Source organism: Nothoprocta perdicaria, unplaced genomic scaffold (assembly GCF_003342845.1).
Source record: "Nothoprocta perdicaria isolate Ctin4 unplaced genomic scaffold, notPer1 scaffold_26, whole genome shotgun sequence".
NCBI lineage: Eukaryota > Metazoa > Chordata > Aves > Tinamiformes > Tinamidae > Nothoprocta > Nothoprocta perdicaria.
Genome location: NW_020455488.1, coordinates 3289466 through 3361554, shown reverse-complemented (window position 1 = coordinate 3361554; position 72089 = coordinate 3289466). Strand labels below are relative to the sequence as shown.

At 41.9% G+C, this 72089-nt stretch overlaps 1 protein-coding gene across 2 annotated transcripts; it reads right to left on the bottom strand.

Moving 5' to 3' along the window:
* Positions 1-45772: 45772 nt before the first annotated feature.
* On the bottom strand, positions 45773-71138 carry ASB7 (ankyrin repeat and SOCS box containing 7). Of its 2 annotated transcripts, XM_026040562.1 has the most exons (6): positions 71118-71137; positions 67879-67976; positions 66633-66786; positions 65618-65878; positions 58677-59282; positions 45773-48819 (listed from the first exon to the last, which is right to left on the bottom strand). In XM_026040562.1, the coding sequence occupies exons 4-6, from the start codon at positions 65826-65828 to the stop codon at positions 48680-48682; spliced, it is 957 nt and encodes a 318-aa protein (XP_025896347.1). In that variant the 5' UTR covers positions 65829-65878; positions 66633-66786; positions 67879-67976; positions 71118-71137; the 3' UTR covers positions 45773-48679. The 2 variants fall into 2 exon arrangements, with proteins under 2 accessions (XP_025896347.1, XP_025896348.1); XM_026040563.1 differs by lacking the exon at positions 66633-66786 and having other exon boundaries at positions 71118-71138.
* Positions 71139-72089: the final 951 nt, after the last annotated feature.

The following is a 72089-nucleotide window of genomic DNA, read 5'->3' as shown; positions in this document are numbered from 1 at the left end:
CTAGGAACTATGGATTAAACTAATAGCAAGGAAATGACTATGGTTTCCTGACCTCACGGCCAAAGGTAAGGGAAGGGAAGGCAATGGCTCTAGGGAGATGCCTCGCTGCTGCTTCCAGGGCGGGCAGACAGAGTCTCCCAGGGTTTGGGAAGGACTTGGGATGCAACAGAGCTGGAGATGACCATGGCACTACCCTATCCTGGCAATCCCAGCCCTTTCCCCTGCAAACCTATTCCCCAGCATGGCCAGGAGGCACAGCAYGCAAAATCCAGATCCGCACGCTTTACATTACCCAAGAAATAGGGATCTCCGACAGGCAGGAAGAGACTATAAAAATAATATAAGGCAGAAATGCCGTTTAATTCAAGCAGCACCAAAGTGCAGAGCTCTGCTCTAAATCCAGTGCTGCCCACTGACCGCGAGGAGCAAGACTCTGCCGCCCGGGTTGCAGCATGTTTATGACTGCTTTTAATTCATATATAAGCCTCGTTCTTTAAATTAGTGATGGGAATGCTCTTAGAGCATTGCGGAGTCAGGCTCTGTTTGCTCACCAGACCAGGTCTCTGCTGGCCTGGGTATAAATATGAATCATTTTGATCCAAGACAGAACGGCAYGCACCAAAACTGATGAAGTCAATGCAGCGCACGCACCTGAGCGCGTGCTTAAATTGAGCTATGTTTAAGGAAATAAAAGGCTCCTGAGCCTGGATCCTGAGGAGGGCAGCGAGGAGCTCCGGGCTCCCGGCAGGGCAGGCGCAGGGAGCGCAGCCTCCTCGCACAGGGGCCGATTGTCACCCCGAGCGCCAGCGGCTGGATTAGGTGTCACCGTGGAGGGATATCGGCGTCTAATCTCGGCGCGGGGGGACGCGTGGGGACCCGCAGCCGCGTCCAGCTCAATGCGCCCATGTAGGGGGTTGGATAACGGGACAATGTTTACATTTGCCCTTGTGCCCTAAGCCGCTCGGCAGCTGGACACCTGAAAAGCTCTGTTTCGAGCAGCGCCGGTGCCTGCGCCGCGTGGGACTGCTGGGGGAAAGCCAGAGAAAAAGGATAATTGCAAAAATGCAGAGCTTGAGCTGCTTGTGAACCGGGATGTCTTGGAAAGAACGTGTAAATGATGGAAAACTCAGCAGTTAGGAGCACAACGTGTGTGCAAGAGGCACTGAGAAGCTCCACGAGATGTGATGGAGTCCAACCAGGAAAGGGTTTCTCTCCACCTCCATCCATGCAGGGCACTGAAACAGACTATCAAAAATTCCCTGACTATGCAAACAAAACAACATCCCTAGTTAATGGCAAAAAAGTATAGAGTTAAGTATGTACATAACAAACATTCTCAGTTCCCCGGAGATCCGTAAACACTACTGCAGGAAGCTGCAGAGCAAACGCACTATAAAGCCCGAGGTGGGGGAGCATTAAAAACTTTAGAGYCTTAACCAAGAGGATGAGAGGTCAGGGCTGGGTTTGTCCCTTGGCCCAATGAAAGAGGGGATGATCTGCCCATATATTTTGGGCTCCTCCTTACGGCTGCCCTCTACACAAAGGCTAAAGACGGTGAAGGGACCTGCGGGACTAGAGCACCCATCTCATTGCCACTGCTATGGCAATATATAAAGGTGGTGACAAATGCTTTAATGTGGAGTTTTGGGCTGTTCAAAAGCTGTCGGTGACAATTTTCCACTGCTGCCAAAGCGGATGGCCACTCTCCAGGGCATTTCGCTATTTTGCTGTTGCCAATCTGGATTGCGAGGCACTTTAAAAGCCCAAATTGGTATTTCTGAAATTCAGCTTCACCAATCCCCTTCTGAACTCGTGTGCTCTCCAGAACAGTGAGCCCTAATCCAGTTTGAATTGGACTATTTCATCTCGCCCTGGCCTCAAATGACTGTCAGTCTATCAAACACATCTTTGAAAGCTGATTTCTTGCAGATGAGCATGGTTGCTATAAAACAGTATTTAAAAACATTTTAATATTTGAAAAAGAACTTTCCTTCCCTCTTCTATCAACCACATGCTGGAGCAAAGGCTTGGGGTTTACCACTGCTTGGTAAGTAAAACAGCAAAAAAGAGAAAGGATAATGGTGTGATAATGACTGGAAATGTATGGCTTGAATTTGGGACCTATTTAAACACACAAAGACAATTTGTGACTCGGTGGTATTTGCAAACACASAGAAGTGTTTGCGGCTCAGCAGTATATTTGAATATAAAAAAAAATGTTTTGTGGCAATTGCTCTTTTCTTTGAGAGCAGACAAGCTCTGATTATGCTGCCAGCTGTTAATACTGATACCCACACCAGCCCAAGCCCATGGCCTGTGTCCAACCGGGAGCTTCTCAGCCCGTTTCCTATTGCAGTGTGTCTGCTGCAGGGGGACAGATGCCACCAGACGGCAGAGCGAACACCACGAGCAAAAGAGGAGCGAGGTCTTCTACAAGCAAGAAAACATCAAAGCTGATGGCCAAGCCTGTGGGCTCCCTCAAGGAGCTGAGCATCAGCTGGGCACAGGGCTGCTGCTCTTGGACCAGAGCCATGGGGCACATGCAACGGATCTCCAAGGTCCAAACCAAGAGCAAATCCTTTTCCTCCAGCTCGCACCTCCAAACTCTACCTTTTGCTTAACCTATTCCTAGGTGACTTCTTAACCTAAAGCAATTAGTTAAAGAGCCACTAAATGCTTGAACTACTTCAAGTACTCAACAGACAGCATATACTTCAACCAGGAGCTTGGCTACAATGGAATAATTTTAATGAAYGAAACCAAGGAGAAAATGGGTCTGGTTGATCATTTGATTCCCGTTAGCAGCGTTTCACAGCCCTTGGACAGCTCGGGCCTTGCTGCTGTTTTTACAGCTCTGCATTTTGAGGAGCTCGGTGGCTGGTGGCAACACTTGGCATCCCAAGAGCACTCAGGCTTCAAGTCGTGTTCCTGGTAATCTTCTGCGAARTGGATTATTTTGACAAAACGCAGTGTGTCACCCACTGTGATGGAGGCGGGGGAGACGAGACAAATTTTGCCAGATTACAAAATTTTTWAAAAAATAAAATAGTCTCAAGGTAAGCAGTGATTTTAGGAACACTGCTTTGCAATGTCTTACCAGCAGTTTGATTTTAAAGGGGACTGCCTATGAGAAAGGTCTCGTAGGGGGTTCTAGTGTCATTGTCTCTCACAAAAAAACAAGGTATCTCTAATAAAAATAAAAGACATTAGTGTCTTAAGGAGGAAGATGAGACGCACATGCACACACACACAGACACAGCCACTGCACGAAAGCTTAATGACTTACAAGACTTTTCCTAGATTCACTTATTATTTTCTTTCTCGGTGCTTCCCATGTCTCAGGTCTCAAAAAAAAAAGAAAAAGAAAAAAAAAAAGTCAAAGCAGGAAATGAGCCAAGCATGAGAGTACAGAGAGGCTTATAAAAACATTCTTTGCTATTAAGCAACTGAGCGGATTTTCACAGTATAAAAGATGAAGCAGATTGACCAAAATGCTTACCTATACATCCCCATTTCTGATGCAAATCCTAAATTGTCTTTGTCACTTTGGTACATGAACACGAGGCCAAATGAAACACATGTTTACAACTATAATGAGGATTAGCTTTGCACTAAAAAAGTTGAACTATAGTCAAAATTAGATGGTGACATGGGTATTCGCCAACAGCATTAAATGAGAAATAACGGAGTATGAGGTTTCTGGAATGAATAGAAAACGTATTGTTTAGAGACCTTTTTGGCCAAGTATCAACATATGCCAATACTTAAGACTTCTTGTTCTTATTTACTTACCCTGACAATAAAACAATTGTTGTTTTGTGCCAACAGCCTGACAAACTGGTCCTGTACCTTAAGAAATGCAGATTGGATATTATTTGCCTTGTATCAGCTTCAACCTACATTTCCAAAAAAAGAAATGCAAAGTAATTGAGTCCAGAGTACGAGCAGTTGGAAAGGAAGTAAATGAAGGAGGTAATCGATTTTAATAACACATAACATCAACACACATTAACAGAATCCATAGGGCAGGAAGGAGGTGTGCTTTCCCATCTCGGAACAGGCAGTGTTTGCAGTTTAACCCCAGCCCTGGGCAGGGGTTATCAGCAAAGCCTCAACAGTCCCAACAACGGATCCTTCTCTGGCCCAAGCCAAGAGCAATGAGGTAACCACTGTTATTCCCATTATAAAAACAAGCAAACAGATGAATTAAAACCCCAGGATATTTTCCCCCCCAAATAGAGAAGTTAAATAGAAGAAGCATTCATCTTCTTTCCCAATCTAATCACTTCTTCTGGTGCTACCATCCTCTCGCAGGCCACCCTGGAGTTCAAAACAAACCCATTCCTTGCAATATTTGACACCTATGAGTGTGCTGGGCTCCTCGTGCCATAATGCCACAGCTGGAATAGATAGAGCAACCCAAGCCAGAGCTTGGTTTAAAAACAAACAGATATTGCTGGTAAAGACTAGCCTCAGGAAAGCCTACAATTTGGGGATAATTTTTCCAAACCTCTTTACTATACTTGGTCCAAGASACTTGTCAGGTGGTCTCTGCATGAGTATGACCTGATGTGGGGTAGGACGGGGGTCATCTTCACATGTGGGACCGGGAGACCTTGCTACTTACAYTGAAGGCTGAGTTCTGTTAAAATTTAGGGGGAAACGGATAAAAGACTTCAAATTTTGTTGTGCTGTGCCCAGTGAGACTAGTGCTTTTAAAAAACTGCTCTCTTATGCCATGGAAAAAATAAAAATAATGTATTTCCTTAACTTGCAGATATGGAGTAATGCTTAATTTATTTGTCTTTTCAATCAAACAACCAGCAATGGGTTCTGTGGGAATTCATGTAGAAGAGGAACTATTAATTATTATTTAAGCTACTCTGAAGATCTGTTTGGAAATTCTCTGGTGGAACATTTCTGTTGGAAAACAATCTGTCAGCAACCAGAGCTTTTTGCATTAAAATGTCCATATGGACAATGATCCAAGGGATAGCAGGGGGATCCCAGCAGAGCCCAGCCTGGCACACAGATCTGGAACCCGGCCTGCTCTCCCACCAGACCTTCAGAACATCTCCTAGCCCATTCGCTGGGGATGACCAGAAGCAAATTGTCTACAAGGTCCCATTCCAAAGCTCCTAACTTATACCTGGCCCTGGTCTGAACTGGAAACCAAACCATGGGCCTGATACTACCAACACTTAGAACCTTTCATCTCCATGGAAAATAATGCTAATTATTTTCAATATCCATATTTCCATATGTCAACATGTCCTGCAAATCAAAGCATGAGGACATCTGTAAGCTTTGGATCTTTGTGATCAACCTTATCATTGGACTTAGGAAGGAGGAAATCACATTTGATTTCAGGAGGGTCAGCTCCAACCTATTGCACTTGGATAGGGATGGCAGGAGGACACACAAGGCCCTGAAGCAGGAACTCAGACCTTGCCAGTTACCTGCACTTGGGTCAGTCTCAGAGCCCTGTTTGTGGTCCCCTGGAAGAGGATGATCTCACAGCAGCCGCCTTCCTGGGACACTGTACAGCAAGAAATAGGGCTTTGTCTTTATCTAACCACTTACAACAACAGAAAGGATGAAAAATTTGCATTCTGTCCCCAAAACACTAGAGCTCATTTACAGTGAAACATAGCGGATACTCTGGTAATTGCCCAGCAAATATTTGGGACTGAAGAGAGAAAGAGGGAGATGTAAAAATGCATATTTCTAAGGAGAAATGTACAGTCTGTATAGATCTGTAAAGATAAGATATCTTAAGTAATATCAAGTCCTATATTTTTAGTTTTGTTTGTTTATTTTTATATGTAACTCATTATTCCTCAAACGGAGCTACCGATGGAAAGGTTTAACTATAGCCTGCGTAATACTCTCCATCTCTCTGGAAAAGCCCACTTCTCTTTTGGATATCTGTCTACTCTTTTTCATATCTAATAATCTTACTTCTACAGTAGGAGAATTAGTTGCCTACAAGAACTTTGAGTTTCTAAAAGCTCACGACCAAGAACCAGCTAGAATGCCTACAGCAATGAGAAGAAAGAAAGAACCCTCAGCATTTTATAGATCAGGGTCTATGACACTGGAAACRACATATGATTTGTGCAGGACGACACCAGAGATCTACAACACGCGCAGGATCCACCCACGAACTTCATGTGCCCATAGGGGTGCTATGCATTAACGGTAACTCTCCCTTAGGTGAGCAGCTCTGCCCTTCCTTACAAATAGATGCGCTCATCGCTTCCCACCTGCATGCTGGACTACTACCCTGCAAAGGGGTTTGCTCTGGGAACAYAGAGCACCATATGTTAGCATTAACTTTCCTGCCTTTTTATACAGCTATAAACAGATCCGTTGACTCCCCCCACTTTTTAATTTTGCAAAAATAAATGCTTTCCTGGACAGTCAGAGTTCATTACAGAGATAGAGTACAGCTTCCCTGCTCCTGCCCACAAAAGCCAGAGCGAGGAGGCCCACATGGCACGCAGACCACCCATCCTTGTAGGGGGTGAGGGGAAAATTCCCCCTTTCCATATTCCATATTTTTTTGAGACTCTTTAGATCATTTTTCTTGGTAGGATTTTTTAAAATGTATCTTCCGTATAATAAAACCTGTTTATTGTTATTTCTCTGAGCCGTTTTTATTAGAGGGGTCTTTTTACTGAGTTTTATATTGAAGATTCTAACAAAGGCAAATAAAATTACATCTATAACTAAATGCATACTGTTACGAGCCTGCGTCTGTCCCCATGCCAAGAAGAGGCTTTGCATAGAGCTTGGGAATACATGATGGAGTCAGGATTTTCAGAAAAGCTCAATACTCACAGCCAGGGCCAGGTTCTCGTCAGAGCTCAGCTTCCAAATAGGCACCATTGGGAAACGACCTTGACCAAGGCAAACGTGGTGCCATCCTTGCAGTCAGGGCATCGCTTCGGTGCCTCCTGGGCCAGAGAATGATGAATGGATGTGCATGAATTTTAAAGGAATAATAGTAATTCCGTATTGTGAAGCACAAGGATGCTTTGGCTTTAAGGATAACATAGGGGTAAGTGAAAGGTGAGACTGGATAAAGAACCAAAGCTGGCAAGTGCCCACCATGGCTCTTCTGCCAGGCTGTCACAAGTTGACTTGTGAGGGTTCTCCAGGGAATTTCCTACAGGATTTACGTATGGAGGGCCTGTATCACTTCTCCCATCAGTTCCTCACAAGCAGGATTGCCCATGTCCCCAGATCCAGGTGGGGATGACTGATGCGCCACCATGAGAGCAGCAGTGGAGGAACTGGTCCTGGGAGACTGCTACGCTCCTGCTCAAGAGAAAAGCAGCGATTTTCTCCTCCAAGAGCTGCTCTCCTCCCACACGCTTGCATCCTTCACATGGCTTTTGTCTTGGCAGCCTCCAGAAGACCCCAGCTCATTTTGTTTTATGCACGCTGGGTCAGAGCACAAGTTTCCCAAAAACGTAATTGCTTGGAAACCCCACTATTCCTGCAGCTGGGTCTCCAGGAGGGGTTTTCACACACCCTCTGGCTCTGCAGCAGAGGAAGAGGACGTGGGGCTGGAGCAGGCGGTTAGGCAGCATCTCTTCCTCCTCGCCTAAATCCGTGAGCCTGGAGGAAACCCCACCATCTGCACAGCCCATGAGTCACCTCAGGACTCAGGCACTTTACTGTACGTATTAGTCAACAGCAACAAACAACACAAAATCCCTAGACATTAAAAGTCATTCTTAAAAAAAAAATATTGGCTACACATCTCCGATTATAATTTTCTGGAGATTTTAAATATTTAATTGCAGCTTTATAAACATGAAGATAAATTACTACATCTAAATATTCAGCCTCAACTACCGCCCCTCTGGGGGCTGTTTTTATTATACTAAGATGGAGAAAATAAGTTGTAAAAGATTTTCTTTGTCTCTTGCACTTTACCATAGCAGGGAGTGGGTTTTGAAAAGATTTCTTGTAATTGCCACTGAATACTTTCTAGCTGATGACTCTAGACAGCTTTATTAAGTAAACTAAAGGGAAGATTGATTTCCAAGATGATACATTATAAAGTCATGAGAAATAAAAGCTCAGGCTTTTATTCCAGCAAATGAAGACGTCGGTAATTGTAACTAAGACAGGAAGAGGAATGCCATGGCACCCACTTGCTTCCCCTTTCAAAGCTGCCAAGCTGAGTGGCAGACCGTGGGGTAACGGGAAACCTGTAAGTTTGGGGCTTGAGTAAACCAATTTTGTGAGCACCCTTGAAGCCACCCAAGTTTCCTGGATCTACACACACTGGTTGGAAGGTTTACAAGGACCTGTTGAGGATTCAAATATTCATAGTACTTCGTTGGGTTAAGAAAGGCCACGGTAGCATCTTCTATCCCTGTATCACCATAACACAGTTGTGGGTCAGCAGTCTTAGATTGGAGCTGAAGGTGAGAAACACAGAGGAGCTTCTTCAAATGGGAGGTTGTACCCTGGAGTCAGAGCCAAGGCAACAGGAAAGTCTTGGTTTCATCAAAACCATTCTCCTCATTTCTGCAGCAGAATGGAGGTTTCGGCAAGGGATGAACGAGGAAGTTCCTGGATGCCAGGGCGCATGAGGCACTGGCATTGCTTGGCGATGAATAATCCGAGGCCGTGGTTGACACCTAGCTTTGAGTGGCACCTGAAGTCCAAGTCTGTGAGAATCTGCAAGTCTCACCGATGATTCAGGAGAATGTCAAGAAACCCCAGATTAGGRATGAGACCCCAAGAGACATCCAAAGCTGAAAGGACAGGAACAACTGCAGAAAGAAGAGATGAGCCTTCAGAAGTCAGACATAATGACAGAAAGAAAAAGAGGGACCCAGGAGAAAAGCCAGAAAATAGCCAAACAAAAATGTCAGAACCAGAGCCCAGTGTGAGGAGATGATGGAAAAAGGACCAAATAGCAAAGAGATATTGAAAAGCAAGGCCAGTGTAAAGGCCACGACTGTTGGAAGGCAAGTCCTCAATCTATTGGCAAATTCATAAGCCAGGAGTTTGCCCAGCTGCAGTCACATTTTACAGAGTTTAATCTCACTTCATGAGGATAACAAGTGTTGCTAAAAAGGGAGAATAAGGAACTGAAGATGATATCAGGAACTGAAATTGTTGTGATTGTAGGTGTCACCATAGCTGAAATACTGCTGACAGTCCTGTGACCCTTCCAATCGACAATTYGAGGGATCTATTTCTGTACAGCACACTGATTCCAGTAGGTCTCCTGAGGCTGCGTCATGGTTGGAAGTGTGGCTGTTTTAAGGTATTCCCCTACTTGAGTATTTTCTTCCTTCCTGGTGTACAATTTCCTCCTCTCATGCCAGCACAGCTCTGTGTGTAACTGCACTGTGACCCAGCCTAGGGGACTGTTCTGGTTTAGAGTAACCCAGTAGAGAAAAACRCAACCAATCAACCAAAATTATGAGCAACTTAAAAGAAATAAGCAAATAAAAAGACAGATTATTTCCCTGATCGAGGCCACCATGGATCCGAGTGTCTGACAGAAGAGTGGACACTATAGCTAGGGAGGAGAAACAGAGAAGATAAAGGGGATCAGTGTGATGAGCTGCCCATGCAACCAAAGACCTTGTGTTGAGACCCACGGGCCCAGCTGATGTGCGGGCAGCTGCTGCTTGCAGACTGGCATCACCTCCGGAACAGGAGAACAGAGAATCACCAACGCACAGAGCCCCTTTGCAGGAAGGAATGCTGCAGATGATGGTCATAACACCTCAAAACTGGTGTCCAGTTTTCCCTCGTTCCTCTGGAAGAGCCTAGAGATGTTTCTTCAAGAAATGGAAAAAAGGAAAAGATTCCATTATCGCTGGCCTGGTATCATCAAGGCTGAGAAAGAGAGGAGCTTTCTGAGCAAATGGACTTTTATCAGTGTGCAGATTGGACAAGCAAGAAGCCAGCTAAGGCAGGGAGAGCTCTGTGACAGAAGGTCTGCATAGGAGGGGGTACCTGGGGTCTTTAGAAGAGGACTTTGATCAAACTCAAAGGCTCATGAGCTGTGAAAAAAACAGACCCTCTGGATGAGCAAGGGCCACGTCCGCTCATAGCCTCTCTTGCAGCTTTACTGTCTTATAAGCATCTGCCTGGCCCAAAGCAATCACAGCTCTTGCTGGGACAGAAGAATATACAAGGGCATCAGACGCACTAAGAAGCTCCACGATGGAGCCAAAAACAAAGCTCCCTTTGCCTGGCTGAGAGCAGGGCYGTGGCCACCAGCTAAACTGCTCTTTGACCAAGCCCATGGGGTGCTGAGTGCTTTCCAAACAGACACAAGGAGATGTGGTTCCCACCCAAAACAGCCTCCAGGCTTGGGCAGAATAAAAGGAAAGCACAAACCACATACACAGCTCGATTAACCATGTGTCCTTAGACACGTCCTAATAATAGAACCCCCAAACTGCTCCCAGGTTACTCATCTTGCGTGTCAAAGTCAGGCCTCATGGTTTCCATAGGCATAGGGAGAGGTGGGTGACTTTCCCGGTTTCATAACAGTGCTGCACTCTGATGTGCAATAAATAAGGATGAAATGGAAAAAATCCAACCCGCTCCTCTTTGAGCAGAGTTCAAGGAAAATACTGCTGCTAGAGACTATAAGCAGACCCAATAAATTTGTTCCCTTGCCCCACTCCCCTTTTGTTATTAGGGTGTGACTAAGGCTTAGCAGCATCAACTTTAGGTCTTAATTGGGGATTCTTGCCGCAAGCTCGGGGATGTTTTAAGATTGTGTTAAAAAAGACCACAGGAAGTTGCGGCACGCATGCAAGCTCTGCGCAAAGCCGTGAATCAGGCCGCCCGAAACGCGCTCCCATCGCCCCAGGATTTATCCTTTATCTCAAACCTCAGATGTCTTCAGTGATATGTTGTCTCCTGCGGCTATTGCACCAAGGGAAGGCACGGGGGGATTAATAGGCTGCATCTAGCTCTCCTCATATATCCATATCCAAAGGACTGCTTGGCTTCTTGACTCGACCGTGGGGAAAGTAGACTGTATTATTTATATGGAAAAGCCTCTCGCCCAAGCTGCTGCTTAAGACATTATTGTTCAGCCCTCTTTTCTACTTGCCACTCGCTTCAGCCGACTGAACTTGACCTATCCACCCATCATAAATTAAATTCTTTGATCTCATCTGTAACAACACAGAGCCCTAATAACAATAGATCAAACTGCCACAAGGACAATATGCTTATTCTTTACCAACTAACTTTTAATTAGTAAACAGCGCAGGGAATGAATTCACCTTCCCAGAACAAAAAAGCAAAAGAAAAAGCATTGAGCACTTGAAAGCAGCAGCTGATAAAAAGCAGAGGACTCTTTCAGAGCTCCACATCCTCGTTTTGTCCACCTAGAAAACTGCATCATCCCCGCACCGTTGAAACCAGGAGGAAGCTCCCGTTGTGAGAAGCCGCCATGAAGGCGAACATCAAAAGGAACTTTTGAAGGAAGCAGAGCAGGTGGCACGGGAACAGCCCGTGCACTTTGCCCGCCGTCGGAGCGGGAACGGGGCTCGCTTGAGCTGCTCGTGCCCGTGCCGGTGCCCGCGGCCCCGCTGACTGAGCCGCCCATTCCTCACCGGGGCGCTCAGTGTTTGCACAGCAGCCGGGGAAAAACGCGCTGCTCTCCTTGCAGTGTTGGCTTTCYGCTTGTGTGGGGTGGATTTATCATCGCACGGATCTTCACGAGTTGCCGTTCACACTAAGTGGGTTGAGGAAACCTGCCGGTGCTCAAGCGAGCCTGTGTGATGCTCAGCAGCTCCCAGGCAGCTGCACACACTTAAATAGAGTTTTTTCCAGCAGCAGCAGTGGCACTTATGAAGCCAGAGTTCTTATAATTTTATGCTAAAGTAGGTGTGAATTCTGAGTAAAACTGTTCTTCTACGTGCAACATCTCTCTTCCCTGGCTCTCTTCTGGTGCATGACAAGCAAACGCAACGAGGCTTGCTGGTTCCCCCGGTGAGATGGAGCCTCCCATCTCTCCTGGCCAAAAGTTGCATGAGACCCGTGTGTCATTACCTCCTGGCCAAACTTTTCAGAAATCGGCCAGTAGGTACTTAAGTTATCACTGGAGAAAAGAAATAGTGTTGGACACAGTGGAATGGTGCAGCCATGTCAAGCTCACTTCCATGGGAAAACCAAGCGAAAGCCCCAAAACACTGAACTCTTACCTGACACAGGCATGAGGCAAACCAGGACCATCCAAATCTTCTTGGGGAGATTGTTGCTTCCCAAGAAAACAGGCCACAGACCACGAACAGGCAGCAAAGCCATGGATGGAGATACCTTGTGGGACACTTCTAGCATTGAGTTCCTTGAGTTTAGTGAGACAAGATACCTGATGCAATACCCTGTCATGCTGGCAATGCCGCACCGGGACTTTGCACAGATAAGGACCCTCCGGTTGATCTGACTCAAAGTTTTCTATCAAACCAAACACGTTGGGCCAAATGACTGGGATTTCAATAGCAACCTCTAAGAGAGCAAGTGCAAGCCCAGCTGTACAAAACACTCTACCTCCTTCCCACCTTCCACCCGCTGCCACGTTGCATAGAGCTGGTTGGGTTGGGACCCCTCAAGTGCCCACAGATCTCACCTTGCTCACCTGGTCCTCAGCACCATCCTGAAGCCGCCGGTGTGTCCGTCCATCCATCTGTACAGTACCTGCTGTCCTGAGCAGCTCCAGTCCCACACTGTGATCAATGGAGTGCAGGGTAGATGTGCAGCCTGGTTGTAAACAGCTCACTACTATGTTTAGAAAATATAACAACAAAAAAAACACCCAAAGTTTTTTTAAATAATTCAATTAAAAAAGGAAACTTGTGTTCAGTGAGTAAATAAGTCAACCGCAAAGCCTTTCTTCCAGCTGGATCCCAGAACACTTTAGCTATTTTACCAACTGATCCTACAAGAAAAAAAAATAATAAAGCATTTTGTTTACCACTGAAATGCAGCTGCTCTGGAATGTAAAGCTGTAGGAAAAAAGAAAAAAGAAGAAATCAAAGAAAAGTCTGGGTTTCAGCTGAAATCATGGAATGAATTTCATGTAGGAAAAATGTTAATAAGCAAACTGGAATTCAGTCTGGAGACCACGGGAAATGTGGGTGCCTTTACCATTGGTAGGTGACCCTTAGTGGCTGCAGGGAGGCAAGATGGTCTCACTGGGCGTGTGTCACTTGCTGGTTTCCACACCAGAAGACATGAAGTGTCACCTCATGTGATTCCTCCCACTCTCAGTTGTGATACGAGATAGGAATCACCAAGCAAGGCAACAGTGGGAAGATGCCAGGCCCAGGTCTTGAAACAGAAATGTTTCCATCTCCTTTCCTGAAGTGTCCATGCTTGTAGAGCCCTTTCATTTTTACAGGACAGAGAATAGACAGAACAGTGACAGATCTCAGTAAGAGGACAAAGAATGCAACTGTGGCTATTTTATTTAGATGAGTTTTCAATTGTTCCTTCAGAAGTTCTACTTATTTAAAAACACACATGGTGAAGTGATTCCCCTGACGTCTCTGAGTACTGACACAAGATGAACTCATGTCCCAACACCATCAAATAGCTGGAAAACAAGTTGTGATCCTTGCACGGCAAACATACCCCCCCGCACGTCTTCGRACGCACAGAAGGCACAAAACCTGTTGCAAGGCATGAAACTGGAATAACACAAAACCAAAACCACCCCAGAAAACACCCAGCAGCACAACAGCAGGACCCAGCGTGCAGTTTGCTTGCAGTCAGGAGAATAAAGAGRGGAAACACAGAACTTTGCAAGTTTTTAAAGCATGGTCACAGCTTGCATTGCTGACACCATTGCACATCCTTTCATTGCCAACACCATTAACCATCCAGGAGCTTGGAGAAGGTAAAAGTGCAGAGAAGCAAGACTTGCCCCCAGGGCTGCTCTGGCTGATGTCAAGGCCATGCAGCACCARTTGATCTTGTTATTTAGCGCAATAGGGGACAGATTTGCCACCTACCACTGCTTGCTGCTCTGTCGGAGCCTCGCACATTGTGTCGTGTGTGGTCCCACATTGGGTCATGCAACCAGCCAAAGCCCTCGAACTCCATTTCCAGTTCACATCACTCTAATAGGACCTCAGCTGGCCTAAAAAATTCTCCAACATCCCTTTCTACAAACAAGGAATTGGGTTTCTTTTGTCTTGCAATCAGGGAAGACAAATTCTCCCCTTAACCGCAGTTTAATTTATTCCTTTTGGTTGTTATTGCCTCCACCTAGTGCAGCTGTCTAGACTGGGAATTTTTTCCCTCCCCCTTTTTTTTCTTTTTACTTCGGGATTTTTGGAAGCTGCCTTCGCTTCTTTTCCGAAATGGTTTATTTTTAGTGTCACTTTTTCCATTGGCAGGAGAGTAGGGCTGAGCACGCTGCTCTCACAGAAACTGTTCTGCTTTCAATATGCGAGTGAAAAATCAGCCTGGGTGAGAGGAATGCACAACAGAAAGGCAGCTAAGGTAACGGCGAGATAGGCCGAGTGGAAACAGGGCCGCGCTCGTGGGCTTGGCCGGCCCGCCGGGCCGCTAACGTCAATGGGAATTTGGCCGCGGGTTTTGCTGGCGCGGGGCTGCGGCCACCGTCAGCAGCAGCACCACAAAGTCCTCCCCGGGGCGAACGCGCTCAAGTGAGGAGGGTTATGGCATCTTCTCCAGCAAAATCAGCCCTTTGGACGGTGCTCGGGTTTGCAAGAAGCCAACGAGACCTGCACCTGCTTAGGCCCAGCCACCCCAAATCTTCTCTCGGCTTCCCAAGACACCTGAACAACGACAAGGACCTTGCCGAGAGTTTTAAAACAGAGGTAACTTGGCTGTGTGAATGGGCATCTGGCACTAAAGAGCCCTAGGATCCCTCAATTTTATTTTTTTGCTGTTTGCTATTCCATGATTTCCCAGCATATTTCCTCCCAAGCTGTTAGCACCAGCCTCACAATTCCAAGACTCCTTTCTGCCCTGTATTTACTCCTTTTCTGCTCAAAAAGAATCTCTTTTTTTTTTTTCTTTTTTTTTTTTCTCGTCTCTCCACTAACACATGTGGTCAGAAAGCTTTAAAGGGAAGGCAGAATACCCCAAGTCTCCCCCTTGCCTGTAGGTCAACCTGCTAGAACGGTCCTCTACTTATTTGGCCCTGGTTTATCACCTTGCAAAGAGTACAAGTACAAAAATCTAAGCACACTGCTTTTGTAAGGGAAAAACAGACTTAAAAGAATGGCTAAGGCCAGTCTCTTATCTTTTTAGCCACACATACATGGCCCAAAGAACAACAGTTTGTGCTCCTGATATCAGCACTGCTTCACTATTAAGGGCAGTTCTACAGAGCAGCAACACAGTCCAAACACAGCAATGCTAAGAGCAAAGTGGGAAAGAACATATTATATTTTAAAGTAAATCCACCAGGTTTTAAATTGGCAGTGAAGAGGTGGGGGAGGGCATTAAAAACACACAAGCACACTCACAAAACCCCAGAATTAAGCAAGCGAGACCATTCCAGTTGAGCTGTTTCAGCCATTGTCTTACAACAACTTTAAACCCAATTGCTTCTTTTTAATGAGGTATTTTCTTCCTCTTAACCACCCAAATTTAATCCATGATGTTAGTCCAACTCAGAGAACTTAAAATCAGAACATTAGGGCCTTTCTTAATCCTCTTAACTTGCCAAAGGTTTTCTGATCACACACCTCTTCCTTCCTACTTAAGACTGTTTTCTTCCACCCTTCTTTGTCTTCTTTTTACAGCTGTGAAAAATTAGGAAGCAAGAAGCAAAATCTCAACATAACAAATGAGCATTTAGAGATGGCTTACATGTCTCATTGATGGAAATTAGGCATATTTTCTTAATTATTCCATCAAATTATACACATCTAACAGTTCTCTGGCTTCAGATAATTCGTATTTCTTGCAGGGCATACTTTAATCCACTGCCTTTGCTTCTGTTGAATAATTGCCTTCAAAAGAGAAGCCCTGTTTCATGCTGTGGTTGCTTTGTGCCTTTCACATGATACAACAGGTCAACCCAGCTATCCTGATGGGACACGGTTCCACCTGGAATGCTCGTGGTGGGCTACACCTCTTCCACACCATCCTGCCCACCCAAGTCTAGCATYTCTGGACATAGGACTAGACCCATGTACTGCTGCAGTAACCTGCGGATGCTGTTGGGGCTAACTGGGATTCCCGCATGGAGAAACTGAAATGGTTCTGGTGCTGAGCACTCACAGTCCTGGCAGGAGGAGATACCTCAGAGAATGCTCTTTGCCCAAAACTGGGATCTTCCTCTGATCACAGCTAGGCTAGAACCAAAGGCTRTCTCTGCCAGCTGTCTATGGGATATCCTGCTGTAAGGACAAGGGAGTCACAGCAGAGTAGAAATCGTATATAATTGTCTACCTGCCCTTCATGAGATCTAATGGCCAGAGGAGATAGCAGGTGGCCTCAGTGATTTTCCAAGCATAGCAAATTCCAGATTTCCTTTAATATTTGCAGAGCACTAGCATTCTTGGCTGGACACTGGCTCYTGGAGCCCCTTTCACTCACTAGACTGCAAGAAAGAAAGCAAGTCTACACTAAAAACCTTTCCTATCTTATCAGCAGCACATGTGAGCTGCAGTAGTTGCTTTAAAGACAAACGTGCATGATAGAGCATAGGAAGGGTGCTGAGCAATGCACGAGCAGTGAGCAAGCCCCTGTGCAGGACACAACCCCTGCTCCGTCCTGATTTTAAACATGATTTGGACCTATGACCATGGAGGGACAAACATAATTTGTCCCTTGCCRCACCGACTGTCTGGCCGGGATGGTGTTTATGCATCGGGGCACTGAAGTGAGCTGGACTAGGAACCAAGCAGCGGGTTTGAACCAGCACACGAGCTGGCACCTCTCCCACGTTCCAGGCGAGTTTGGTTAGCATTCCCCACCCATGGCTCCTCGTGTGCATGTGCCCCATCACTTCCTGGTTCTGCCTTGCCTGCTATTTGCCCCACGGGTAGGGTGTTACCCAGCAAGGCTCAACAACCAGCCCGTGACCCCTCCTCCCCCTCCTCATAAACCCCACACCCATCTCTGAGGGATCCAAGCATCCCGAGTGGGAAGGAGGCCAAGAATTCTTTATGCACATAAGAATGTCCCCTTGCCACATCATAATCCTGTTTGCTACCAGTGCCACACACTGATGGTCTAGGTCAAACACCAGATGTTAATAAATCTCAGTAACAATCGTGTGGAGAAAATGCAGATAATTGGTCTCATATCTAGCATTGGGGGGCAGGGGGAAATATCACAACAAAAGAAAACGTGCAATAAAAAAAGCATCTTGGTTTCTTTTAACATTCTTTTCTGGAAGCTAATTTTAGCTCTATGGTTGGARCTTAAAGGCAGATGCACATCTGGTGTAAGGATCTGGCCCATGGCATCTCTTTCCTCCTTTACTGAAATCAGTGGTCTCGGGTGCTTTGGGATGTGCAAACGTACAAGGTGAATTAACGGAGGATTCAGGATGCTTCCCTATGCTCTTTCAGCTTAAGAAAAACTTGGATGACGATGGCCTCGCTGTGATCAAGTGCTGATTGTAAAACAACTTCCTTCTGTTTCCCCCTGCATTCACAAAGTGCTTTGGTTGTGCTGTCATAAAAGCCGTAATGCTTGGCTTTTAGTCACAATTTGCTTCACCACCTTTTCTACTACTGTGAGTTATATAAACCTGCTCTGGACGGATGAATCTATAAGTAAAGGGACGACAGAGACCGGTCTGGGATGCCAGTAGGTGCATTTCTTCTGTCTATGAATCGTTATTACCATATATGCCCTTTAAAAATAGTTTCCAGGCAGATGTTTATATTTTGCCATTAGTTTGGCCGGGGTTCAGAGAGGATCAGATACAGCCAAATTCTGCTGCTACTGCAGATAATGCAAATCCCCCAAAGATAAGTGAGGTCAATTATCTGCAATAAGTCACTGGAATGACATGCCAAGCCAAGAGTGCTGCATTCATCAGGAATCAATGCTGTGCGGGCTAAATTTCCCAATAATCTTGGCTGTTGGCAATACTATTGATAAGCTCCATTTCCCAGGGTAGTTCAGCGCACGCTTTGCTCACTTCCAAGTCATGAGCGGTTCTCATTACTGGTTTGCAAGAACGTGTTGCTTATGAAGCCTTCTGCCTCGTTGCTCAGACTCCGGTCGTACATGACATAAGGGCCTGCTTAGCAGCTTCAGCAGCGATAAGGACTCGAGAACACAAATTAGCAACTCTGGATGCATGTTCCCCCATGGGAATCACTGYGTCCAAGTGCCTGGAACACACTGTCTGCTTCACTACAGCTCTTTACTTGTGCACTGTGCAAAATAATGCTGCTCCACRAGCCCTCCTGTGCTGGGGAAGCTTTATCAGGCTTTATATCAGGAAGGTGAAGCAAATGGGCTCGGGAAGCGCCCTCTCCTGAGGTCTCCTTCACAGTACATCCCCATAGGGTGTTTCAGTTGCCATTGGCCATCCAGAAGATTTTCAAGCTCTTCAGGACTGATGAGCAGAGGCTCTGGAGAAGCAATTCTGCAAGGCTCTCACCAGCTGGTCTGGCTGCCCAACACATCAGCATCGCTCTCCATGCAGCACATTGGCTTCTCCAGCCACCGCTGCCTACGTTCCCGTCTCCTCTCACACCCAAAGCGTCACAGCAGAGAGGAGGTGACATGACCACACACCTAAAAGTGACCATACACTAAAACGGTCTCCAAGCTCAACAGTGAGATGTGGCCTCCAGCAGCTACACCCAGAGGAACAGAGACCAACCGCAGCGAAGCTCTGCAGACTGGCACCTCTGACACCGGAGGGCCTTGCTGCCCCTAAAAGACTAGAAACAGAAAGAGGAAGAAAAAAAAAGCAAGTTTCCAACCCCAGACTTCCTTTTCACGCGTGTTAAGCACCCAGCCCTACCCTGCCCTGACACTTTTGCTTTCATCCAGTTCTYCTCTACAACAGCAGATATCCATAGATGTCCACATTCGTTGCACCCTTCTTTCCATGCTACCAGCCTTTCCCATTAYGTGCTGAGTTTTAGTAGACAAAGCTGCAAGCAGCACTTATTTACTGAGCTATTTACAGGGAGGGAATTTATAAAACATGTTAAAAACTTTACAAGGAGAGCAAATCTTTCCAAAAAAGCTCAGAAGAACAGACTGAGCTTTGCTTCRTGCAAGAGATGCGGCCTCTGCAGGGTTTTCTAGCAGTGAGAAAGGAAAAAATGGAAGATGAGGAGAGGTACCTTGCCCCAGTGCACATATTTGGGGAATTAGGGCTTCTTCCAAGTTTTATTCTGTAATTTAATGGTTGTGCAGAGCCTGGTTAGGTGAAACGGGCTTAACTCAAACAAGGGTAGAGTCGGATGCTGGAGGCCTCCTCTGCGAGGAGAGAGGAGGCAGCTGGAGAGGAGCGGGAGAGGATGTGCAAAACCCTGAATCAGGCAATTGTTACCCCGGCATTCCGCAAGCAATTGCCGCCGTCTGCACAACGTGGGCAGTTTGGAGTAGTTGTGCAGTAAATATTTTTTCCCCAAGCAGTTTTCATGCTAGAATTTAGATTTTCTGAGGGATTTCTCTTTTTTTTTWAWTWAAAAAAAAAAAGCTTTTTTTGAAGGAAGATCAACGACTTAATGAAAAAAGCCTGAGATGCAAGAGCAAGGCTATCGCTTCAAGAGTGCTTCCAGATTTACATAAATAACATTCCTGCTGCATAAACATCTTGGCAAAGGCAGAGCATCTAACCCCCCTCCTACTCTATTGGCCTCTACTAAATTCTGCAGAATATTAAAACCCCTTGATGGTAACGTGTTCTCGGCCAGAAACAAATCATTAGTTTGGATGAAGGCATCAAACTGCATCTGCTCTGTTCCCTGAAGTTCCAAGTGCAGGAGATTTAGTAGGGAGGGGAAAGGATTTCTTTGATAGAAGGATTTAGAAAAATGGCAATTGATATAATTTTTAAGCAAAGTCAGATATGAGGAGATGCGTCTTTTACAAAGACACATGGGAATGGTCYGGTATAATTAAAAGTAGAGATGGGCTCAAGCTGTGGACTTCAGAGATAAATGCTCAGACTTTCCTACTTGAGCTGTTAGTCCATCCGCTGCACAGAGCTAAGGCTGTTGCAAGGCTGCGGTCCATATATCAATTTTATCAAAAGTAAGGAAGGGAAGACAGAAAGAGGTGAATCCAGGCTCATCTCTAAGCATAAAGAGTGGGGAGAAAAATCAGAAAACAGAAGGCACTCAACAACCCGTACAGGACTCTATCTGGTTGATAGAGAAGAAAGCTGAAATAAGGATATGTCCTTTCCATTCCGGTGCATRTGCAGCCCTGGGCCCGGAGATAAGACTTCTCACAACTTACAGCAATCAAGATGTTCACRTGGTCCTGGCTATATGTTCCACCATTGCCCAAACTCGCTGCAGGATGGCCCAGAAGACCCTCAACGCAGATGAAGCCATCACCAGTTTAAGTCATTCCTGAGTTTCCTTCCACAAAATGAACCCTCCTGGGACCTAGTCCTGCAAGAAAGCTCTGCATCTCCACCACCACCCAACGGTGTGCCCACCACTAGGGAAATAATGGATGGCTTCTACAAGGGAAGGAAATCTCTTTCAATAGGAATATTAGTGAAAATAGGGATAATTGAGGATTCCCCCATTCCCGTCCCTATCTAATCCAGTCTGTTTCTGTTTCTTTTTTCAGAAACCGCTGGTTTTCTGCTTCCTCAGATGTTCTTCTTCAAGCCCACAAGAACATCCTGCATGGATCTGCAGGGACAAATGATTTCTTGAAACATACTGGTCTTAATCAAACCTAATCTTTCATGACAAGACAGAACGGCCTGGACAGCTATTAGATTCAGCACAGCTACTCCGAGCAGCACTGTTATGTCAAAATTATGCAACCTAGGCTTTGATAGGCTTTGGGGATTTTCTCAATGGTTCCTCATGAGCCTGTTGGTGCCCCTCACATTTCAATGACCATAATATGAATATTCAATGTATTTCCTTTCCCACAGCTGGATACTGTCCCATCTGTTCCGAGACGGCCAAAGTGTCAAGCAAGCCAGGCAAGTCAGACAATTTTTCATGCAAATCTGTTGACTTTAGGATTTTTAAATATATGTCTTTTTAATAACCCACAGATTATCTCACCAAAAAACAAAAAAGTCATTTGCACATTTGCAAGAGTTTCTCCAGCAGTACTTGGCATCATTAGCTAGCTTTCCAATGCACATATATTACTCTTAGAAGAAAACCTGGCAGAAGGATAGAAAGAAATGCCATGTACGGTCAGACTAATAGTCAAGCCTGGGATGTTGTATCTGAGATGCTCACTTTAGCTGCTTCAGAGGGGTGCACATAATTCCCCAAATGACTGTGCCCCGGGTCCACGCTCCAGCTGCATGGCACAGGTGGAAGGGAGAGAAGCAGATTCCAAGCCCGGCACAAAGGCAGTAGGTTCAACACCTGGTCACAGATGTGTGTCTGACGCCTTGGCACCCCTTTGCCCTCCAGTGCGAGGTTTTCCAATCTTTTCAGCACGGGATTACACATAAGACAACACTTCAGATAACGCATCACAACCTGGGAAGCGGTAGCACCCACAGAGTCAGGTCTCAAAATGACTTATACAAAAATCAAGGAAAAAAATCTATTAAAATCACTCAGAAAGCCCACACAGTATATGAATGAGCACCATGCTTGTAATTAATTTAATTCCATGAAGCAGCCAATATCAATCCCTAAAATCATCCTCTGTTCATATCTGCCTTTGAAACATTTACTTATCATTCCTCTTGGAAGAACATAGGAATTGTAAGAAAACATGTACCTTGAGCCCATGAAACACTGCACCAAATTGATGCAGAAGAGTCTTTCTTACCTGCCCATTTTCAAACTGCTATTCAAATCCTCTTGTTTTTCAATGAAATATGCAATACAASAGGCTGGAAGAAGCAGCTGGCAAGGCCTAAAACAGAAATTAAAGGCGTTATTTGTGTCCTGTCACACTTCTCATGGCTAGACAGGGACACAGGACCCCTCACCCAACAGGAGGGGATGCAGCTGGGAAGAGGTCACCTGCAGGAGCCATCTGCCTTTGGATTTCATGCTCCTTTGGCTGGTGCTGCCAGCTCTGGTTGGCACTTAGAGCACATCTTAGGCTTAGCTGAGTCTGGTGAGAGACAAGACTGAGGAACAACCAATACTTAGCTGCAATACATTTCACTCCATGAAAGTGTAGACACTTGAATAACCCAGGTACGGTTCCTCCCTCCACATTCCAGTACCAACTTGATGGGACCTGTGGTAACACTGGGAAGTCTCCCATGGCCACAGCAGCAGGACACTTCCAGCTGCCAGAGCAATAGGCTGCGAAAGGCACTGCCTGCACTGACCAGCACCAGTTTCTCTCAGGAGCTTCTTGTGGGGCAGCTCGGTAACCGTGAAGCTGCCTGTCCCTCCAGCTCCAAAATTACCAAGACAGAGGCAGGTGTGGATCATGGGCACGTGGGGAAAGCAAGCATCATGTAGAACGAGGTACGGATTTATTGGCCTAGAAGACAGGCTGATCCCCTTTCCCTGGCAAATGGCTTTGCAAGGAATGGAGGGACCATCGGTCTTTGGATACCTTGGAAATTTGTCATGTCCACCAACACCTCCTTTAAAAAGCAGACCAAAACAAAAAAAAAAGCAAACCAAAACAAAAAACCTTGATTCCCTTATTTTACAAAACTCTGCTTTGAAGAGCTGAGTTTCTCAACCCAAAAGGCATGATGCAGAACAGCTGACTTTATGCAAGACTTGTTATTAGAAACAGTTTGCTGCTAGAGGGCTCTTTCACGAGATGCACCTCACTCAATTTGCAGGCGTGTGCCCTACATACATACGAGCACATACAAGAGTCTGGYGAGGACGTGCTCAGTTTGCTGCCATCTAAGTGCCTGGGGCAGATCCTGACTCAGAGATTCCTCCACGTTATTTTTCCATGGGAGGAAGTGAGAGTTATTTTGTAGAGGGTCTGAACAGACTAGATGCCAGTTTCTTGCTGGTAAATACCACTTCCAACTTCACTTGCAATCTCCCACAGATGTTTCTGCTTTTCAGTGTAATGGAAATTTTATGGTCCATTTTCTCCTCCTCTTGTTCCTTAGGAGCAAGCATCAGACCAAAAAAGCCCTCAGAAACACAGTGGTCTCCTAACAAAAGGCACTTGAGAGAAGMATCTCTAGCAGATCAGAGAGACCTGGTCAAATCAATCAGTGGTGGATTAGGTTCATCTACCAAACCAGACACACTGGGAATAGTTGCATGAAGGTTTCATTTGTCCAAGAGCTTTCKCTGTAGAATCACCAGCTTACCATTTAAAAGGTATCTTCAGGTTCTCAAGTTAGGTGGAGAGCCCAGAGATGCAAACAGATGCAAGTAAAGAGATATTGTGCAATTTTTGTCCTTCCCATATTTGGCTGGCAGTAATTAAAGTTAGAGAAACTGAGGCGCATGAAGTCATTTGTCAGGAGAGGCACTGAATCGGAGCAAAGCTGGGACTGGATCCATGTGCACGAGGTCTTGGTGCACAAATCATGAGGCAGCACTTCCTCAGAGCAGGGAGCCAAAACGCAGACCGGAGGGGACGAAGGCAGGGAAAATCTTTGCCAATGTAGACAAAGTATCAAATAAAAGGGTCTGATGTGCATCCTGAGAATCCACATTTTCCTCTCGCCAGGCTCGCGCGTCTCCGGGCTCACCAAGCTGCGTGTAACCACCAGTATCTCTCCAGACTGCTCAAATAAACCAGGCATGCTGTAATCTTACTTGAGCAAAAAAAACCCAACAAAGTAAGTTGGGGAATCCCATTGACTCACACCTGTTTTAATTTCTTATTCTTTCTTTTTTTTTTTTTTTCTTTCTTTTTTAAGGGTCTGAGACTTAGTGAATGAGAATATTATCCCATGGGGATTGAGAATACAATGGAAACAGGAAACTTTTAAAAAGCATTTCTGGGGAGATATTATCTCACTGCTGTAGGACACAAGATTTACTTAATTGCAGCCAAGGAAGTTTTAGATTACGTTTTGCAAAGTCTGCACGAAAGCCTCAGCTATCGTGGGGAAGGCCCCTTGCATGGCCCTTCCTTTCGAGCTAGGTGCCTTTCCCTGAGCACATTAACGGGAGGGGATTTGATAGTAATGCAAGTGGCTTCACAATACTTGAAAGCCTTAAATTAGATTCGGGGCATCACAATCCATGATAAAACTGTTTTTTTTTTTTAGCAGATGACATCCTGCTTTCTCTCAGTGAAACACAAGCCTCTATTCAACGTCTTAAAGAAGTTTTAGAGACCAGCAATCCCATTTCTGATTCTTTTTGTATATGTCGATATGACCAAGGCAGAGACAATGCCTCCAGGCATCTCCTCAGGAAAATCCCTCTTAATTTTCCATGCCAATAGCCCCTACAAGAATTCAAATGAGTAAGAAGCTAAATCTCACTTCACTTAAACTCATAACAGTAATTCTCCAGTGCCTTTATGCGACACACATGATGATTTTCCTTGCTCTCCATTACCTCTGCTTGATTAAGTCCACTTACCGAAAATGACTGTCCATCTGAGCACTTCACTTTCTACAAGGTTCTCGTAGTACTTGAGTCTTTAATGGTACTTGAACCTTAGTCCCACAAGCAAAACAAAGTAAAAAGGGAAGAGAAAGAAAGAAAAAAAGCAAAAAAAAAAAAAAAAAAAAAAAAAAATTCTGCGGTTTTATACAGTCGCCAATTGGATCAATATCATTCCTAAGCATTAGTAAAGGAAATCCAAAGTTCTCTGCACAGCAGAACTAAAGGAACTGGTTTCACTGCAAGGTCGTGTGCTACCTCCCCAGATTGCTTCTCCTAACACTTTGTGTTTCTGCTCCCGTTTCCTTCAGTGGTCTCAGAGCACGTGGCCAAGTCCCCACAGCTGGTTCAGAGCCYGGTGTGAACTGACCATTTGGTTAATGCATGTGGGCAGATCAACATTCAGTGATTGAAGAGAGCATCCATGGCCACTTGAGTTCCTCAGTGGAAACAACACAACTCTGACTCCGTCATTCCCACTTAACTCCCTCCTCCTTGCCAAATCTGTTGCAATCTCGCAGGGATATAGTAACTCTGGGACTTCCACCCTTCTCATGTTTGTTGTTGACTTAGGCTAAAACTTCCAGGACTTACTGTCCTGTCCTGAGGGACAGGACCAAGGACATCTGAAACTGGTTTCATGTTGGGAGAGAGTCTCAGATCATCTCCCCAGCTCTGCTCTGCAACAGCATTATGTTGCTTTCTGCTTCAGCCCAGCTTCTTGTTGCCACAGGGAAGCCTCAAGGAAACCAGATTAATGACAGGGTCATTCTGCAGATACGGGAGACTGGCATTAGSGCAGCACTGTGAGCAGCTTCCCAGGCATCTGCACACCAGGAGGTTCTCCAGTGGGCCAGGGAGATGATGGCCACGTCTTCTGGGAAGCTGGGCTGAAAGGCATTTGTCAATGACCACTGGGTCAAAGCCATATGTTTCAGAGGAAAAGCATTAACTTACAGCAGTGGATGAGCCGATTCTGTAACACTGCAAGATGGGGTATCAACTTCCAGCCTTCGGAGACAAGACACATCATTAACTGAACAACACAGAATTAAACAATCCAACCTCCTTGAATTTCTGCACATTTAGGAAGCAGGATACACAAGGCTGTAGCAAAACAGCAAAAACACATGGGTTCAACAGCACAGAACCTATAGATGGATCTGGCGTATTATTAAGTGCTCTGCATTTCAAATGGGATGGCCAACTGACCGCTCACATAAGCTATAGAACATCCAGGTTAATCCCAAGCCAATCATTCCATACAAAAAATGCTACAATTTAGAATCTGGAGTTAAAAAAAAAAAAGTCACTAAATTATAAGAAAGAGATTGAAGAGATTTATTTTTTGAAGAAAGTAAAGCTCAGCATTTGTACCTAGTGAGAGCTTTTGGATCTATTGCTTCATCTGTGCTACCAGATTTCCCTGCAACAGCTCTTCTCCTATTTCCCCTGAACAACAATAAAAAATAAAATGCGAACTGCATGCCAAGAGGCAAGTGTCCCGTGACCTTCTCTAGCTACTAAGTTAGAGGCTGCAGCGAGGTTTTGGTAGCTACTATGAAATGATGTAACCGATCATTTCCATGTGTTAACTTTTATGTTATCAAAGGAATAACTCTCTTTCAAGTACTGTAAGAATGTTAAATAAGGGTCTAATCATTCAGCTCCATAGCTTCTTTCCTGAAGTAGTAGTGAACAGGTTACAACTTTTCCAGTGTCCTGGAAACTTCTGTGCCTTTGAATAGTCCCTTCACCCCAGCGATGCTTTGATGCTCCCATAGATCTAATGGGCCTGAGGCCATAGGGACCTTATAGTACTGCAGTGGTCACCTGCCACGGGTCACTTAGGGCACTGCAGTGGTTATCCAGGCACTTAACTATGTCCTAAATGTTGCTCTTCCCATAGGCTGGAGTTCTAAGTTCCTCCTGAAAGGGGACAACCCCAGACCTGGCACTGGTGSCTTTTGCTGAACACCGATTTCACTAAATCTTTGAAAAGCTGAAGAGCTTCAATCTTCTCTTTTCTAGGATACCACTCCAGCAGATTCATTCCTTGCATAACACTTTTGTAAATGCCAATGTTCTGTTGATCAAATTAATTAAAAAATATTTCACAACTGCCTAGTGACAACACGAGCAGCTCTACCCACTCCCTGCCTCGCTATCCTCAGGTAACATTCACTCTCCTGCAGTTAATGCAACCAAAAATTAAGCCAAATGCCAATTAGCCTTCTGATGAGCATTTGAGTACACAAGTTTTAGCACAGGCACAAGAAATAGAGGAATTCTGTGACTGGGATGAAGGGGRAAACCATCCCTTTCATCAGTTTTAGCAACTTGAATCTCTCACAAAACATCACCTTGGGGGAACCGAAGTCACTGACTGATTTCTGCAGGTTTAATCTTCCATGAAGTTAGACAGACAGGAATGGAGTTTGAACTGAGGGGAAAATATTAAATATTTTTTCCAAGGCTCAAAGTAAATAGAAATTAGTTGTTGTTCAGACTCCAAATCAAGATTTGAAAAGGCTGGACTGATCCCATCCTCACTGCTGGTATCAGAGGATGCATCACATGGGAAAAGCTGCCTTCAATCAGCAAGTGTACCTTTTTAAATAATATTTTGTTTTCGTTTTTCCCTCTTTTAGTCTTCTTCAGAAATACCTGGGCATCCCTATGGAGGCCTGAGCATCTTTCCCACCTTGGCTGGCAGTTTCCTGAGCTGTCTGCCAAGACTCCCAGTGCCTTTAGAGCAGAAGCGAGAAGCCCAGCTATTGCCCTCCCTGCCACCCGCCACTGGTCAAAGATACCCCACTTTTTCAGCAGAAAAGCAAACCTCACCTTTTCAGAGGATAAAAATCCTCTTTGGTTTCTGCATGTGCCACACATGAAGTCACCCAGAAAACATAAGGCTTCCTATAATACTGACCGCTGAAGTATCTGCACGCTGGCGAAGACAGGAGACCCATTTGATCAGATCTGCTGGTATTACAATCTTCATTTAGATCTATAATCGTGAGTGGCAATGGAAATACATCCGAGCAGTGGCTTGTCTGCAAGTCGTATTACTTTTCCAAAATAAAGGACGCATACGGCGCCGTCTTTCCCTTCAGCTTCCTCCTGCCACAACCCCCACAACCAACCCCAAGGAGCAGGGACCAACAAGMCATAATGCAGCACAAAACCAAAATAAAATTGAAACCCGATAAGGCTGCATTCTCAGGGAGAAGCCATGTGTGAGATATTTTTGCTTAATTATTTCAAGAAACGTATGGCCCCTTGGCTGTCACCAAGGCTGGCCCTGTCAGGCTAATATCATGACAAACTATTGTGAAGACAAAGGCTAGATCTTCAAGCACTTGAGACCCAGCTAATCAGCTCACGTTTCATATTCCTTTTCCAAGTTTTAAGCTGAAATAAAGCCCTTACTGTTCTGCATCAGGCCCTTTTTCTGCTCCTCTTGTTGGTGCTTTGAGATCTCCAGCTGAAGACATCTGAGACTGCCTAGGTTTGCACACCCGCACCCTYGCATCGCTGCTGTCACTTGCTTCAAGCCCTGGTTTTCCTAATTTTTTTCAGTCTCACCAGGCTGACACTGTATGAAGTCTCCTTGCAGACAAATAGCGACTGTAGATTATCTCCAAAGAAATACCTCAGCGGGAGGGAATTCCAGGGCCGGAGTTTCAGTCAGTCATGCACCAATGCCTGTACATCTGGTTGAGAAGACAGGTGCTTTCAGTCCTAAATTATACAGGATATTGGGAGAAAAAAGAAAAAAAACATGCACAGAAAGAAAAAAAAGACTCTGATGATATTAGAAAAGGAGTAGTTCACCTTCTACACAGACCATCATCTCTTGAGCTGAACTAGGTTTTAATATCTTGAGAGAATAGTGATTTTTTAAAAMATTATTTCTTCCTGCATTAAGTAACCTATGTATTCCTGGTGTGCTGRAACCCTCTGCAGGACTTTACGCTGCTTCCATGAGAGCTCCCATGTTGGCTCCCACATTTAAGCCCCGCTCCGCGCGGGCTCATTCCGGACAGTCCCTTCGGAGGAGGGAGCCGGCGCTGGCGAACGGGACAAGCCCACGGTGTTTACAAACAGGAGCCCAAGAGGCAGCTTTGAGCTCGAGTTGCCTGGAATGTCCCGTGGAAGAGGGGGGAAGGAAAAATGAAGAAGTTCTGTAAATCGAGTTACTGGAATTATGGATTTTTGTCTCTCTTTAGTAAGGCATAAATTAGAGATTTTAAAGCATGGTAACGTTGTCTCTGATAGTAGCAGGAATATGAATACCAAACTAATTCTTAGGAGCAGCCTTCCTATGGAGTGCACTTGAGAACCAAGCCAAACACAGCTGCCCTAGGTAAAAATTACGTCCTGTGTTATAATTTTCAAACCAAACATTTCAAGAGGTTGCAGTTTGATGAACTTATTCCATTTCCTTTGCACCACGGCACCAACACTGGTGCTCTCAATCCATTTGTTATACAAATAAGAAATTGGTCTGGAATCTGTGTTGTGCTGTAGAACTTGGTGCCTGGTTTAATGCTGGGGTGGGCCATATTGCTTAAATATATCATCACAAATGGATTTTGTAGTTAATCACAGAGCAGAAGCATCTGTCAAGTCTCCCTCTTCTGTAATCAAAGTTTAACAGCTCAGATCAACTCGGAAAGTTGCAGTAGCTTTTGCAGCTCTGCCTGTGTAGCAGAGCGTTCCTTCAACACGCGCAAGGCAGGACCACATGTGCCTATGGGCAAAAGGAATAGGCTCCATTATACAGCAGAAAACCCAAAGAATCTAAAATTCTTTCTTCCTTTCCAAAATAATATCTAAAATTCTATGCTGCAGCCACCACTGCTGTTGCTTCTGCTACCAGGAGCTGGAACKGGGATACGATTTGCTCTTCCCTCCTTTTTTTGCAGCTTCCTCCTCTCTTAGGAAAACTGGGACTTTCCTTTACAACTGGAGAGAGAAAAAAAGTGTGTTTCAAAATTCTAAAGCCACGTAATTATTTTCATTAAAGCATTTATCCAAGATCGACAGCTGTTTCTTCATTTTGTTTTTAGGGCTCCTTGAAGCTACAAACACTGTTTGCTACCAATACGTTTCTGTCAAGTGAAGTGGACTTCCAGGAACGGGACATCCAGGAACGCTATGTTCCAAGTTTCTCTCCTTGCTATGCGTACGTGCATCTTTCTTGCTTAGGTCACAAAACAGGAATTTCCACCCCAACAATCACTTACATTTATCAAACTGCTGCACTAGTCATGAATTTCGTTAAGTCAGAAGATACTTAGAAGAGGTCCTGCCCTCCAGCATAGCCTTCTGAGCAATGAGGGTTTAGAGATTGAACTACCCAGACTTTAATTTAACTACAATAAAACAAAACAGCCCACTGGAAGAGAGACARTAGTGCTTGGAAGAACGGATGAAGGAAGGGAGCATCCAGATTCCGGGAAATACCTCCAACTAGCAACTTCACTGTCTGATTACATCTGATGAAGAAAAAACAAAGATCCAGGCATATTAATTACCAAAATAGCCTCTCTCCAATAGCTCTTTATGGGTGTCCATATTTCTTTAGTACTTGCCATCTGACCAGGATGCTGCACATTGCTCGCTTGAATTGCTGCAAAGCATCCCAGGGCTACAATGGAGGTGGTTCAACAAAACCGGCTCTTAAAAGTCACAGCCAGGTCCCCAAAGAGCTGTTAAAGTCACCTCCAGCCAGCTCTGCTTCCACCCTTTCCCAAGTGCTGTGCCACTTGTTTTCCACTCAGCTGCGGTGTCACTACTATCCCGCTAGTTGTGTGGAGCTGGAGGTCCCTGCTCCTCTGCCCACCTTCGTGGTGTCTGGTCMCACCTCCAAACCTTCTGCTATTGACTGGGCAGCCCTTCTCTTTAGCATCGATGGCCTTTACCATATGGAGATTTGTAGGAAAACGGGAGCAAGTGATGAGAACGGTTAATACTGGCTTCTGTGCAAAAGAAAAGACAATGTAAGCCAGGTCTGAGACCAAAGATGGAGCATGAAGGCAATCAAACACACCAATCGAGGGAAAAAGATGAATAGGAAATAACTCACACTCCTGTAACACAAAAATTAGGGGAAAACCAATGAAACAATGAGGCAGAAAAGGAAAGCATGTTTTCCTACACAACATTCATTACGTTATGAAACTTGCTGCCCTGGGATGGTTTGGATGCCAAATTATAYGTAGGTTCAAAAAGGGGTGCCGAAAGTAATGGGAGAATGATCTATTGAGGCTGCTGAAGGACTGGGAAGAAGATGCAACCTCTGGTTCAGAAAGTCCCTAAACCACAAACGAGACAAATCAGAGATGATGCATGCCCTGCTCTTGTTTTTCCTCTAAAAAACAACAAGCTACTGTTAGTGTCCAAGTGAGATGGGACTATTATGAGCAAAAGAGACAAATTAATCAGAAAGGAGTTTCTGAGAAAGGGAACAGGATATGTGTAACCCATTTTCAAAGCTCCTGGGAATTTCAGACCCCACAGCATCCCAATCAGCCCACTCCTGTCACTGCTCTGCTCTTCCAGAGCCAGGACAGCTCCTGGSATTTGAGGCTCAGAGCATATTCCATGTTCCCTCTTCTCCGAGGGAATGCCAACCACATTATAAGACCAAGGATCATTTTTACACAAGAGAGGACTTTTCTGCTGGTATTATAGCATTGCATGTACTTGCACAGCCTGAAATCTGCACAGACTAACTCAGCTGACACTAACCCATTTGCTATTTCATTTTTTTCCCCATTGTGTAAGAATTTGAAACACCTCTGTTTTTAAAAAAAGCACCACAGCCACCTAATCAGGTGGTCTGGTTCTTGGTTTTGTGCTAGAAGTTTTAGCATGCAGCATGGATTGTGTCAAAGACACTGTCCTGAAACTTAAAGTGTCACGTACAGACCCAAACTGCTTTTCTAAAACAGAGTTTAGGAAAAAAAACAACTTTTTTTCCCCTTTACAAAGTCATTTAATTGTATTAAGTCATTACTTGACATGAAAAACAGAGTTTTGGAGTTTAATGCTCCACTATTACCTTTGTCCAAACAGTAAAGAGCAAAATAACTGCTCTGTTTATGGCATTCCATGTTCAGTAGCTCCATATTCTCTAATGCTGCCATTTCATTGCAGGTTCCATTGACCTACAGTTCTCAGCAACATATTTAGACACTCAGCATATGGTTCTAGACCTTTCCATACCTTTTATCAGTTTTAAGGCAATATGACTACTATGTATTTCCATGACCACTATGTATTTCTATCCTCTCCAAAGCTTTTGCCACCATTTCCTTACCTCTTCTCTTCCTCAGTCCATTCTTCTGTTGCCACGTTCATTCTTGTAGAGCAAGTGTCATCATGTCATCCAATATTCTAGAGTTCTGGTAAAGGAAAATCAGAAAGGTAAGGGAAAAACAGCCTAAGATTTTAAATGACAATACAACTATTTGGTGACAATGAAGACAATGAGCTTGGATCCCACTACTAAATACTGCTATAAATTCTCTTACATGCTTTGGAATTTGTTTCCTTTGACATTTAGAAGATTTTAATGCTCAATACGGATCATGTGGCTTTGCTTTCACAAACAACTAGATTATATTCCCTAGCAAACAAGATGACTTGTACTTAGTCCCAACCTACTCTCCATCTTCCCTTTCTCCTGCCCACAAAATAACACAGTAATTACATAAGTCATGTTGACCAACAGATCTTACAAGGGTGAAAAAGATGAGCTCACGTTTGCCAAATGCTAAACACAGAATACTATTGGGATGAGGCATTTCTTTCTTCTAAAGATCCTCCTAAACACATCAGCTTCTTAGCAGTCTGGACAGGAGGGTCCTATCTTCAGTAATGTAATAATGTTTTGAGTGGCTGGATCAAGCATGCATGACCCTGACTGTGTAATGATGGAAAGAAGRGGGACACATCACTAGGTTTACCTGTAGCTGTTTTCATTTATGCTGACATAAGGTATTCTTTCCATCTTTATATGTTTTTTCCTGCTCCTTCAATAGGAAGAAGTTGCCTTTGTGGGAGTATCTGCTTCAGCCAGGGATCCAGGTGTGCCTTTTCATGAGACTCTTGCCTGATGCTAGTGCACTTCCCTCTCCCCACACCAGTCAATAACGATGCCTTAGTGTGCATTTCCCTTGCACTTTCTTCCAAGAAAGCAGATATACAAATTCCCTGTCCACTTTCTGTTTCAAGTCTGATGTCAAGCACTGATGAGTGAAGTCCCTGCTGGTCCTCCAAGTTGCCTGTAATATCCAGAAAGTGCCTTACTACTTTCCGGGATTGCTCCTGGGCCTCTCATTGAAGGACCCTGCACATGGATTACGTGGGATTGGAGTTATCCTAAACTCAGCGAAGGAAACTGAAGAGAGTTACCAGAACCTTGCTCTGTGTTACACAAAAGGAAGAAGTCACCCTTGCCAAAAGCTCACCACAGAGCCTTCTCTCAGACCATCTGTCAGATGTGCTGGTTCCACCTAGTCTGCTGCTTGATGCTTCCCACCTCTTTGGAGTTTCTGGGTGTTTTAATGCTTACTATAAGTCCTCTTACAAGGGGAAAAATATTTACACCCAAATATTTATGTATTTGATGCTAATATAGCCTAGATAATGCTCTCCACTCAGAGCCACAAACATTAAAAGACATTACTGACCCTACAATTAAAATTTTCCCAAAATATTGACCATATTTCTTACTCCCCTCCACCTTCCTTGCCTGTGATTCTTAATGTTGCCTACAGAAAAGTCACCAGAAACCTCAATCTTGAGTCACATCTTGCCACGAGCTTATTCATTCTTCATCACGTTACACCTGCACTACTGATATTTCTATYTAAAATGCTCCAAGAACTGGAGCTCACTTAAGTGCTCGGGGTCTGGAATGCTTTGGCCAGAATCAGCTCATTTTCCAGGAAATGGATGATATCATCTTATTATCTGTCAGCTGCACGGCACTGCCCATCGGCCCAAGCTTCGCAACCCGTACTGATTTCCTCTCTTCTCCGCCCATTYGATTCCAACACTAGCAGACCCACGAGGTTACAGTAATTTGGATTCACTTCTGACATTTTCAAGCATTTTGCTGAAGCCATCAAGATTTCGCCCTTGCAGATATCTCCCCTTTGCTCGCAGCAGAGCAAGGGGGAGCTCTGCCCGCTCTGGGGTCACGGCAGGACACAACCCATTTGCACGGGCTYGACTGCAGGGACCAACCCATCACATCAGAATTTCAATAAATTAATTGCACCAAGAGCTTCATTGCATAAGCAGCTGCTGGTCAGTGTTTCCTTATCCAGCAATAGCAGCATCTGTATCCTTGCAAATAAAGGGAGTTTTGCAAATAAAGGGCGCATGCGTGTGCTTGCATGTGTGTGTGTGCATGTCCTCTGACTGCAGCAAAACCCCATTACCGAGGCAGTGGGGCAGAGCCTGATCTCTGGCTTTAGTAGCCTCAGAGATTAAATTAAAATAAATTGCAATTTCAGTGGGATGAAGAAAGCTGGAGTGCTACCAGGAGAAAAAGCAGTTTGGCTGTTACCGCATCCAAAGCGGATCAGGAGGGCTCCAAACCTAAACCTGGTTCAGCCTGAACCCAGCGACGCTTTGCAAAGAGAAGCTCYGCAAAAACAGGAGAAAAGTCCTGGAAAAGCCTTCGGGGAAGGCTCGAGATGGGCCGGCTCATTCAGAAACACATGCTCYGAGCACACAGCGATCAGGCATGCAGAGCTCCATCAGTCACCAGGGCAGCCCCTGACAGCTAACCACATGGATCAGCAACATCTCAAGCACACAGTTACATATGGCAATGTGATTACAAGGGTGTTTCTTTAAACGTCCTGTTCAAGATTACTGCACAACAACCATCAACAAATAGCAGACTCACACCACATTTCACACCACACCTCRGGCTCACGTTAGGACAATGTATCCAGCAGCTGTTTTGAGGAAATCTTTTGTACAAATATTTATTTATGGGTGTACTGAGTCTTTCTTCTCTCTCTCTCTCTTTTTTTTTTAATTTCACTCCTCTTGGACCAAATTCTGCATTTCTGCTCCTACTGTCCACAGCGTATCTGGAAGCCTCCCTTGCCACTCGGAGGCAGCTGGTGTGACTGAGAGCAAAACAGAGTGACTCTCCTTGGATCAGCTTTCACGGGTCCCACCCTGGAGGTCTCTCCCCTTTATCTCCAGCTCTCTTCCTTACCTCTTCTCAACATCTGGGTAGCTCTCCTGAGGCTCCAGCCATAAGCACATATGATACATCCTGTTTCCCCACCCCCCATGACATATTGTAGGGAATACAAAAACCACATGCTTGGGTATAATTTGTTATCTCATGCAGAGCCATTAGCATCAGCTTCCTTCCCTGGATGGAGTCAAGTCAAGCTCATAGGCAAGTTTTCCAGGTTGCACATGCCACATGTCTCCTCACTCGTCTTCTCCTCCCATTAGGGACTATCCTTCCTGCTTATTTTGCTCAAGGAAGGAAGGAAAAAAAAAAAAAAGTCAAACTGCAGGTGATCTCTTGAGATYCTGACCCATCTATCCTACAATGCAGAGCAACAGTGATTCATTTAAAGACCTCAAAAGCCATATAAAACCAACACAAATTTCATTAATTCCCCCCAACACCATAGCACCTTGCAATTCCTCATAATAAAAAGGTAACAGCACCGGTGGGACATTCCTTGGAAGCTCTCCAGCCTGTCTCCGCTGAAGAATGGGAGGGATTAGCCAGGGCTCTTGCAGCTTGCACTGACACTGCAGGCGTGAGGGAAAGGGACAGAAGATGGAAATCACCTCGCTCACAATCACAAGGGATGACTTTACCAAGAGCCCAATAGATTCACATGCTCTGTATGAGAAAATAGAGCTTTGACATGCTGGTCAACATGCTTCCTGTCCTGTTTTTTTTGCCAGAAGCCACAAACATTGTTAATCTCTTCCAGTTCCAGCTAGAGTGTCTGGCTCTTTCACGCAAGCAGCACAGGGCTCAACGTTTGCAGCTACTGAGGTCACTAAATCAAGACAGTGTCTGACACAGAAAACAATTCAATGGTTTCCAAGACTGGGCTATTCTTGGCTCTGCTGACTTGGTTTTATTTGCAACAGAGAAAAGTCTTCATAATACAAAGAAGATCCTTACGAAACCTGAGGAGCTGATAGCATCTCAGATCTCTTCTGTGATTTGAGAGGACATGGGGTCCCATCCAAAGCTACCAGTGCCAATGGGAGACTCACTGGCCCTTGGCCTAAATCCCCAAACAGAAGCATCAATGAGACTAAGCTCTGGAAGTYTGGAGATAAGTGACAGCTTCTAGAACCCAGGACATCATGTCCAGTGTTTTTCTATTTGCATCCAAATCTGATTTGTTGGCTCATTGTTTCATTTGTTGCTCATTAGTCTTTATAACGCACCCTTCAATTCTGCTATTGCAAAAAGATTGGCACAAATAACCGCCTAAAGTCAACCTAGGCAGGGAACAAGCCATTAAGCAGTAATGCCTCTATTCAAAAAACCACTAGAAACCTTCAATAAAAATTTGAGGGGGTCGTTTGAGGGGAAAACCCTGAGAATTCAAGCAACCACTSTAAATACATGGCTCTAAGTTACAAGGGCTGCAAGGCAGAATTGAATATGCAAGCAATCAAATTAAAAGAGCCTGCCTTATTATGGGGATTATACATATTTAAATACTCCTGCTAGGCATGCACATTTTTATCCTCCTTGCAAACAAGCTAGCGAGCTACAGCAGAGCGCACGCAGCCCAAACCCATTCGTTTCTCCTCCTTCCTGACCCCGCCAGCCACTGCGTGGCCTCTCTGTTTAGTCTACACCATTCTAGGGGAGCCATGAGAAAGGAGTGACYGCAGGAGGGCCAAGTGACACTTGGCCCCTGTCCCCTGCAGGAGTGACAACCAGGCGAGTGCAGCTTCCCAGCCTCCGGCTGCCTCCTCGTTTTGCTTAATAGGACAAGAGCTGCAGAAACAACTTGCCCCAAAAATGCCCCCAATGACCTTGCTTAAGGATTATCTGCAAAAACTTCCCCACTTTTTTTTTTTTTTTTTAAATGAAATTGAGCATTTTCAAAATTAGAAACACCATTGTTTTGGCCAGATAAGAGGCAGTTACTGGAGAACACGAGTGCTGAGATTTGAAAAGCCAGACTGGAATATAATTAGAAAAAACAAATGAATGAACAAACAAAAAACCTCAATACTGATGAAAACAATAGCATTTATGAAGTTGTGGCCTCATTTTACTCTCATTATTTGCCTTCCCATCTCCATCTGTTATTCTAAGAAGCACGGAACTGTAAGATACACAAAACTGAGTCTTATACAGAGTACAAAGCAGACCTTTCATCCATAAGACTATTTCTTGATTATTAAAAATACATCAAAAACCCTACAGATCAGTATACTCACTACTACCATGAAAACCTGATTTACTAAAATGACTTTAAAACATTCTGACCTCTGTGAGAKTCTCAAAACCTCAGAGAATTAACTCGCTGTTGAAAATTGGGTCTCAGGCCCCTATAACTCATGTCCAAAATACAGCAGACCTCTTTTATGACCACATTAGGTTGCTCTTTCAAGCTCCTCTTTCAAGACAACAAGGCAATCAATCAAAAAAGACAAAATAAAGACCTGCAACATCTGTCACAAGTTGTATTACCTAAACAAAAAACATTGRTATCAGCTATAGTTGAGGAGAAAGACTTAAGAATAAACTTGTGCAAGACAAAACACACATGTGATGACAAAGACTGTGCAGGCAGCACCTCAACAGCAGCAATGAGAGCAGCAGGTCGCAATTGTCAGGGAAAAGTTATTTATTTAAAGGTAATATCTTGTCCAATTCAAACCATGATGCACCAGCTCTTTTCTTCTGAACTGAATCATTGTTTCAAAAGAAAAGCAGAACTTTATTTTTTTTTAAGAATGGGTTGTCAAAAGTTCAATAGAAATTCAAATGAACTTAATTCATTTGTGATGGATTTCAGTCAAATTTTCCAAAGGATGGAAAGGGAAATATAATCAGAAAAGAGAATTACTCCTTCTAAAAGCAGGAGCAGATTCACACCAGTCATCCTGCATCTTGTCATCTTCATGACCTCAGTGTTGTGCAAAGCCCACAAGCAGAAASAGCAACAACCCCCAGTGAAGTAATGGGCTCTTCGTACCATTAAATCCTGTGAGGAGCAGGAAGGGAAACTGCAGTAGCTTTCAACGCTGCCTTTGTTAATCACGCCACACCTTCTGGAAGAGAGAGCACACAAAACTCATACAAAAGCAAGTAACTCCTGGTGGCTTAGGCAGGATTATTTATACTAACGCTGCAAACTTTCATCTTTGCGTCTCCTTGTTGACTAAGCCAACAAAAACGGATTGTGCCACAAGAGCACAACCGCCCTACGATGGGAGGGACATTGCAAGGGTCTTGGTATGTCCTGCTGTCCTCTCCCTCAAACATCTTCATTGGGGCAGACAGCAGCTCCCAAAGACCAAAAAGCCTCATGAGCAGAAAGACTCTGCACAAAGAGCTTGCCCAGATGTCCACTGAGGCCTTGCAGGTAGTTATTGCTCTGCAGGCTTTTGAATTCTTCCCTTTCAGAAACACTTTTTGGAAATCTGGTAGCATCTGGCTATCGTGGCACTAAATATTGGAAAAAATATTACTGCTTTCTAATGGAAGTTTAAAAAATAGAGTCTCAGTTAATTACTGAAAGGAAGATCAAGTTGAATTTCTAGTCTAATTTTTTTTCCAGTCACCAAGTAAATGAAACAGTATTTAGATGCAAGGGTGTCAAACAATATGAATCATCTTTAAAGTATTCAGTTCAATTAGGCCAGGATAAAGAGGCTTAAACAATGCCACTGAAATCTAATTCTCTGCATTAGCCTCTGTCATAAAGCAGAGAGTGAAATCAGTAAAAGTGAGAAAGTAATGCTTTAGCTAAGCTTATTTGTCACAGCCACTGCTCTTGAACAAAGTGATTTTTATGACCATGAACCTCTGTAAGAGCAGAAGTCAAGGTCACAAGAGCAATACATCATTCTGGAGGAAGAACTGTACTGTAACCTCACATCTGTGCACTACAGGAATAAAAGGCAGCTACAACTTAGCTACTTTGAGAATAAATGCTACTTAGAAAGTAATAAGCATCTATGCTGCATTATGTTCTGCTAAGTGAGATGAGTCAAGAGGAGAGCACACTAAACAGAGTCCCATAGCAGGCTGCGCAACCATATCTGGGCTTCATTTACACGCCGTAATAAAATCCTGKTTTTTTTTTTKTTTGTTTCAGAATAGCTGACTAACTAGAAAGTACTCTAGATGAACTAAAAATTAAAACAATTTGTGTGCGCCTCTTGGTCTTCGAGCACGCTGAAGCAAGCAGCAAACACAACTGTTAGCTGTAATATGTTTCGGAAAGAGAAGGAGGAGAKGAAATGAATGAGGACATGAAACAAGTTTAGGCTTCAGAAGGTAGCTGCGCCTCCAGAGCTCCAAGCAAGATGAGCTGGAGATGACAAACAAGAAATGCCCCCAAGCCCCATGAAACTCTAACCTTCTTTTCTGGGCAGCCAAGTGACATTGGCTTGCTTTTTCTCAAGAAAGAAAATCCTCCAAGTCTTGCTTTCATTAATGCAGCCTGTCAGAAGCAAACTGCTTCAGATTTGGTAGGTCCATCCAACACAAGTGTTTGGGAAAGAGCAAGGTGGAAAGGTTGGCAGCAAGAAGAACAACGTAGGGAGTGGAAGGGAGTCTCTTTAAGCCTGATTCTACTTACAAAGAAGTAGCTTGAACAGTAATTATTTACTGCCCCAGTGACTATATGTGAAAATGATAGCATCAGCAAGATGAAAGACTCCACAGAGATGTGGCAACATTCATTACTTCCCAGGTGAAATGAAAAAGATTCAATCTGGAAACAAAGACTTCAACGTCTCAGCAGAGGTAATTCAACAGAACCAGCCAAACAGTAAAGAATTTTCATTTGTCATCATACAAACCTTCAAGGTACATTCAAACTTCTTCYTGAAGATAGGGTCTCATCCAATTGCTGAGATGAACGGGTTGAAGTCTGAACTTACCTACTATCTCCCATGACTTATTGAAATCAGTTAAAAAACAACACTAACAAAATCCGCCCACGTTGAGCAGAACTCTCCCAAAATACTCTATTAAGAATCAAGACCATACTACCTTCTAAAGTCACTATTATGACGAATATCCTTCCCTATTCAAGCTGCTAATCTGTCTTACCCACCACAATCTTCTCTGCAATTCTCCCATAAGAGGCCAGCCTGCTGTGGTGCCAGCAGAGAACAGAGGAGAAGGATGGGGAATGAGGAGCCCGTGTCCTAAGCCAGGTACTCTCGAAGCAGGAGCCACTGTAAAATGAAACAAAAAAGAATAAAGACTATCCCTGTATGTAATAGCCACAAACCCTGCTCAGATACCAATCCCAAGGCAAGTACCACTTAGGACAGAGGAGTGGAGGTACAGGCTGGAGCAAGACTACTTGCAGAAGTCTTTAACTCACTAACTAATGTGACTTCAACACAGTCTGGCCCTTGGACAGTTCTGTCCATAGCAGAAATGCCCAAGAAGGTTAAATACGGCCTCCTTGCTGGAGCAGGAGCTCTTCTTAACATGAGTGAGGTAGGTTTCTGACATCAAGCCACATGYAGACAAAAAGTGACAATCAAATTCTCACCAAGGAATAGTTTGGCATAGCTTAATTCACTGCACGCAAAAACTATGCAAGCCAAAAAAAAACCACACAAAATGTACTTTTTTTTCTGACTTCTTAGGACTGAGGAAATTAAAAGCAAACACTGTTGTGCTGTTCAATAAGGAATGCTACGATATAAAGAACTGCAAATTGAAGCACTGCAAAAAATAAATGGTGATTTTCAATAGATATGGCACTAATATATATTAGTATTTCTGACAAGCCAAGAATGTCAATATCTAAGCACGATATGAATCACACTGGAATTAAGAACAGCTGAGCCTGCATAACAGATTATATAAGCATTTATAAAGTACAGGAAATAGTCAAAGCCAGCAAATTCAGCTGTATATAAGAATATAACTAATAACTGTTATATTGTGTGCATCTGATAAAAAAAGTCACTTTATTGACAAGATAACTATAATTTAACAAAGTATTAGAGATATGCTGCTGAACAACCAGGCAAAGCCTAGTGGCTATTTAAAATGCCTTGTAAAACAAGGAGCCTACTCCCATTAAAAAACTATCTTTATACCAGGGCAGAAGGAAAGTCAATGAASTGTGAAAGCAATTCAGATTCAGCAAAATGTTTCTTTGCTCAAAAATAGCAGACATTGGGAAATTCAGGCAAAGTGATTTGAGGAAAAAAATAATTAAGAGTTGTCCCCATGCTTGGGGGGAAAAAAATAAAGAACCCAGAGACTCGATCAGCAGCAGAGGTTGTCTGAATTCATTTATCAGATTAAACTGCATCATTCTTCAACGTAAAGTGTTACATTAAATCTAATATTATTTGATAACTGGTGAGACTCCAAGCAGTGAATTTCATTTCTGTGGATAAGAATTAGTAACTACTAAGAATAGTAACTGTTATTCTTAGTAATTCTTAAGTACTAATACTGCAGATAGGTCACTGCAAGATTTTGTTGTACCATAGTCAGTCTGACCCATTAAAATAGTAACTGGCTGTGATGAGAAGCAGGTTGTTGGATGTCCCCTGGGCTGCTCCCCGCTCCGAKCTGCCTGCACTGACTGCTTCCTGCAAAAGGAGACCCAACCACGGAGCAGCAAGGAACAGCGGAGAGCATTCCCAGCGGCAGAAGTGATGGGGAGGACAGGGCACCTGCACGCTCTGTGCACATCTGAGTGCTACCAAGCTCTGGACTTGGTGCCTCTGGATGTCACTGTGGTGTGATCCTGGAAATTCAATCCACCTGCTTGGATGCTCTCCTGTCTCAGACTTGTCCACTTTGGTGCACTGTTGAGGAGTGAGGCTGTAAGAAGGAAGAGGTGGTCAGCAGTGATGGCAGAGATGAGAGCTGGATGCAGGTGGGTGCTGGTAAATCCCACCAGAGGATGAGGCAAGGGGCACCTGAAAAGGTCTGAAGGATCTTCTTTTCCCCAGGTTGGAGAGAGGGAAGCAGGGACAAGAACAGCCTTGGTTCACACTGGTAAAAGACACAAGGTTGAGCTCCAGATAGCAGGGAGCCTCTGAGATTGGTCCTGAAAATCCCTAAGAGGTTTCTTTTTGTATAAAAGTTTTTTTTTTATTTCTCTCTCCCACACACATATACACATACACTTTTACAATCCTGTAATCAAAGCACTGAAAGGTGGGAWCATTAGTTCAAATCCCTGGCGTTAATTGCTAGCGGGAAAGAGAATTAWAGCCTCTCACTCATTAGGAGGGGGCAGGAACCAGCAGAAAATGTAATTTTTTTTTTTCCTCACTGAACAGCTCACATAAATTAGCCAAGCAACTCTCAAACACTCACACTGATCATTTTATATTAAAGACATTCAGATTTCTGAGCCCCAAAAGACAACATAACAAATATTTCTCCAAAAGCAACATTTTCTGCTCTTTCACCTTAACTTCTTTGTCCTACGAGCCAGCCTCGTCATTTTAACTTCATGCCACTTGCTATCTGAAGGCTATTTTAACTTCTGGAGAACAGACAAGCACAGGAGGAGCCTCAGCCTAAGCCTCCACAGCCCACGCAAGCACCACAGGCAGGTAATAAAATGCACAAGGGGACCTAAAACACGCAAAGTTGCCTTGTAGCTGAACAGGTCAGAGCATCTAACTTCTCATAACCTCACTTAAGGCTTAGATRTATTAGAGATAAGGCAGCCCTAACTGCTTCGGTCTTCAAGATGCTATTTAGACAGCCCACAAGTCAGGCATGCACTCAGCAAGAGGCAGAAAACTTTGATATAACACTGAGGAATTTAACAGTTGAATGGACCAAGAAAACACATACTGTAAGCTGCAATGGTTTAAAAATAAGGTTTAAAAATACAATTAGTTTACATTTTGATTCAGATCTACTTCAATCTGACGTATCGGAAAATGAGCAAATATACTAAGCGTATCAAAATACGAAGTGAACAAAATGAAAAACTTGTCATCAACTCAAAGGACTTAGCAGCAACTCTGCCACATTATATAAACAGGCCAAGACTTTAGAAAAAAAAAAATTGCCTATTTCTAGGTTACAAATATGACCCTARCTACCTCTCACAGGGCTCCTTCACTAAGTGTTTTGAAAATCCTTTTAAAAAATACTTTCCCTATTAGGCCATAAAGCAAGAAGCTCAACTGAAMGCTCCTTTTATTAATGATTTGCTCTTTCACACTAGATTAAATGGCAAATAACAAGCAGCTTCGGTGCAGTTACAATGATACATCAAGACTGAGGAAATAATTTAGTACGGTACAAGTAATGGAGAGCTAATTAAGTTAAAGGAATTATGATCTTCTGATATACTTGATGAGTACTAAGYTTGCAAATGAATTTAAAGGAAGAGTTATAGTCAGTTTTGTGGCTTGTAAATAAAGAAAACTGCTTAAAAATTAACAAAGATCAGATCCTCTTTGGTGTATGTCAGTAGTTTTCAGGCTTCCATTTTCTCTGAAGAGCTTATGCCCTTGTATCTCTTACCGAACACAGACTTGCTCTTCGCTCTTCATTTACCTTTCCCAGACCTTCTAGAAATATTAAATGGACCCAGATGGCTCTCCAGAACAATGCAAGAGTCAAAACTTGGGAAATACTCACTCATTCTCTGCAGTGTTTGCAGCTCGCGAGCATGTTTGCTGTAAGACTCCACGACCCTCCTCACGGGGAAAGAAATGGGCAAGTTTAGAGAAAACACAGCAACGCATCCTCCCGCACACTTGTAAAAGCACCTCCAGAAGTAGATGCTCAAATAACCCTCTCACAAACATAAAGACAAACCTTTCCAATAACAAAACTTACCTGAGACCTCACAGCCAGCAGCACTGGGGGTTCCAGGTGCAGAGGAAACAGCTGGAGTTCAGGTTTCTCCACTAGACAGCTGGAGATTTCCCAATAAAAGTGAACGCAGCTTTCGATCCTAACTTTCCTGCTGCTCCAGCTGCACGTTGTGGATCCCTGCGGAACACACTGGCTGAGGAGCTCTTGGTAGCACATTTTCCTGCAGCACTGTATATAGCTGGCTTGTTTCTTATTTTCATGAGATTAAATCTCATCCGGATGCCACCCTGTGCCACGTGCTGTGGGTGTCCCTGCTTGAGCAGGGGGCCTGGACTGGATGATCTCCAGAGATTAGCTCTAGAGATCCTTCCAACCTCAACCATTCCATGATTCTGTGAAATYTCATGTTGAATTTCACTCTGGTTAACATCATAGGTCAGGAAGTAGAATTATGAAGAAAAGCTTCAAACACACCAGTGATATGGGAAAAGAACAAATTTCAGCCTTTGAATACTATTTAGTTTCAAATAAAGACAGTGATTGTGGCAATCCCAGTAAAAATAAGGTAAGAGAGACACAGACAAATACTAAAGTAGAAAAGTCAAAATGCTGCTGTCTAGGCTGTTTGGGGAAGATATGCAGAGCAGAATTGTGCTCTGGGATCTTGGCTCATTCTCATTGCCTTCATTACTTTTGCTTTCAGAAAAGCAGAAGTTTTTATGTACCGTGGTTTAAAAAGTCATATAGAACAAGTACACTTTCTTATCACTCTCATATCAACATACGGAAAGACTGTATATTCTCTATATAATCTCATTTGTCAACAGCTTGTAAATCAACTTTTTAAAGTAATAACATCAATCATTAATTGTTTTAAACTTAGCAAGTGAACACTCAAACAGGAAATATGATGCATAAAACAAGAACAAAGTCTTTAACACAGTATTTAGTAAACACACCAGGTACAGGCTGGTCAGTCTGTTAGTGACTATCATCAACAGCTCTAAACACAACTGTTCTCTTGAACAACTTGTGTACGCCCAAAGACGCTTGCTTACTTTGCCTCCAGGCAACAGAAAACATTTTTCCCCACTACCTTTATAGCAGCAATAGTTAAGTCTTTATTCCAGTTTCCTTTCTCTCCAACTTTTGGGARTGTAAAAGCTTACCGTGATTTTTGCTTGTATACCACTCTAGACTGGAAACACTTCCAGTTTCCCCTTGTGTGCCAGAATGGGCCTCCCTTTTAGATCTTAATGTGGCTGTACTGGAACCCAAACAGAGAGGAACTATTCACAGTTCAGAACTAGATTAGTCCCTCCCTTCTACAGTCCAGTCCGGAGTTTTATTGCCCAAATCACCGGCACAAATCGCAATATGAGCTGCAAGACACATGAACTAACATCCGGGGTGACAAATCTGAGTATCAATTGAGTTACCGGAGTCACAAGCACCAAGAAGGGAAGAGGAGCAGAAGAGAGAGACAGAGATTGTGAGCAAGTGTGTAAAGTGATATTATGTTATTAAAACATCACATCAGAAATAAACAGAACGTAAACCAAAGAAAAGGTTTTAACCAGATTTAACTTTCTTTTTTTTCTTTTTTAAGTTTCAAATTGACCCAAAGCAAAAACTTACATTACAAAGGAAGAACAAAATACATTATGATATCAGTAACAGAGTTGCATGGAAGCTAGATTCGTGGGCAGGTTGTAAATTGCTCGTCACAGGACATTGGGGACTCTGGACAGATTTAGCTGAGCAAATTAGGACCCAAATTTTTCATCTCGTCCAGGTCCACCCTGGGTACATGCTACATATTCTCTTTGCTTCGGGGTATGTGTCTGACAAGTCATCCAGATGTATTCTCCTACTAGAGCCAAAAAGCTAAATTTTCCACATGATCCCAAGGAAGCCAGAGTTATTCCAAGCATGAATGATAATGAATTTTTAAAAAATTCCCCCCAAAACAAAAACAAACAAAAAAAACACTCAAGAGCTTTTCAAACTAACAAGTATTGTCTATAATGTAAATAGTTTAGAAATATGGTAATTAAATAATCTAAAAAACACTCTTACTCTGCTGTACATTTATAAACATAAATATTTACAAAAACTTTCTGCTTTGTTTTAAAGGATGAGGTTTGCAGTTTGTTAATGATCAGAGTCTTTTACTCATATTGTTTCTTTGGTGTATTTGCCAATTTTTAAGGTTCATTACAAGTGTTCAACTGTGAATTTTAAGGTAATGGAACCAGGCTACATGACAAATTTATATTATGCACTTATCATTCCACATTCTAGTCCAAACAAACAAACAAACAGAGCTCAGTTTGTTCTCCAAAGTATTTGTGCACAATATTTAAAATAAAGAAAATGACTGAATTCCCCATTACTGAAGTTTGGGTAGGATTAATGGTGAATAAACTCTCACACTTCAGTCCCTGGAGCACATGGGTAACTCGGAGCAGCCAAGAGTGCAGAGCTACACGTGTGCTGTGGTGCTTCACTGCAGAAACCAACTACAAGAGAGGGTTTAAGCTTGGAAAGAGAGGACAAGGGCTTCCCCCTGGCCTTGGGATGGGGCAGATGATGGGGTGAAAATAAATTCAAAAAAACAGCTTTTTACTGGCCTGAAACATATGCGTGCTCCCTTTACATGTCAGTTACTCAAAAGAAATATCCAAAAAACAAACCTCAAACAATAAATAATGGAATTACACTTTTCTTCATTAAATAGCAATTTTGTTACCAACAAAAGACTTCCATAATTTTCTTCAGTCACAGCAACAGACAGAACAAATAATTTGCCTTAATATAAGTTGCAACTAAAATATACTCTAGATTACCTTAGAAAATATTACTGTAAAAATTCAGTGGGGAAGGACATTGGTTTTGACCAACTTACAAACATAGTGAACAATATTAAGGATTAAAAAAAAAAAATGTTAAGGTTCTGATTTCATTCCACAAAACTGAAGATTCAGGCTTAAAACTTGCCAGTCAATTCTTCACTTTTGTCATTGTCTCTCAGCACTGCTGAGTTTTAAAGATCCATCCTGCTTTGATACCAGCTGGTAGATATAAGTTGGAGATGAAAAGAGGTTCAATATCCCATTACCAATTATCAATTGCCCAAATCACTACAGCTCGGAAACCCGATGCAGTGACAAGCTTAACAGGATGGGCAATTCCTCGTTGCTTACCATAGTTCTAGTGCATCTCTTGTAAGATTTGTATTTGAGAAAACTTAACCCAGGGTTATGAAAAAATTAAGAGGAACTAGCATAGTTGAGTATGAGTACGCTTGCTTCCCTTTTCCATACTTTTAGCATTAAATATTTTGAAAAGCAAAGGTGTTAAAATTAAAAACTACCACTGTTCCTTTCATCTCCCACCACCACCCATACAACTGGTACAAAACCACTCCTGATGTTGCCAGCAGGATGGCAAAGCTTATGCAGAAGACACTGGCAAGAACCTCCTCATGAATCCACAGTCCTTTGCAAATGAGGACAGGGAAATAATGGCAGATTTTGGCCCACTCTTTTCACGGCAAGAATGGAGTTTTAAATCACTGGAAGTAGATCCTAAATAGATCTTTTTAACAACTATAATGAAAAACACATTCAGTAGCCGAATTTCAGGCCTGTTTGCAGTTGCTGTTTTCAGATTAATAGGAAACCACCTAATATTTCCAAAATTAAAATTTTAATATGAAGGGGAGTTATCTTTTTAGTGCACATAAAAGATGCAAGAAAGTAAGTCACGTGCACTTCCAATCTAACCTGAAACAAATTGCATTTCTGAAGSGGAAAAAAAATACCCAAAACACTGCCTTTAAAGTAAAGGGGTTTAGGCCTATATCTTCTTTTAAACGGACACAATTTGTCTGAGGACCCGTAGATAAAATTTCAACTGAAAGTGAAATAATGCAGGTTATACATTCATGAAACTCAGGGATTAATAATGAACAGCAATTGCCGCATCATTATAGCAATATCACATCAACACTACAGTGAGGCAGCAGTTTCTGTTCTTACAAATCACGTACGGAGACTAAATGAGATATTGTGTGTGTGGTGGTGGGGGGGAAATCACACATAAAGGGAAAATACATCAGAAAGATTATTGCACAGGAGGCACTGTATGAGAAACAGAATACATTGGCTTCAAAAAATCTAATTTTGTGTACTCTTAAGTTAATGTAAAAAATGCAGAGGCTATGCCTCTGTGTAGTGTACTGTCACTGTTAAAAACAGACTTACAAACAGCCCCCCATTTTACAGGGAATGTCAGGAAAGCAGAGGGCCTGAATTTTATCGGCATCCAAACTACAGTAATTAGGAAGAGAATAATACAAAAAGAGTCAATGCTTATGCCTATGAATTGAACAAGGTACCTGCATCTTTTTTTTAAATTTCCAAGTGATATTTGAATGGTTCTCCAGGACATGTCATTACCAGCTCTACCCTCTAGCCTGCAAAGCACATACAGCCAGGCAGAGACTTACACTACAAGCGTCTCAACACGCAGCACAGCCCCGAAGATCTTCCTTTTGCAGGTCTGGTGCCTTGGTTTCCAAACTTTATTTACTTTAATAATTGCTCAGCATGCCAATTTGAACCAATCACTTCCCTTGAAAGGCTATTTTCCATCTCCACTGCAAGTCTGCACACTTAATTTGAAAACAAACAAACAAAAAACCAACAGCAATTTTTAAAATGTAATATTGTATAGAAAGCTTGGACCTTGTAAACTTGGACCAAGAAACCAAAAATTAAGACCTTCTAGCATGTGGTATAAAAAACCCAAGGAAGTGTATACCTGCCTTCTGACTTCACAGAAAAATCAGAACTTGCATAGGATATACTTTGTGCAAGGCAACAAGCCTCTTAAGTATCTGGAATATAACTAATCTTGCTCAGAGTTCTTCTCTTCATGGATATCAGATATCATCAAATTTGTGTTTTAAGTAGTCTTTCATAACCTTGGCAATGGGTAGTTCATCAAGTAGTTTTAGGTTTTGAAGGCCTATACATTGTCGAATTTTAATTCGGCATAGATCTTGCAAGTTTCTGGGCTGTCCTGAAAAGACAAAAGGAACACATGAAAGTAAAATGATCACATTTTAAACATAATTCATGAGTGCATTTACTTATTCGAATCACAGATGCTTTTTACTTTCTAGGAGGAAGAYGTAAGGGCACAGAGAGGAAAGTAAAAAAAATGAAATAGGGTGGGAATAGGTTACTAAAACAATAATTCAGCAAAATCAAGGGATGAAGCCCCAAATCACTGACACGTATATGCAAAGAATTTTTACCAACACCAGTGCAAAGTAACATTACACATGTAAGGAGTTATGTTCATTATATTCCCGTGAGGAAGCCACATGTGCTTGAGTGTTTGTAAAACAAAACTGCTCTGTAAAAGAGCAATTACTTTAAATGATTTTTTTAACACATTTTACTATCCCTTCGTCATCAGTGGGGGGGAAAAAAGAAAAACAAAAAACAGATTTGTCTCTTAAAATATTAAAGCAAAATTTTTCTATATACCAATGTAATGGGAATGGGTAGTGTCCTTTGAGAAGAAAGTTTACAGAAGTCATTCAAGGATCGCACGGCAGATTTGATTTTTCCCTCTCTTTCCCCTCTTTCTCATGAAAAGAAAAGGGAAGGACTTTGGACGTAGCCACAGACTCGTTGAACGAAGAGTTGGAGAGAGGAGTTAACCTGTTCCCCGAGGAAATGCTTTGCTGGTATCGCATGCCTCAAGAAATCTGGCAAATGTTCTTCCAAACAGCCAGGGCCCTTTCAAGCTCCGTCCTCAGAGCAAACTGTTCGAAGMCAAACACTTCCCCCATGCCACGAGCATCATACGGGCTAATCTAGCCTTGTCTCAGAAAGCAGCTAGTAACGGATCCCAAGGAAGGAGGGGGAAAAAAAAGAAGAAAAAAATAATAATAATAAAAAAAAAACAAAACAGAGCAACAGACTTTAAGAAATCCTGTCCGTCCCAATACACCCTTCTAGCTTTCAGCACCAGTGGCTTGGGCCTTCCTAAAGCAGCCACTGCAGAGAGACCAGCGTCCACAGCAGCCACAAACAAATGCCCTCTCTAAATCGGCCTAATGTTTTCTTGCACTCATTCATACTTGGAGTATCCAAAACATCCTGTGGCAACATATTTCACAATATAAAATCAGGCGTTGGCTGGAAAACGACAAAAGCACTTGTATTTATTTTAGATCTCTTCCTGATGGCTTCAGCGAGTGCCTAGCATTCTTGGGGCTGGGAGGCCGAAGGAGGCATCGCGTGATTGCTCCCACGCCACTCAGGCCTTTACATACCTTTACATACCTTTACATTATCTGCCTTCTGCCACTCAGGCCCGGCACCACTTGGCARCGCTGAAGATTTCACCCTCTTTGATCTCATCCTATGGAAGCCGCTCCAAAACTGGGACCAAGTTAGCTGCCTTCCTTCGTACTCAGCCTCATCCTATGTCAYGTTTAGGGATGTTATACATAATGTGACACACGTGCTCAGACTTGCACTTGCTTTGGACAAAGCAACAAGAGCAAACTGAAGTGGTTCCCCCGGGGCAGCAGGCATCCTTCTACCACCGAAGCAGAGAGCAACAGGACGAGCTTGTTAGACCATCCTGCTTGGAGCAGAGATTGCAAAGCTGCTTCCCCTTTTCTACTTGGGGCATTTGGACATGGTTTAGCTGCCCTCTACAGCAAGAGCCCCTTCTTTCCTGGGTGGGTTTTCCTATAGAAATGGACTGGTAGACCTGTACATACTTGCATTTATCCTAAACACTATAATCACCTGAGGTAAGGTGGCAGAGGTAATGCATGAAATTAGATTGGAAATTAAATACCTAAAAAAAAAGTATTTTCCTTTATATTAGCTTATAACACTTCTATGATATTTGTCACCAGGCTACCTAAATGTCACTTTTTWAACTGTATACTCCAGGCATGATATTGTGACTTTGTGGTGCCAGCTAGAGAGAAGTCATTTTTGGTAAGAAATGAAACAGGAATCTCATGATGACAAAGACACAGTTCTGCTGCTTTCAAATGCAAATGCAAACAAGGTTCAGAAAGGAAACACCTTTTTAAAAGGCAACTGCAAACAACAGTGCTAGGGGACTATAAATCTGTGTGTTTGCTTAATGTACATAACAGTAACTGTCATGCGACAATGATTTCTACTTCAGGAATGAATGCGTTTTAATTAACGGCCTATGTTTTGTGTGGGAATAAAACAGAACAGACAACTTAAAACACCCAGAAGAAATTGGTCATCGGTTAATTCAAAAAGACCTGATTATCAAATGTATGACATTTTCCCCTGATAAGCCTAAAAACATTTCCTGGGAATGTGCTAACAATGGACATTTCCAGTGTTAAGCACCAGTTGCTACATCTAGTGGCTGTTAGTGTCTTAGGTCATGCCTTGCAAATTCCAGGGTTATTAATGCATTTGTGATTTATTAGAAACGGTGTCTAGAGCACTTACTCATTCTTGGTTGCATCTGAATGAAAAAGGAAAAAAAAAAAAAAAAGGATTACAGACCAGTGTCAGTGAACCTTAGTTTGGCAAATGAAAAATGTTATTAGTAACTTGGCAAAGTGAGACAAGTTAAATGATGAATAAAGTTCTGTCTAAAAACGATTAGGAAGTAGCCACTTTGGGCTATATCCTGCATTACAAGTTTGGAAAGATGCTAAAGCAAATAGCAAAAAAGCTAGAGAAGAAAGAATTTAGAGAGAAGTAGTGCAACACAAAATAGTTCTACTGCTGAGCACCTTTACAAAAAAGACCCCTATTCAGTGTCAAAGAGACACCTCAGTTACTGCAATGCTGTTATTCTGGAGCACTTAGCTTATTGTCAGATATTTATACGAAGCTGGTTACAACCATGGCAGCAAACACTCACCGCTGCTGCAGAGCTGCAGCCTAGCTAGCGGGTTCACACGAGTAAGTTACAGACTTCAATGCATTTATTTTGCAAGCTATATAGCAATTATTAAGTTGGAAATATTAATTACAGGAACAGAAAATGAGATTTCTGCATTTCATCTTTGCTTCGCACRTGCTCTGGCATGAGCCATAACAGAAAGCACAAAGCCCCACCAAAACACTTGTTTGGTGTCTAGCAAACATGACAGCAAAGTTCCTTTCCTATAGAAGAAATTATGGGAAGGGGAAACGAAAAGGCAAAGCAATAATTCTCTATGTTATATGTTCTCTCTACAAGCAGCACTTAAATATGTATGAGACATAACATTTTCCTAACTCAGCTCTTCAAATGAGCACAAAACAACTTCCAGATCTTTCCTTAAATAATCTTAAATAATTTAAAGCAATTATTTCCTTAAATAACAGAACAATTTTCCCCTATTATTTTTAATAGATTGGCCTTCTCTGTTAAAAACGAGCGGAAAAAATAATGTGCATTTTAACGGCAAGAAATTGTTATAATTAATCCTGCATTTCCACTCACTACTTTATCCAGCGTTAAGATTTTCTGCTGTTTTAYTGGGCAGCTTGTTGTTCTCTCCCAAGGACGGAGGGGCTGCTTCAAACAGAGCTGCTCTCTGGTTAAGCCCCAGGTTCAGTCACGCAAGCTAAAAGTCACGGTACTGTTCATTATAGCCTACAATAATTTACCACCAGGCTCAATTTTAGTGTAGTTAAACTCGGGCCTCTTTCTCTTTTTTTTTTTTTTTTTTTTTCATAGGGTACAAACAATTTTTCTAACATCTGTACGCATTAGTTACAAGAGTTGGAAGGGACGGGATAAACAGTAAGCTTTAAAGCTCTTTAAAAATCACGGAGTAAAAGGTTGCTGCTTTTTGCTGGAGTTTATTTCCAGCCATCCTACGCGGTATAAACCGGACAAGTTTTTCTTTTAAAATGTGCACGGAAGAGCTGCAAACGGAGCGACACTGACAGCTTTGCAGAAGGGGACGTTTATAACACAAGGCAAGTCCAATTTACACCCAAGAGGATCACAAAAAATTTATTTTTGTGAAAGTTGTCTTGTCCCATTTCCTCTCGCACCATTCCACTGCACATGAATGGGAATCTCCTCTAAAACATTATTTATCAGGAGAGACTTTGGGAGAATTTCTTCCTAGTGATCAAGATCTGAGGAAATCACATCCCAGACTTCGGGCAAAGCAGATGAGAACAAAAGGGGACAGCCAGGGTGCAAACAGATATGCCCTTYGGAGCATTTTAAATTAAAATTTTGAAAAATCCTTGGCTTCTTTAACAAATGCTACTCAAATTCACCAAAAARCTTATATTTAGGGATCATTAAGGCATAGTATTAAAGCTGACACCTCTGAAAACAAAGATGTTTAAGGATGGCCTCATCCACTTTTAAGAAAAAGGGATCCAAATCTTGTAAAGGTACCGCGGAGGAGCCCTCAAGTCCTGTCCTCCATTCGGAGATATGTCCTCATATGCACATGCACAAAGCAAAGAAATTGTGACCTGTTCTGTTACCCAGAGACAGCTCAAGAGCAACTAAAATTGATGCTTTTGCAGGCTCTTAGACCATCTTCTTCCTAATGTTTTGTTCCACTTACTTAAAATAGCACTTAAAGCTAACAGGCACAATCGTTGGCTTCACATGGACAGGCAAATTCTGAAGAAGTTAGAAAATAAAAAAAAAGAAATGTGAGTTTTCTATGGGGGAAGCCGCCCACAGTTTTCTTTGCAATATTAATACAATTCTTTAGAAGCAGCTTACAACAGTATTTCTCAAACGGAGCCTCCGATTGCCCTGGGAATTGTGAAAGGCTGAAAACAGCAGGAAAAAAAACCCAGCAGTTTCTTCTTAGCTACAAAAGGACCTAAACATAAAAAGCTTTGTGAAACATTAAAACACACACACACATCTATATATAAATATATATAAAACATTAGGCTGACTTATAGCCAGCATCATCTCAGTTCTTCTAGAGCAGAATAAATATTTCTTCCACAGCTAACTATGAATCTGATTTTATTCCACAATTGTGTGGGAACTGAGCTGTTGCCAGTAAGGAAAGTCAGTTAAGAATTTATTGTTTTTTGGGGGTAAAACGGGTACAGAGACCAGAGAAGCTGCCCCAGGCCAGTACACGCTGAGGAGTTTACATGATGGAACAGGACCGGGCGGAAAGGGCACAAGCACCTTGCACAGTCCAACTGCAGGACAAAAGCCAGGAAAAGACASCACCAAGAATCTGCAGCTCTGTAATCAAAATTGCGCCCTGCATGGCATATTTTTATACATATATATTGTATTATGCACACAAACATACATATGGGGCGACTCCTGGTCCTGCCACAGCTGAAATACAAGGAATTTTTCAAGCTCCAACTCTGCGTGATGAAACTGAGCAGACTACTTGAACTCCTAACCAGTTCTGCAGGTGAAATGTAACTTTTAATCCTTTTTTTTTTTTTTAAAAAAAAAAAAAAAAAAAATATCGCACAAACTGTTTTCCCGAGTTCTAGTTTTAATCTCGCATTTAGGACATCTCTGCTAGCATACTTCCTTTTTGAAGTATGTTTTCGTTGCTCTTTGGAAAAAAAGAAATCTCTGTAGTTTAACTTCGTTAAATTTCATTTTCTGGCACAGAAAATATGCACCAAGGTAGAGTGGTTTTGGACTGAAAAATCTGAAAAAATAYATATAAAAAGCAGCATGCCAGTAAATTGTAATGGGTATATTTGGCAATAAAATTAATATCCTGCTATGTTAAGCTATATGCCTACATCAGATTTTAATATTCTACAACTTAAAAATAAACTTAGTTTTTTTTTTTTTTTGACTGAGACTATTTAATACAGTCAACGGCAGTCTATTTTGAAGTTACATTAAGGTATCCCAGTAGTCTTAGCCAGGTAATTCTGACTGCCTACCTGTGATTATCTTCCCTTTTTCTTGAAAGAAATGAATCGGGTGGGGTTAGTTCCCTAAAAAGAGAATTTGAGCCAACTTCCTTCCCAATCCACACTGCTCTTTTAGAAATAGTTATTTGAAAATTAGCAGAAAGGAATGATGATTTAAGCAACATTTGTACATCACTGCTCGAGCTAAAATGAAGTTTCTAAAATACTTGTTTTCACCCTAATTCCTTGCCTAGTAATGAATGACAAAGCAGATCATGTTCATTAGTGCAATATTTCCCACAGCACCAAAGGAAACAATCAAAGCTTCTAATTCCAAATCTCTTCTATAGCATTGCAAACATGAAGATACCTTGTTTTTCCCTCAGCAATTATCCATACAGTCAATTAAACAGATCACTACGTATTTTATGATAACATTTCTCTATTCATAAAAGTTTAAACTATTCAAAGCCTCTTTAAAAAGCTCTTTGAGCAAAGAAATCCTAGTGAAACACTCTCTTTCCTTAGCACAGACAGCGTTTCCCCACAGCACTTTTGTCATTTTGTTCCTGCATTTTGACAGTGCTTATAGTGCTTTATAAACTGTATTCTCAACAAATCCAAATCTCTTGTCAAAGCCAATGATTTGCCCTCTGGAAAACACAAAGCTGAATGTCCAGGAAATATCTGCATTTCATTTACCTAGGCATTTAGTGACCTTTAGATCTTATTCCAGATCTAAAAGTAGTTGCTTCGATACCTGCTATCCTACATGCCGTGCTACACGACCTGGCCATAGCCATTTATTCAGTCAACCTGCACAGCCAGATAAAGGCTTGCTTCTCAGCTAGGCTATCTGAACAGTGATTAAATTAAATGAAGCTATGGGGAGGGATTCAGGGKTACAATGTCTTTCAAGATCATAATTGAATTTTTACTATGTTAAACTTTAAAATTTAAATTTTATTCATATTACTTAACATTTTAACTATCTGCAATACTCTATTATTATTCTAATATTTTCAAATGTTTTTTCAATCTGAACTTAAACCATTCCATCCAGGGCTGGAATCACAAGTGTGTTGTGTATGTACATATAAATATACACACTCACACACACACACACCTCCTTGTATTTTAATTTTACATTAATTTATTCCAAGCTTAAAGAGCTCCAAAGTGACTATTAGATGATTTTAGATATCACAGTGGCTAYCCATAAACGTCTTATGATGTAGCTTTCCTACTCCAATTACATGAATTACATGAAGGAAAAGGAACATAATTAGTAAAGTCATTAATCATTTATCTTCAGTATTGCTATTTCACAAAGAACAAGTACTCATCTTTGTGCCGGGGGTAAGTGGGGAAGCAGAAGAGGGGCAGATAAGAGGGACTATCTAAATCCTGAGGACTCACTCCACTAAGACTCACTATTAAAGCTTCACTTTCCCAATTTCCAACTTCTTGCTTTAATACTGAAAGGCCACTACAGACTGACTTCCTTCCTATTAAGGGTAAAGAAACCTCTGCCTGTAACCAGGAAGAGCATCAGACACTTTCCTCAGGGTTAAAGAACAAATTCTCCCATGTGCCAATCTTCTTAAAGACTTACGGGGTCTGTATCAAGCACTGGAGAGCTTAGTTTCTTGCCAGTTCTTCAAATCACGGACAAAACCAAGACTGTAGTTCTTGCCCATTATTACATCTACTGCAGAGCAAATGCTTTAAAGCAAAATATTTCCTATATGGTGCCTTTTGTGGACTTGAAAAAAATAACAGCAACTTTATCTTACATCCAGACGGCTAAATATTATCATTTACCTAAAGCAGACAACTGCTTGCTTTAGAAGACACACACCAGTTTGCTACCTTTCATAACTTAATTTTTTTAGGCTTACTGAAAGCAAACAAATACTGGTTTCTGTTTTACTACCAAAGATACTTTTTCTAAACTCTAAATGCATATGTAAAAACTTACAGATACAGATTTCTACGTTAAGCATTTAGTCAAGCACTTAAACAAAATTAAACTTCCTTTCAAGCCCTGAAGCCAGGGCACTGTTACTGACCGCAAGAGAAGATTCCAGTACGACCACCAACAGAAAAAAAACTGTAAACATTTTTTTCAGTAAATACATATTGCAATAGATTCAGAAATAACTTTCTCCCCTCAAGTGCCACAGGGTTAGATTTCAAAGCTGCTCCGTGCATCATCTGAGCTAGCTGGGAACTCCGCTATCAAAATTCCAGCCAAATCTTTCCCCGCATCCTTTCTCCTACATCGTCTTGTAGAGATTTATGGAAACAGTGGAAGACAGTATTTGGAGATTTATTATAAGGGCAACTGTCTGTTTATAGCTGCTGTAAACTGTACACGAATATTAATTTTGCTCAGAAGCACAAAGCTGAAGTGTTTTTGTCAGCATTAGACATTCCTCCCTTCCCACTTCTCCCTCCTTTCCATGCACAGAAATATAAGCCTTCGGCACAAAGTTGGGATACTTCCAAGATTAAATTTCTGGCCAATATTATAATCTACAAAAGACATTTCTGTAAACCTAGCATATTTTGCTTATTAATTCAAAGAAATCATAACTCTAAACCATTAAAATGCAGAATCTACCATCTGAAAATGAGCTAAATGCCGACTTCTGACTTTCTGAATTAGTCTGTCGATATTGCAGCAGAGTCTCTGAAACAATCTCGCCCTTCAGGTTCAGAGATAAGTTTTGAGACTGAACTACTGCAAGCCTTGATATTCTATCATTGACCAATAAGCCTGACTTGGCTATTACCTAGTATGAAGTTCTCAAAGATGAAAGCAAGAAGAAACGTGTTTGTATAAGAAGGGGCAAAAGAAATTATATAAAATCAGTTAGTTGCTTATATTTCTTACTGTACACTTCCTTGGTTAAAAAAAAAGTTCTCTTTGTATTTCAGATATATGCAAAAACACCACCACAATTCCGGAGGACAGGAATCAAAATGCAAATGCTTATTTGTGTCAACTACTACCAGATTTCAGCTAATTTATCCCTCATTTCAGCTAATTTATCCCTCATTTCCTTCTACTTTCTGAAGTGAAATTCCACTTTTTTTTGTGGAATATATACAGTACTTATATATGGTAAGGAAAGGGGCTAGAGGGGAAGCACACTGCAAATACTATGTTCTCTTTCTCAATAATTCAAAGATAATCCTCGTTGAATGATAAATTATTGGGCTAGCTTAATATGCTTTAATTCACAAACTTCTGCTAATTGCTAACCAACAAATCCTAAATGCTTTAATACTATAACTGTGAAGCATTTTATTACAGCATTGCATGTGCAATGAAAGCATAAAAGAATTTTCTGCAGGTCTAACATACCAGAAAGCGATGATTAAAACCAAACAGAGCGTTAGCAGCCCATATACTCTCAGCTGTTCAAGTATCTGAAGCAATAACAACCTGAGTTCTCATATCAGAAATAGGAACAAAATCAAATCAAAGCCACACAACCTACGACTCCCCAGCAAGTTGTATGAATTAAAAAAGTGCCCATTTTGTTTTCTGGTTCGAGGGGAGAGAAAGGGAGAAAACGTGGGAGAACATAAAACAGCCAAAGCTCTTTTTTCCCCTCTAGTCACAGTGTCAGATGAAACAGCCACGAACAGCAAAGTACCAGCATGGCACGAGTCAGAAAGAGACCCTTAAACACCCCTCCCCTCACACAATACTTGTGCTAAGCACATTGATAAAACTGGATTTTACAGTCTTTTTTTTTGTTGTTGTTGTTGTTTAAATGGATACTCCCTATGGATTTTTTTTAAAAATAATTTAAATGAGATTATTTAACATTATCGCCTTTGCTGAGTAGGACAGCAAGGGCTTCCCAGTACCACTCTCCCGTCTCTTTCCCAATAACTTTACAATGCACTTAAATACCCTCCAGGGGCAAAGAGGGAACATTTTTTTTTCCCTGGGACTAAATGCAAAGAAGGCTTTAAGAGGACGTTGCGTCCTGTGATTAGCTTTTCTTACATACATACTTGTCACTTCTTGTAAGAAATCCAGACAGGGTCGGCTACTTCCAGAAATGCTTATTGAAACAGCCAGTGGGGTCTGTCCTTCATAGTTCCTCGTGTTAGTGTCTGCTCCGTAATTGTACAACATTTGTGCACAAAGCACATCATCTCTGAGAGCAGACAAGTGCAAGGGGGTCTGTCCATCTTCCAAGCGCCCCAAGTTTGTATCCGCCCCTCTCTGAAGGAACATTCGGCAGTACGAGTGATTGCTTTTGATCACAGCGTATCGTAACAGGAAACCATTCTGAATGTCGATGTTGGCATTGTGATCCAGCAGGATTTTCACGCAGCTTGACCTCTCCCGGATAATGGCCAGCTGGAGCGGTGTGGTACCTTTATCACTGAGCGGATCAACCTCAGCCTTGAACTCCAACAGGAGCCTGACAAATGAGTCTCTGCCGTAGTGGGCTGCTACATGGAGGGGCGTCCAACCATCGTTGCTTTTGGCATTAATAATGTCACTTCTGTATTCAGACTCCAACATCAAGCGCGCAATCCTCGCTCGGCCATGCATGGCTGCATAATGCAGAGCAGTGAAGCCTCCAATTAAGTCCTTAACAGTGGGATCAGCTGAAGTTGTAATGGGGGGAAAAAAAAAGTTAGAAGATACGACTGTAATCTGGTTCTGCAAAAAATAATACTCCAACGGCTGAGTGTTATTATTTCCAGGCATAACATTACACGGCTTTTTTTAATACTTAAAATAAATTCTTGCTTTCACAAACAAAAATATTTTTAAGGAAAGTTAAATTACATTTAAGAAATTACACAAAAAAGCTTTTCTTTTTAAACACATGTTTGCATTTGACTAATAGTTTTCCACATTTTCTTAATAACTCTTCAACTAAATACTCAAACCTCTGTCTATCCAGTTTTCCTTCAGCTCTACAATATTACATTTTTTCTCAGTGTTCAGCTTTTTGTTTTATTTTYCCTTGTGCTGCTTCTTGGTCTTAAAAAGAAGCATGTGTAGCAACATCTGCTGTCCCAAATTGCGGATGTTTTGTGGTCTGGCAGGACTGTATTGTTTTTAGGGTGTAATACTGTATTAGGTAAAACGTTTCTATGTGGTCTGCAGGATTTCCAAAGCATGTAGGATATATGTTATTTTAGATTATCTTGATAAAGTCTGTTTTTATAGATGACAAATCTGTTCCGAATTTATAGTTTTATAAAAATTTAAGATTTTACAAGAATGTAAGCATCCCATTATGGAAAGAGTCAGGAGACGTTAGTCCAGAATACAAGTGATTAGAGTGATTTTATTTTCCAAAACAGCACACAAACTCAAGGCACTTTATGWGTTAAAAAAAATAATTCACTCTGCACAGATTTCTGAAGCAAATGACTGCTTGCATTTGCCACGCTAATGACCAAAGAAAAGGTGCCTGCCTCGTTATCATCTCTCAGCTCTACAGCAAGCCAGAGTGAAACGTGTTTCCTGCCACCGTGTGTAAATGCTGCCTGTGGGATAGGAAAAAAGGACAAACTACAGTTTGGGAGCTTGAGGCACCTTCCTAACTTAAGTCTATTAGGTGGTAAATAGAGATTTTACCTGCACAAGGACTAAGCTGAAGCTGACACGCTCAATATGCCGGCATACCTACTGCAAAAACTGGTGAGCTCTGTCCTTCCTAACTCCTAAGGATTGAGGATAAGGATTAAGGATGCCTAATATTGAGGATATTCTGGTTTTAAATAGTCTTGGTTAAAGACTATGCACCCTCAATGGCTAGRTATATCACTTCAGAGGGAATTTGGTCTGTTCTCTACGCTATAAAAARGGCAGATTTTTTTGTTCACTTGCCAACATATTTCCAGACTGCATGGGAAGACCAATTCCCATCTTAAACTTTCGTTTTACTGTGAATTAAATTCACAGTACAATATTAACTACAAGCTGGTTTAGCCTAAGGGTCTGAATATGTAAAGATTTTATTATAGGACAGTAAGAGCTTCCCAATATGGATCTACTGTGACCATACCTGCAAATTGCCCCAAGACAAGAGACTTTACCAAAAGGACAGACAAGAAGGTTCTAAATATAGCTGCAAAAGTCATGTAACAACTTTAGGGTTTTATTTATTTATTTTAAATAAAGGCTTGGGGAGGGGGACCCAAGRCAACCTGGCAACTCAATTAAAACAGTGGTCAGAGAAACAAAACCAGAGAACTGCCACTAGCAAAGAGAGTAGGTACCCAGTGGTTATGACCAAAATAATAAGGCAAGTTTAGACCCCTAGTGGCAACAGCCCTCCTTGTCTTCTATCTAAGGTAAAAGAAGTTTCAGCTCTCTGCAAAGTTACACCCCAAATGAGTGAGAATTAATTGCTGAAGCATCCGCAGGTTGGTGGGAAGATGCAGGCAGTGACTGCAAAGCTGGTTCCTCAACTGTCCCGTGCGGAGGCCCAAAACCCAGCAGAGAATCCCACAAAGTCCCTAAGACCAAGGGGAGTATTGCAGGGTGCGGAGAGCTGCTCTGGGGGCTCTTTCCTCCCACTGCTCAGACTAGTCTAGGCTGCTTCCCAACTGGCGATACATACCTTAGGTGAGAAGCACAAACATGAAAATCAAGATGCAAAATTAAGATGCATTCTGGAAACCAAAGTTTGGGAGAAAGGTGGACATAATAGAAAGGAGAGAGCAGGAGCAAAGGTCCATTTTCCAMTCAGAAAAAGTTGAAGTTTTGACAGCCACAGTTTTGTGYGGTGCCTTCTCTCTCCTCTGCTGCACGGAGCCTGCACATCCACCATTTCTCCCCTCCAACCAAGGCACAAGCCACTGCTGCATTCTGATTTAATCTACGTCACTGCCAAATTCAATTAGACATGCCCCACCATTTGCATGCTTACATTTTTGACACAAACTTTTTTAGTTTAGCTCACATAATGATGCCCTTCCTGTGTTTTAAAGTAGCTTTCCATGTCTTCCCTCCTCACAAAATTAGATTGTTGTTGATAACAAAGGTCAATCAAAAAAATCGCGATATCACATAAAATGGGTATTTCTTCCTGTGTCAAGATGACCAGGAAAAAAAAAACAAAAACACAAACCAAACCAAAATCCCCCACACCTTCAATTCCGGGAAAAAGTAGCAACACACAATAACAGAATTTCCAAAAGCAAGTTTTGACAAAATTCCATGAAAAAATAAATTGCAATTTCTCTCAAAACTATGATCTTCTACCAAGTTAAAGGTACCAGGCACCTCCTCAGTTCGGCAGATAATTTAAACATGACTGAAATATTGTCTGTTCAGTAAATGTTTTGCTGCCATCTCCTGGACAGACTATTTCTAATTGCACAGGCACTTGCAGCAAAAATTGAACCTGGATCATGTTGCATACTGCTTCCATTTTTTCAATCCCTATGATGTTAGTTATAATCTGCTACAAAGCTGATACTGCCTTAAGAATGTGGGATTTTTTTTTCTTGGTATCAACGTTTGCTTCATATCATGAAATAATTCTCTAGTCCTGAAAAACAAGCGAGGTAGAAACAAGTTTGGAAAAAATTCTCTTGCTTACCTTCCAGAATCTGCAGAGAGGGGGAAAAAAAGTAGCTGTTACTAGTGTATTTAACTAGGAAGGTATGAAGCCAGCAGTTGTCAGCATTTCTTTATCTTGCCTCCAGCCTGACTGTCAAGCAATTATAGTTATTCCTTCTCAAGCTTCCCATTAATTTGGGGATAACAAAACCTAGAAATACGAACAACTGCATTTGGTCACTTCTAATATTCTTTAAGATTAGGTACATTCAAGTGACAAAACTTCAACTGCTGCATCAGTTATCAAGGACACCGAATAACTGATGTTTGATTTCAAATGAGACAGGGAATTTGCAGCTTTGAAGGATATGCAGATTACCTCATTTCACATAGAAGTCAGGTACCTAAGCTTTTCATTCAACTGTTAATGAGAATAAGACTTATTAATCCTCCACTTCAGAGGCGAGATTCCTAGATTGTAGACTAAAATTTTACAGTTTTAACTTATTACTCAGTGGGACAGACGTTTCCCTTCTTCTATGCCACCTTCATTAGGTCACTTTATCAAAGTCTAATTTAAGAAGCCACGAAAGCAATGCTTCTAGCTCTATAAAGTATTTCTATTATGTCAAGCTTACTCCCCCAGTAGGGCTTAACTATGACCTCAAGGTTTAGAAACATGCTACACAGGCTCCTTAGTTTGATTTTTTCCAGGGAAAAAATTGATAAACAGAAGACCTCCAGGAAATCATTACCGTTCAGACACAAAAACACTTCATGAGCTGGCTTTAGGGAAGAAGGATTTCCCGTTCTCTAGTTTCTTCTGGATTCTGCATGACCTTGCGTAAATTCAGATACCTTGCAGTCAAGACTAAAAATACAACCACTACTTGAGTACTTCCTTCTCCTACTCCTTCAATTTCTAGAAGTTTTCATGAAATATTCCTTCATTAGAATACAAGTAACCGGAAACAGTCCTGCTCTGTTAGTGCTAAGGTGATTTCACCAGCAGGCAGGTAACAGCTATATACTTTGAAGCCTCTGGTTGGGTCTAATCTCAACAGTGGTGCCAGGAGAATGGATGAATAAAGAATGGAATCATTACTTTATTAAAATTAGATATATTCCAGAAAAGTCCCATTCACTCTTTCCTATGAAAATTAAGGTTCTCCATGATCCTGTTCAAGTTTCTGCATTTCATCCCTTGCTAACAAGTACTTCTCATCTGATCTCCCATCTCCGTATCTGGTTGTTGTTTCTGCTGCTCATAGCTCCCCATAAAAAGCTACCTTTTCTGTCCAGCTCAGACACTTTCTCAGCCTACATTATCCAACCTCCATCTCAACCCCACTATCATTCAAGACTCTTTAGGTTAACAGCGTTCAGTGTCCTAGATCCTTCCCCTCAGCAAACAGCCCAGCATGGTTTCTCACTCCTCTACGATGAAACTATTTCCAGCTCTGCTAAACTTAATCACCACTTTAGTTGGCCACCACCATCGCATGTCCCCATTCTACCCACTAACACCTCAGTCCCCTCTTCTGCAGGGTCTCCTCTACTCCTTCTCACTATCTCCTTTATTATAAGTATATACAGCCACTTTATACCAAGATCCACACCAGAAAACGACCTCGTCCTTCACCACAGCATCATTTTAATCTGCATGGATTAGTGCCCAATACCAAACTAATCCCCTTCCTGAGTGGGAGGAAGGTGAAAAATTGTGTGAAGACAGACACAGACCTCTCAGGAACACAGCAGGTGTGATTAAGTTTACCTTCAACAGTCACCTCATTTACTGCTTAACAACTCATTTGTGATATTATTATTTTTAAAATACTCATTACCTTTCATGCCTCCGTTTTGAGGGAAAATCAGGCCAGGCACAAAACCGTGCCAACTTCTGATGCAAGGCTCAGCGAAAGAAAAGCTGCTGTAGATGACTAACCCTCACACTATTTGTTACTCAACTTTCTAGTCCTGGTGATTAAATTCCCCGCTGCCTCCAGAACAAGGATGTTTCACTACAAATGTTTCTCACCAAGCATCAGATTCAGCTGATATTTCATTTAGGGAAAAGAGAGAAACAACAACAAAAACAGAAACAAAATGCTAAGCCAGAGGTTACCTAATGTCAGAACCTACATCATGAAAATACTTAAGGTTTACTTTCTTGAGAACATCTTCAAGTTCACAGAGTTAAAAAAAAAAAAATCTCATGTACGGCCTAAAAAAATTGTAAAATTATGAAACTAAGTCCTGGAATTACCTATATTTGACATTTAGAGGTAGGACTTAAAGTTATTTAATTATTTGTGCAATCTGGTAGGTTCCTCCCAAATAATGACATGGGTGGCTCCCAGTTTAAGCTGGTTAGAAACTGTTGCAGGAAAATGAACAGAACCCAGTATTCCAGGCTGAATTTCACTATTACTCTGAAGTAATGTAGTATTAATGGCACGAACACAACAGTTTACTAGTGCCACCCATCTTTAGATATGATCTATATCCACAATATGCAATACAAATGAGGCGCCTGGATAGCCTCAGGTAAAATGAAGCATCAGAAATAGAACTCAAATAGTTTGCTTGAGACTGAAAATATCTTATATTATAATTTATCAACTCAGCTGACAGGAATAGTGCTAGAATGCTGTTCTCTCAAGATTCCTCCTCAGAACAAAGAGATCCTTTCCCAATTTTTAATCAGAGTCTGATTAAAAGTTTAAGACTACTAATTTCCAAAACTTTAGGTAGCTTTGTAAAAGCAAAAAGCAATTTTGACTGTAGCATTTGAAATAACTATTGGCTGAAGGAGTAGACCCCTTAAACTGACAAAATTCATTCAGGTTGTCAAACAAAACTTCACTATTTCCGATGGATGCAGGAGAATTATAAATTCAATTGGACTAGTTGACACTGAAATCCTAGCACAAAGTGGTGTCTTCAAAATTTAGCAGACTGTGTTAAAACCTACACAGAAGCTTAGTCTTTAATCTGACTTGCTAACTGGCTTGAGAATTATGAAAACTGCTTCCCTAGGATTTTAACTCAAGGACTTTCTTTCTTCTAATATTCTCCCTACCAGTGAAGGGTGGCCTAGAGTGAGTGTATCTATGCTTATAATGAGCTCTTCTGCCCTACTTTCTTAATGCTTATTCATTCTTACAACAGTTCCTAGCCAATTCTGAAAGAAAAAAAAGAAATTAAGGCATTAAGATACAAAGCTAATCTATTATCTCATTCCCAGAGCATGCATCAGATGGAAACAAAAACGAAGCATCACTCCAAAGAAAGAAAGAAAAAGAAAAAACAAATCAGAAGCGGTCTGGCACTTAACTGATGCTGGGAAGGCATGTAATAGAAAATGACAGAAAGCTGCAAGATGGATATCACGATTTTTCTCTGGTCAACTCACCTCCATGTTCAAGAAAAACACGGACACATCTCTCTTTCCCTCTTGCTGCAGAGAAATGAAGCAAGGTCCAGCCATTGGCATCCCGACCGTTTGGAGAATATCCTTGCTCCAGCATCTTGCGCACGGTGTGAACATCGCCAGCAGCAACTGCAGCCTGAATCTGCAACTCTTCCTGTAGCTCAGGGTTTCTCCGACAGTGATGGTGTAACATCCTAGCTGAATCTGGCTTTTACAGAAGCGTCATGAGGTCATATTAGTCACCTTGAATCAATATAAAACATGAATAAATTAGCACAGGATCAAAGGAAAGGGATATTAAGAAAGCAACGCTAAGCTTTACTCTCCATACACAGAACAAAGCCATCGTATGTATAGATAAGAATTACAGGCTCACTACTGCTAGCAAAAACATAGCACATGGTTCAAATCACTGAACTGCAACAAAAAGGGACACTTATTCATTATAAATAGAAAGCACTTCCTTCTGAAACAACAGCGTTAATGAACAGTCCACCCTTAAAGCAACCTGAGTAATAAGCAAAATGAAAAATCCTCACAAACCAACTTTCATTTAGGATCACAGCAGGGTTATTATCACCAACTCCAGAGATACTGGCTAAATAGCTTATCTAAACTGTTACAAAAACAGTGCTTCCATGCTAGAGCACCTAGATGAAGATGTCATTTTCTAGAGGTGTTTTTTCTTAATAGAAATATATCACCTCTAAACTAAAGCAAAAATATTTTCATCTAATAGAACTTTTTCTTGTGACCAACTGCACAGGAATATTAGTAACACTAACACTCATACTAAAAACTTTCTTTTAAGCTACAGGCTACTGTATTTGGGCTTGTGGAATGCTTTACTGGTACATAAACACCTGAAAGAACCTTTATAATCAAAGGATCAGACACAAAGATGGTCATATATGAGACCTGAGAAAACATGGGTGCATTTAATACAGCCCTCCAGTACTACCAGCACATATACCAGAAGAATTCAATTTATAATTACCTTGAAAGAGTATATGAGAGAGCTGGGCCAGAAGGCTATCTAAAATAGCTGCTGTAAAACAGTCTAGACACCAGCATGTATTGGGAAAGAAATAAGTACTATACTCCATGCTCTGCTTGAAAAGTGTTCATCTTCAGTTCTACTTGCTACCCAGCTGGGGACAAGAAGAAAAACAGATATTTAGGGACTCTTTCACAGTACACAAAATCTGTTAAACGTTTGCATTTTCACACATATTATGCATTGCATCCCATTAACAGGTATTCCTGGAATGGAAAGAAGTAATCATAAGAAAAACCAGAGCATGCTGCTCAGGCCCTACTTTCTGCATCTATAGAAAAGCAAGATAGGGGTTTTTTTTCTCCTCAAACTGAAAGCATCTGATAAAAATGAAATATTCCCCTTGTGAAGGAATAATACTTGCAGGATCTCATACTGTCTTGAAAGTGAAGGTCAAACTTGTTACTGAAAATACTACAGAATGGGATTGGATGACTGAACAGACCAGGAGAGCAGTGACGGTATTTCTCATTAAGGGGCCAGCAGCAGCCCCCCAAGTATCTAGGAAGACAGTTGGTTAAGGGAAAGCAAAGCTCTTTAGATCACACTTCTCAGCTGGTGGGTATATTTGTAATGCAGCATTATAAAAAGTTGGCATTGGCCCCATATGTTTCATGTGACTAGCAGAGTTTATTCAAATTAGCTAGTACTGAAGTATGTACGTACAAAAACAGGGGACAAAGTCAGGCATAAGCAGCTCCTTTCATCATGGTGGAGTTTCTCAAAATATCTGTTCCCTCTCTCCCGCATGGCAAGCAATGAAATGCAAATCACAAGAATACCTAACTGTAATGTTGAAGGTTTCAGGATAGCTCTAGACAGATATTCGCTTTGCAAACATTTTCACTTCCGCTCCACAGACATTTACAATTCCCATTTGCAGATTCCCATTTACAGCAGCAGTCTTTGGATATGGAAAAGACTACTGGAAGTCATTAGCCATTTGGCACTTATTAGTTCATGTTTTGCAACTATAATCAATCTCATTCAGAACACAGTATGCATTTGGATTGCTACATTTTGGCTTTCTCCATGCAAGAGAAAAAAAATAAAAATCAAATGAAGAGAATAAAAATGCACCTAGACATTCTTGGTTATAATGACCACAGCAGCATGAAAACAGAGGACAACTACTGAACTGATTTTGCAAATAAAACAGGATACATTCAGTGAGTTTCTGCATTACCTTATAAAGGTTGTAACTTTGTGATGTATGTCCCACTCTTCACTGTCTTCATTATTCATAATCTTGTGTGCCCACGTGTGTCAAACAATCTGCTATCCCTTGAAAAGAATGACATTTCTTATTAGGTGCAAGAGTAAAAGTGAGGGGCCTACCTAGTTTTACCTTGACTTAGAGAATAATTCTAATTTATGATGCAGCTATGCCAGAAAAGGGCATTTTCTTTCATTATTGCACAGTTATCCAGAGTTTGGGAGGGTGCTAGTGACAGACAAGGAAAAGGCTGCTGAGAATATTGGAAAAAAAAAAAAAWATATATATATATAGTGGAAAAGAAAAAAAAAAGGAGGAAAAAGAAAAGAGAGATACCAGAGATGCACTACACCACTGAGGTAAACCCTGAAGAATCCTTGAGATTTCCCATACCTGTTCCTGCCACAGAACAAGCATGGATGCAAAGGTTACAGCAGATATTTCTACGTAACTTCCCTGCATGGGAGCCGGACTCCATGAACAAGTAGATGATCCATTTAGTTCCTCCTGGACCATTTTTTTTCTCAATCATATCTAAGTTTCTTTATCTAAAGAATATAACCCAGCAATACAGATCATGGTCTTCCCTGTCCTTTGACCGGACTTCTCTAGGGCCACCGCAGACTTCTCTCCCTCACACAATAATCCAGCCTCACACACCCCCTGCATTTTACAAAGAACATACTTTGGAAAAGCAAGCAATACCTTCACCTCCAACATCTTCAGCCCTTTCTTCACACCCAAGACTTTCCCTTTTTCTTCACACCCAACACTTTCCCTTTTATCCCTAAGTTTAGCAAATTGCTGTTACGATCCCTGCCCAGCTCCTTCCTTCAGATAAGAAGGGCTACTCCTCCTTCCCTGTCATCTGGAGTTAACAGTATCAGTCCCACAGTCCGACCATTCCTGCCAGCACTTTTGAGAGCCTCTGCTAATTAATATTATTCATTAATTCTTTGTATACCTCTGCTGTCTGCCCTTTCTTTCACTTTGGCTGCAAGCTCTCTGGGACTCTTTCAAGTGCATGCACACAATGCTGAACACAATGGGAACTCAGCCCATGGCTTGGCACCGCAATGATACAACAAATATTAAAAGCATTAATTACTTCAACATATAGCAGATCACACAAGAACAAATCTGACTTATTTCTTCTGTGAATTGTACCAGAATAGTTACCAGAACTACGCAGCTTTTAGCTTAAGTGAAAATTTCTGTCACTTAACGCAACATAAAATCTTGCCTTCCTGATGATTGCTCTGAGAAGAGGATGAAAAAAGCTCTCTCCATCCTTCTTATGCACGTTTTCAAGAGCTTTACTTCCTAAGATAAAACACACAAGGTCTGCAGATATGCTCACAGCCCTGCACAAAATTGCACTGCCATGACCTCATTTGATCACATTTCTAGCCTTGCCTTTTTGCGTAGACGATTGGTCGTTACTTCACCTTTTTAATTTTTTTTTCTTGATTTTCACTTTAAAACCCACACATTTTTTATTAGCTGATGCAAATTAGAATTGCACTGACTTCACAGACTACAGACAAGGTAACAGATTGCTCCACTAAAAAAGTAACAAGCTTTTTTTCCCCCCAAAGGAAAATTAGCTGCATATGGCAAGAGTAAGATCTGCAACTTTAATAAAAAGAAGTTATATTTTTAGTGAAAGTGAAGTCACTTACTGAAAGACTAGACAAAGTTTGCTTAAAATACTAATAACTGTAGTAGAAGTAGCACACCAACTAAAAAGTAAAACAAACATCTTCATTACCTATTGATAATATCTCATGTTGTCAAAGAGATCTGAGACTTGTATACATCAGTGTGATCCCTCATTAAACAAGTCACTGCAAACACTATGTGGAAAATTAATTCTGACACGTCTGTATTTTTACTTTACAGATAGTTCAAGGTTGCTGCTAAAAACAAGGCCTTATGTTATTTTGTTCATTCAGATGGCCTGACAAGCTTCAGACCTAGTCATAAGGTTATACATTGAAGAGCATCCTAAGGACCTTATCTCACTAACACCAACCTAATGCGGCAGAAAAATAAAGTGTACCATTATTAAGGTCACTTAACAGCTAGCGTAGGTCTCATCAACGCAGACTCTAACTGTCMCTGGTTGAAATGAAGTGTTGTAAGACACTGGAGAAGATAGGAAGGGGAAAAGCCCYGTGGATTAAGAATAATCCCATCAGTGTTTGTTATTCTTGCAACTCACTTCTCTCGGCCAGCTCAAAACTCAAACAAGCTCAATGTTCTCACTCAAATGGCATTTTAAAAATGGTCAGTGTGTGTTCAACAAGAAGTCTCAACGCAACCGTCGCCTTCGTATGTTGCCTGACTTCCTACTTGTGAAGCTCTTCAGACCACAGAGCAAGGCAAAGCATCACGCGTTCATGTTTGTGAATCATATCTGAAACTCATTTGTGAATCATATTTGTGTTCCCATGTGACAACAATAAAGTTTACAAATAATACACGAAATAACTAAATCTCACGGAGCCTTATAACCCTGAATACACTTCCTGGTCGGTGCCCAGCACTGCATCATAGACAGGGCTCAGGCTAAATATGCCTTATCTATCCACATGACTGAGATGAGGATGATAAAGCAACACTTGGGTACCACTGGGTCTGAAAACAAGGAGTTAATAATGGTTTTTGGGGGGTTCATGCATTACAGACAAACCTGTACTTCAAAGAAAAGAAACTATCGCTAAGAAGTCATCAAGAGATGTATGCACACCTCTCATGACAGCATCTCTAATGCCATCTTGCAACTTGGACAAATTTAACCTAAAATAAGTATGATCTAAACCTCCTACATCAACAGCAATTGTTTATGGTACTGTATGATGCTATCCAGGCTTCATATACACTAAATAAGCAGCTTCTCTTACTTTCTGCAGGTGGCTGCAACTCAAATCTAGAAGTAACTACCAACGTTTCTCAAAAATTCCTACTCATACTCTAATAACCATGACTACAGCATAAAATAACCTAAGTTACATTGATGCTGTTATTAAGTTGCAAAGAATGACGCAGTTAAGATTAAAAAACAAATGCCTTAAAGTAAGCAGCATGTCAGAGCAAGTGCCAGTATATAAAATTTATAAAATTTAACACGACTTGCATACAATTAAAGCATACAAGAACGAGCATTTCATTAAATAACAGAAAAAAATGGCTAGTTCAAAACTTACTAATGCAATCACTTCATCAGTTGTGTTATGAATATTAGTACTGAATGGTGAGTGCCATTTATAAAGCTCAATTCATTCAACAGTCTTCAAAATATTCAAATTTGTATTTTTTAAAAACACTCTTTAAAAGTCTGAGAGGACAAAATTCATGAGATAACTTCAGTGGAGAAAATAACTGTTTTTCACTCYGATAGTATCATTCTAAGTAAATCCTGGAACAACAGGAAACAGTCTCTCAGCACATTTTCTAAGAAAAAAAAAAGAGCATATAGACTGAAGATAATAAAGTCTGGATTTGCAGCTTTATCTAAGGGGAGAGCTATACTTGCAGCACGCTGCTCTTCCTCCAGAGCACAGGCCTTCAGCACATTATTTACCTTTCTTTCATGTTTGACCACATATACATTTCTGTCGGAAGTTAAATGGTCCATTTCTGCAAACTCAGTTTTAGTCTCTGTATCTGGACTAAATTTCACTGCATTGGCATTTCATGTTAAGGGGCACTTCCCATTAAGGGGCTTCACAAATCAGAAGAACAGTTGCAATTAATTCTGTGAATAAATCCTAAACATCCAAGGACCACAGGTGTCCTGTTTATTAAGCTACATTAATGCACAGCCCTATGTTAGTTGCATGGGCTTACTTTTAAAGAAGGTGTTATAATAAATCAACTTCATATAAAACATGTGTGGCATAATTGCATTGACAAGTTCGTATTAATGCACATTCAACTTGCAAGGGGGATTTTTGTTAACAATATGGTAGGTAGTTACACTGGCCCCTTTTATTTATAGTTTTTTTACACTTATAGTTTCATACTTACAGTTATACTTACAGGTTTTTCTATAAAAACACATGTTTTTATAGCAAGCTATCAAAATGATTTGAATATTTCTTCAGTGTATCTTTAAAACACATCTCAAAGTTTGGTGCACTATTGCTACTTGGGTTTGTTCTTTTTAATCTTTGAAG

Coding starts and splice junctions, on each gene's coding strand:
- ASB7 (XM_026040563.1), bottom strand. CDS start 65,828: ATGTTACACCATCACTGTCGGAGAAACCCTGAGCTACAGGAAGAGTTG. Junction 59,283..65,617: donor TGTTTTTCTTGAACATGGAG/GTGAGTTGACCA, acceptor TTACAACTTCAG/CTGATCCCACTGTTAAGGAC. Junction 48,820..58,676: donor TTTCTTACAAGAAGTGACAA/GTATGTATGTAA, acceptor TTGTCTTTTCAG/GACAGCCCAGAAACTTGCAA.